The 72089-nt window shown below is 44.5% G+C and overlaps 3 protein-coding genes and 1 non-coding gene across 4 annotated transcripts; all 4 read right to left on the bottom strand.

The window, feature by feature from the left end:
* Positions 1–26973: 26973 nt before the first annotated feature.
* Positions 26974–27045, bottom strand: trnat-cgu. Its single transcript has one exon. It is a non-coding gene; the product is annotated as a tRNA-Thr (tRNA).
* A 7232-nt stretch (positions 27046–34277) lies between these two features.
* On the bottom strand, positions 34278–54772 carry LOC105899873 (reticulon-4 receptor-like). The gene is made up of 2 exons (XM_031565233.2): positions 54208–54772; positions 34278–37046 (listed from the first exon to the last, which is right to left on the bottom strand). Exons 1-2 carry the CDS (start codon positions 54227–54229, stop codon positions 35656–35658), a joined length of 1413 nt encoding a protein of 470 aa, XP_031421093.1. The 5' UTR covers positions 54230–54772; the 3' UTR covers positions 34278–35655.
* A 119-nt stretch (positions 54773–54891) lies between these two features.
* LOC105899872 (E3 ubiquitin-protein ligase RNF14-like) lies at positions 54892–61060 on the bottom strand. The gene is made up of 6 exons (XM_031565222.2): positions 60616–61060; positions 60408–60538; positions 59678–60154; positions 58849–59140; positions 57528–57700; positions 54892–55797 (listed from the first exon to the last, which is right to left on the bottom strand). The coding sequence occupies exons 1-6, from the start codon at positions 60755–60757 to the stop codon at positions 55666–55668; spliced, it is 1347 nt and encodes a 448-aa protein (XP_031421082.1). The 5' UTR covers positions 60758–61060; the 3' UTR covers positions 54892–55665.
* A 7781-nt stretch (positions 61061–68841) lies between these two features.
* On the bottom strand, positions 68842–70859 carry LOC105899974 (ADP-ribosylation factor-like protein 4D). The gene is made up of 2 exons (XM_012827210.3): positions 70709–70859; positions 68842–70105 (listed from the first exon to the last, which is right to left on the bottom strand). The coding sequence occupies exon 2, from the start codon at positions 70039–70041 to the stop codon at positions 69433–69435; it is 609 nt and encodes a 202-aa protein (XP_012682664.1). The 5' UTR covers positions 70042–70105; positions 70709–70859; the 3' UTR covers positions 68842–69432.
* Between the last annotated feature and the right edge of the window lie 1230 nt (positions 70860–72089).

Here is a 72089-nt window from a genome sequence, read left to right as displayed (position 1 = left end):
TAAAGAGTGTATGAACATGTCATGTGGTCTTGTTGAAGTAGTGGACATGTGTCAGGATCATATGAATATTTCTGCATCTGCAACAAGCCCTTGTCCTTTTGTCTTTTGCTTAAGTGTCTGTCCTCTTGTCTTTTGCTTAAGTGTACATTGGCTGCTTTCTTTTTATTCTCCAAAGTCTCATTTGAACCAGAAAGTTGATATCCCTCACAAACACATACACACACACATACACACACACACACACACACACACACACACACACACACACACACACACACACACACACACACACACACACAAACAAACAAACAAACATTCCAGTTATTGCAAGCCAGATAAATATGACCTAGATATGAACTGCAGACCAATCGGACTCAGAAGGGTGGGGTCCATGTTTTGGCTTTAGAGGGGCCCGTGGAGAATCCCCAGTGCGATCTGTGTTCACACCCACTGGGCTCTCATCGGCCCTTCATCCAGAAGCACAGGAAATCACAAAAACAGAAGCATTTGTGACTGTTTTAATGACCATCAGCACATAACTCTTGACTGTTCAGTAAATTATACATTGACAGTGATTTCTTGTCTGGGTGGTAGCAGTGTACAGATGGGAAAAGGCCCAGTAGTGGGTTGAGGCGTTGTAATGGGATGCTTTAATCACAGAACTGCAACTTTCAGTTTTTTTTTCACCATCCATTTCATCACTGTACATTCCTTGCAATAACGTGTGTTTTACAGTAGGAGAATCACAAGAAGACTAGTCATCTAACACATATCATCTTGAGCACACATAAAGTATGTCCAACAATTTCAACACCCAAAACTGGACTCACTGTTAGTCATATTTCATATAGGGAGTAGCAGGGCTATCTGGTGTGGTGTTCATCCAGGACTGTATCATTGCAGCCAGGGTGAGACCGACCACTGACCTGACTGTGAACCCCCACACCGACACGTCATCAAATCAAATCAAACTTTATTCATAAGGCGTATTTCGTACCAGGAGGTAACACAATGTGCTTCACAGAAGGCAATGGGGGCGGCCGGTGGTTTACCAACACTTGTATGACACAAAGATTTTCCAGAGGGATGAAAAAAACACATCAAGTAAGGGCATACATATTACAAAGCACGCACATACACAGTCATGCACTGCCATTACAGTCTACACCAGAGGTCGCCAACCTGTCGATCGCGAAGACCTTCCCTGTCGATCTCCAAATTATAATTTTTTTTAAATACAGGAAAAAAAAAGAAAAAAAAATTGAACATTTTCTGAAGTGTCTTCTGAAATGTTTTCTAACGGTCTTCGGAAGACCAACGTCAGAAAAGATCTCCGCCTGATTCATGAACGCCAGCTATTTAAATCCGAGGAAGTCCGTAGAGTTGATATGAACGTAATCACCAACGATTTCTCACAAATTCAGGCCTTCCCACTAAATGCCCCTTCTAAAGCAGCTTGCACACTGCCCTGACAAACGCCAAACGCCTGACAAACGACTCTACACAGATTCATTCACCTCAACGCTGGGTATGGAGTGGATCAACAGGGCCTGTTCTCAGACCTGCGTCAGGGCCACTGGAGACCTGATCATTAGGTCACCCTTCCAAGAGGACCCAATGTACAGCCCAACAGCTGAATAATGGGGACTGTTTGATTGGTAGGCCTGAATGTACAATATCAAATGATCCTGTATCTCAGTGTCCAATGAGGCGTAACTGCAAAGTGTTATATATAATATAAACAAATCCATCCAAGCAAACCCATAATATCAAACAAATATGTTTGAAATATGAATGTACTGTCTTTAGCAGTCGTCTTGTATAGGGTTTCAGATATATAGGGTTTCAGATGTATAGGGCTTCATCCTTTAAAGAGAGTGTATCATGTGACCAGTTACCAGTTAATGTTTTACAGTTATTGCTTGTTAGTTTGGTGAGGCATTTTTTCCCTTCTCTTTGTGTGTTCCCTCAGAGCTGTCAGGGCTGGAGAGCTCTTGACGTGTTTCCTTGGGAGAAAAGCACAGGTGTTTTCCAACCCTCAAGCATCTCACGAGTGGACCCCCGTCTCCTGTCTCTCTTTCTCTCTCTCTCTCTCTCTCTCTCTCTCTCTCATTCTCTTCTTTGTCTTCTCCTGGGTGGGCTGGTGCGAGAGTGGCCATCGTGAGAGTGTGAAACCTCCTCTTAATTTGCAGGCCCTGCTACTTGAACCGTAAACACCCCCAGGCATTTGTCGTGTATTTCAAAACCATCTGACTCCGGTGTGCTAACGATGCTATTTTAAGACGCTGGCAAAAACTTCTGTTGTGTGCGCGCGTGTGGCCGTCGGAAAATTGGTTTAGCAGAGGCTCCTGCGCATTTGTCAGGACAGTTATGTGTGTATGCGTGTGTGTGTGTGTGTGTGTGTGTTTGTGTGTTTGTGTGTTTGTGTGTGTGTGTGTGTGTGGGGGGGGGGGCTTTGCGGCTCCCTTGGGGGAGTGGGTCTAACCAGCTAATTCTACAGTCTGCATGAACTAAAGCCACCCCAAAACCCCTGCCGGCTGGAGGCTAGCCTCTCAATGTCCCGCCCGGGCTGTACCATCCATCATCATCATCACGTATCAGCTCCACTGGGCTGCCCGCTGCGCTGGACTGTGTGCCGGGGATCCTGTTTCATGGTCCTCCTGGAATGCAGTGGAAGACAGATCAGGAAAGGAGGGAAATTAAGCGCGCGTCGTGGCGGCAGTTAGCTGCGGCGGCGACGCTCGCGTCGTGGCGCTTTGGCCTTTCGAGGCTGTGATGGGTTTTCAACACCCCGCCACCATCTTGAAGTGCACAACCAGAGCCCAGGGTGTTTACTTCTCCAGGAGTTTCCCCATGGTAGTCGTTGTGTCCACCAATCCTGAGCCTCTTATGAGCATTCATACCTGGACCCATTTGGGGCCTCTAGCTTCATAGACTGCAATGCTAACCCCAAGGCGTGACGGCAGAGAGTGGATGGGATCTGCCCTGACCTCTCGCCCAGGGGAGCCCAGTCTAGTGTCATCACGAGGAGCAGACAGGTGGTGTGTGCATGTGGTGTATCTCAGGCCAGAGAGGCACCACCCTTTAATCAATGCACACGCACCATCCTCTCTGAAACCTGCACTGCATCAGACACACACACACACATATGGGTTTTTGATCCTGCATAAATGATGTTGTACAAGAGTAGCTGATAACTTTGTATAAAGTAAGTCATTCATATTAGTACACAAATAATTTCATGCTAACCTGCCCCTCTCTCTCTCTCCCTCTCTCTCTCTCTCTCTCTCTCTCTCTCACAGACACACACACACACACAGGAATTTGTTTTATCTTAGTGTGCTTGATTGATTGTTCAGCAGATCATTGGCAATTCTTATGTTCAAAACACACACACACACACACACACTGCTCTTTTGTTCTCCTTTTCTGTTCAGTTTGATGTTTGGAGAAATATGTGTTTCTTGCTGAAGGCAAGAGCAGATCTCGACACGCCGGCTTTTGTTACTTTAGAATATTGATATTGTGATATTATATATAGTTTTTTTTTATTTATTACAAACTTCAACAATATTGATATTGTGATATTATATATAGTTTTTTTTTATTACAAACTTAAACAAATTTCCACAGTACGTTTCGAACGTAAAGATCGTTAAGTTGCCTGGAAATGGTGGCAGACATGCAGGTCTCTCTTAGTGTAACCCTAAGCCGAGAAGGTCTCTCTTAGTGTAACCCTAAGCCGAGAAGGTCTCTCTTAGTGTAACCCTAAGCCGAGAAGAATCACAGTCAGCCATGCCACCCATAAGAGCATGGACAAGCTTGGCCACAGCATATGAGGCACACAGTGGGTGGAACTTCTTCAGTAAATTTCCACATCCCCTTCCCCGTTGTCTCTTAAACTCATGCTTGTTTGATTACAGCATCCAGTTCCAAAACCTGTTGATTTTGTTTCTGTGCCTGAGTTCCCCTTGGCGTTTAGAAAGATATCTTGTCCCCATGGTGTTCAGAGCCTCTCCAGAAGGATGCTCTGCCACGGTGTTTAAGCAGTCCATCACGGTGAATTTAAGACTTCTGGTGCAGTCCCCTGATACCCACTGTTATACATGCTTGAATTGGTGTCTCACGTTGCCATGGCACCCGCTAACAGTTGTTTTTGTGTATATGTCGTGTTTGTGTTCCCTTTCGTGCAGTCGGATCTCCTCATGGCCAGGACAAGCATGAGAACAGGGGAGAGGTCAGCCGCATCGGTGGCTTGCTTGGAATAATGGACAAGGGCATACACAATATCAAACAAGTGAGAGATGGAATCAATTAATCCTTGAGCAACTTTGAACAGTTGGCAACGTTGAAGGTACCTCGTGTTTAAATTAATGAAACCATTGCGAAAAACTTGAAAGTTACACAGACCCAGTCAATCGTTCACATCGTTTATATTCTCATTGTTTGTCAGCCGTGATGCAATAGAATGGCTCAACCTCAGAAGAGAGCTATGGAAATCTGCGACATCTCCACAAATGGAAGTGTGGCTCTGATGTTCTGATGGTATCATAGTGCTGGGGCACATCCTGGTTCATTTGTGGGTCATATAACGGTTCTAAAATGTGTAGCACTGAAATGTAGTCCCCAAAATGGTGTTTTACATAGATTTGGGGCGGTATCTTAATAATGATCTCAGGTCCTAATGGACCTATCTGCAAGGAGGATGTAAATCTTTTGGTAAGGTGGAGAATGGGAGTGGAAGGGTTGGGTTGGACGAGTGAGGAGACCCTTCCTTCATCTTCCTGTAGTAGTGCATGCTGGGAGCTTGCAGTGTCAGCATTTTAGCGTATCTCCCCCTTCCTGCGTGGCCTTTATTAAATTGTCCTATGAGTGATTGCTGCTGCAGATTTACACTGGGAGTTTTAGGCCATATGTTGAGTTCTCAGCCCGTCCTCAATCACCGCAAGAGCCTGGATTAGGTTGTCTGCCCAGTGTATGAATAATGATAGTAGATAACTATCATACATGCCTTGGCTTTGCTCTGTCCAAAACTCCTTCTCTCTCTCTCTCTCTCTCTCTCTCTCTCTCTCTCTCTCTCTCTCTCTCTCTCTCTCTTTCTGTGTGTGTGGGTTTGACACAGTCTGCTGCTGAGGATTGCTTGAAAGTGGTTTATAAAAAAAGTTAATTCAGTAAAAGCCATTTTGGGTCTTTTGGGAAATGTCTCTCCTTCCCCAATTCATGTTGTTAGAGGCCTTGGTGTTACTTTTACACACACACCCCCACACCCACACACACACACACACACACACACACACACACACACTCACACTTCTTTCCTCTGCTCCACAATTGAGATATCTTTCCAGAGTCTTGGCCCTTTGCCCCACATGCATCTCTGAATGCCCTGAAAGCCCCCCTCTCCCTTCCTCCGGAGAGGAACATGGCGGTTCCCTCCAGACCTCCCTTAAATCACCCGCAGACTGTAATCTTAACACAACCATAATGGCCGCGTCTTTCAAGAGTGGCCAGGACGGCTTCATCGCGGAGGAAACCGATCTCCGAAGCACTCACACTCCCCCTAACGCGCAGCTTTTCCTCCCTGGCAAGCTGCTGAGCGCCGGGGAGGGGGAAAGAGCCAGGCTTCTCTCCGTCTCCTTTTTTTTTCAGGGGGGCAGACCGCCATTCGTCATTGTCACAATGTATAGAGTGTACTTGGGGAGGAGACGGAGCTGGGTGCCAAGATGAACTTGTTCCGTCGTCTCCATGCAAGGGAGTGCTCATGTCTGCAAACCACGCTAAATATGCGTGTGTGTGTCGAAATGGTACAGTTACTATTCATCATTATTTGTTATTCTTGCTTTCATTTTTCCCCCCTCTTACTGTACATTATTTCATAAACATTTGAGATTTATTCTATGAGGGCATTATGCTTTAGTAGGTATTTAACTGCCTTTACATCTCGCCTTACACACTGTTTAAGCGTGCGTTCCTGTGGTGTGCATGTCCTTGGTGTGTTTGTCCTTTTTAGTTAGTTGTAGTGAATCTTTCTGTTTCTCCATCCCATCCCACTATGTGTGTGTTTGTGTGTGTGTGTGTGTGTGTGTGTGTGTGTGTGTGTGTGTGTGTGTGTGTGTGTGTGACAGAGAGAGGGAGAGAGAGAGAGAGCGAGAGAGAGGGAGAGAGAGAGAGACTGTGTTGATATGATTCATGTGTAGACCATGGCACAGTGTTTGGGTTATAGTCATTAGTTGAAGTGTGTGCTGTGATAATATCAGGGTGAGTGTGTAAATGTTTTCAGTGTGCTTTCTGTAGTGTTGTTAGGTGGAGAGGTGATTTGGAGACATTTTTGTAAGCTGAAATAAAATAATGTACCTGAAGAAAATGTAAAACTTAAGTAAATTAAACTAATTATGGTTGCTAATAAAATAATTAATGACAAAAAATAGTTGTCGTAATTGTTTCAAGACGTCAGACGTCGATTCCAGTCAAGGGTGTCACACTCCCAAACTGAAGGGAGTGGTGTAATTTGATTGGCTGTTGAGCACAAATATCAACAACCAATCAACAGTTTTGCAAAACTGAAATCGAATCGGGGACTGCGTCTTTAACAGGCTTTCAGTCTGAAACCAAATGTATTGCATATGTTAGTTAAGTGTAGTCTTGTAATGTTGATATCTTTAATGATAAGCAGATTCTTTTTCACACCACACTAGTCCTTCATTATATTTGTCCTTAACTAAAAATGGAAAACTATTATAACCTTGATACAAATATACCACTATACAAATATCCTTTATTTTAACAGTGCAATCTCCAACAACTAAAATGTAGCAATCGACATTTCAAGGTTATTACAAACTCTAAATCTATCGGTCAGTCAGTCCCAACAGAACCTTGGAAGGGGTTTATTGTGATTAAACACAATAAGTGGCTGAATTTGCTGGAGGAATTCTCCAAAAATGTCATTTTTTTCAGTTGCAAAATAGGCTTTGTGTGTTTTTTTGCTGGAAATATTGTGGTAATAAGACAAAATTTGCAGGAAATGGTGGGAAAATGTGTGTGAATTTGAGAAATAACAAGATCGCAAAACACTCTACACATCTTCCATTGACCTGAATGTGCTATTATAATATAGTAGCAGTGGTCGGAATGGGGACACTATACTGAAATGATAAAAGACCTTCGGCCAGACAAAAACAATCAAGCAAAGCATGAATCAAACAAGTGAATCTCTTTGGCTCCAGGTTTCGCTCCCTGATTTCTCTGCTTACTCAGGTCCGTTTAATTGTCCTGGATGTGAGGGCCAATTGGACCGTATGTAATCTGATTAGCAGACACTGCCAGACACCAGAGCTCTTCTCACTGCGATAAACGTCTTTATTCCAGTACACGCTTGCTGGCGGACATGAAGTGTAAAGCGTTCCCCAGAAATGTTCCCCTTTTCATTTATAGTATTCCCTAGTCAGATTCAGATCTCACCTTCCCTGAAATAGGGTCTTGAAATGTAACCATTCCACCAAGAGCCTCTGCATGAAACTAAAAACAAGTTTACCTTGGATGAGAAACTGGTGACAAAACAGTTTCATCTATCGTGAAAGGCTGATGCAGCTAGTTGGTTTTTAAACATTCTTTATTTAACTTTGTGGATGCCATAAATAAGATTTCCTTTCTTCTCATGGTGTAACACATGATATTTAAAATTCACCAATGTGACAGACCTTATTTCATGGTTTTGACGATTGAAGATTGTTGTTTTATACTTACAATACATAACATTGGCCGCCACTTTTGGTGCAAATACACTTCACAAATATATGTGTATTCTTAATATACTTTCCTTAAAGGTCCTGACAGACTTACCACTCACTGTCTCTATTGTTGGACAACAGTGTTAAAAGACATTATTGAAAGATCACACAAGGATGTCACCACTTAGAGGTGAGGTGGTTGTTTTTCACCGTGACATGGACGGGGATCTGTAGAAGTGTGCATATGGGTAGATTTCCCCTTTTAATCACTGCCCTTTATGAGCATTGCTTATTTATTTACTTTTATTTTTGTTTTTACAATCAGAGTCGATGCCTTCCATAGCACCTCCGTAGTCATCTCTACTCTTCTGTGGAGGCATCTCTCTCCCGCCAGGAGTCTGCCTGGGGAGTCTGCCTGCTGGTGGGCCTTTTCACTACTTCATTACTACTTTGGCCTCATTAACGGGCCTGGATCTCCATCCACACACCGGAGAGAGGGGCGGAGGAAAAGAAAGAAATGCACAAAGAGAAGAATGGACAATGAAGTGAAAGATCCAGCAGCCCTCGGAAAAAAAACGGAAAAAAAACAAAAACCACAAGTTGCCACAGAGTTCCACCTGTGGTTGACCTTATGTGCATTTCTATGTGGCGTGTGGGAGTAAGTGTGCCGTGTATTTTTAAAGTGCAATCATTTATGTCTCCAGAAGAACCTACGGAGACTATTCCTGGCCGGGGAAGAGTGCTGAAGTCAGAGTAACGTCCGTGCGTCCGTGTGAGCCTGTCGCATGCTTTCCCCCCGCTAAGGCTTCGGTCATCTAATCTTCATCTCCAGTTTCTGACCTCGCAATGGGTTCAGGGGCCCCGAAGGGAGAGGGGCCGGAGAGGGAACGGGCCCCGGACGCGGGATCCTGTTAGCATCGCCTCGTAAAACTCATCTCGCAGGTCAGGAGTAAACTAATACCACAGAGAGAGCAGAGAGAGAGATAGAGAGAGAGAGAGAGCAGAGAGAGCTGAGAGGGAGAGAGAGAAAGAGAGAGAGAGAGAGAGAGAGAGAAAAAGAGAGAGAGAGAGAGTATGGCACTGACTGTTTACTTGTGTGTGTATGTGAGTGTGTGATTGACCATGTCTATATGTGTATGTGCATTTGTGTATGTGTATTTATGTGAGCGAATGAGTGATACGTGAATAAGTGACTATTGTTGATTGATTACTGCTGAGTGACTATTGGTTTCTTATGCATATGTGTTTGTGTACTTGTGTGTTTGTGTGTGTGTGTGTGTGTGTGTGTGTGTGTGTGTGTGTGTGTGTGTTGGGGGGGGGGGGGGTGAAGGAGTATTGAGTTAGCTGTGCTCATGGAAACAACACATCTGAGTGTATTTGGGAGGTTGTGTTGGTGGATGATCACACCCATGACATTTGGTGAAGATTTTTCCATAGCTCCTTACCTCAGGGAGGAGTGGTGGATCATTGAGTGTTTGTGTTTGTGTGTGTGTGTGTGTGTGTGTGTGTGGGGGGGGGGGTGTCTCCATGGAACAGTGAATTTATTTTGTTAATGTGTGTGTGTGTGTGTGTATGTATGTGTGTATGTGTATGTGTATGTGTATGTGTATGTGTATGTGTATGTGTATGTGTATGTGTATGTGTGTGCGCGTGTGTGTATGTGTGCGCGCGTGTGTGTATGTATGCGCGCGTGTGTGTGTGAGTGTGTGCGTGTGTATGTGAGTGTGTATGTGTATGTGTATGTGTGTGTGCGTGTGTGCGTGTGTATGTGACTGTGTACGTGTGTGGAAAAAGACAATAAGCAGCGGAATTCTCTGTGGATGATCACTTGGTGAAAGTGGATTGCACCTAAAATCATTTGGTGGAGGTGTAATAGTTTATTTTAGTGTTCAGGTATGGAGTTTCTGTGACACTGATAGGGGAAGAGGCAGGGCCAGGAGACACACACACTCACACACACACACACACACACACGCACGCACGCACGCACGCACGCACGCACGCACGCACGCACGCACGCACGCACGCACGCACGCACACACATACACACATACACATACACATACACACATACACACATTTGTGTGTGTGTGTGTGGGTGTGTGTGTGTGTGTGTGTGCGTGTGTGTGAATGTCTGTATGTGTATGTGTGTGTGTGTAAGTGTATGTGTGTAAGTGTATGTGTGTGCGTGCGTGTGTGTGAGTGTGTATGTGTGTAAGTGTATGTGTGTGCGTGCGTGCGTGTGTGTGTGTGCGTGTGTGTGTGTGTGAGTGTGTGTGAGTGTGTCTCCTCTTATCCCCTATCAGTGTCACAGAAACTCCATACCTGAACACTAAAATAAACTATTACACCTCCACCAAACGATTTTAGGTGCAATCCACTATGCTCACATGCTGATAGGATTGGTTGCCATGACGTCAGCGATGCTTTTCTTTCACCAAGTGTGATCATCCACAGAGAATTCCGCTGCTTATTGTCCCCTCTCTTTCCACCACGCTCTCTTTCCACCTCTCTCACGTCTCTCACTCTTTCTCCTTCTGCCCCGGTAATAAACACCAGCTTGTTAATCTTGCGGGCTGGACTGCTGGGGTAATATGGCAGAGGGGTGGCAGATGCTGAGAATGCCACGACTATATTCGGCCCCCCGCTTCATCAAAAACATCCTCTGTCCTCCCGGCCTTGCAGGATGTATTAAGTTATGCTGGAGCCGGGGTTCCACCGGCGACCTGCGCTCGCTCCAGCACGCCCTCCTGCCAGCCTGCCCGCCCGCCCGCCCTCCTGCCCAGCCTGCCCGCCTGCCCGCCCGCCAGCCCCATATTTGGTTCAAAGCCCTGGTGACCCATATTGAAAAGTGGCTCCACATTTCCCATCAGTCATCAGTTTTTGGGGACTAGTAAAAAATGCCTCTGTATGCAACTGCTAATGCTGTGCACTCTGCAGGTTGGTATAGATTTGATTTTGATACTGAAACCCTGGAGACATGTTGTTATACCATGTTCTTACATGAGCACTTCTGAGGACTCTTGATCAGTTCTTTTGGAAATACGTTCAGATTACATAAGAACACTTCATATGAAATGGGCCCCGAATTCCTCTACTTTGGAACTGAAATGCCTAGATAGTGAAATGTGCTCATCAGGCAGAAACCAGAAAATTACACGCACATGTAGTTTCACACATAAACATAGAAGCATGCATGTACAAACACGTCCACACAAAAATAGACACACACACACACACACACACACACACACACAGACACACACACCACCCACACACAACACACACATGCACACACACACACACACACAACCCTGTAAATCTGTTCACAAGCAGCAGTCTGCAGGAGAGCCCTAGGAATACTTTGCACAGCTCTTGGGAACATAAATCATAGCAACAGGAGATGGGGGGCTGGGGGCAGGGGAGGTTGGGGGGCGTCAGAGCAGTCTGCGCTGGGGTCGCGACCTCGACAAGCGCGGCTGGTTTTGGTGGGTGGGTGGATGGTTGTAGAGGGAGTGCACAGATCCTAAATGGACGGCTGTAGGTTCAACCCAAACCAGCCCGGGGTACCACTCAGGACGCGATGAGAAAAATACACCACAAACACATTTCACATTAATCGTGTTGGTTCAGTTACATGCGCATGATTATTAATGCACCTCTCTTTCTCTCTTTTTCAAACACGCACTCACACACACACACACACACACACACACACACAGCAACAGTGTCCTATGCTGCACAGTAAACAAACACACACACACACAGCAACAGTGCCCCTTGCTGCACAGTGAACACACACTCACACACACACACACACCTACACACCTACACACACACACACACACACACACACACGCACACACACACACACACCTGCCTGTGCCTCAGAGAACTGGCCTTTTCATTTGCCCCATTTAACAGCATCAGTCTTGTCGCTCCTGGAATGGGGCTAAATCTGGGCTCCAATGGCCCTATTTGTTTAGCGGCGACAAAGATGCAAAAAAAACCTCCCCCTCCTGCTCCGCAGAGGAGCACACATGCTTCAGTGTGTCCAGCACAAGTGGGTCGCGCGCTGCGCTTATTTGGAAGCTCGGCTCCGTCCATGCAAGACTGCTGTTTTGTTTCTCTGGGTTATTTGAGGTTGAGTCCTGCCTGCCTCGCTGCAGCATGGTAATTAGTTACAGTCTGCGGTCGCATTTGCCAAAAAATAATCAACACCCTCAGTCTATGTGAGAAGAGGTGGGAGGGGTGTGGGGTGTGTGTGCGTGTGTGCGTGTGTGTGTGTGTGTGTGTGTGTGGGGAGGGGGCACTGAGGTTCGTGAGCGCTCGGAGAGAGACACTTTTACTATCTAGTTTAAATGAAATAAATGAGGGTGGATTTTCTCCCTTGATTTTTCCTGGGGTTACTTCAAAGGCAAATGTGGGGGGAAACACTTTCTCCAGGCATAGGGGGAAACTTTCCACAAGTTTTTTTATTTCGTTTTATATTTCAAATACATACACAATTACTTTCTGTAAACATTTTTGCACATTCAGATGTCATCCAGCATATACTGCCAATACAGTAAACCTCAAAACATATTTTAAACCGAAACATCATAATCGTGACTTCAGATTGCATCAGTAAATACTTTAATAAAACCTTTATAAACACAGGATAACGGTCAATGTATTCTTCTGTGCCCCGGAAAAGCTGCATATGCAGTATACCACTTACATAAAGTCTCAACACAATTATCTATTTAGCCTGAAATGCTAATATAGCCTTAAATAGCACATTGACAAAGCAAAAATAACATAAGTAATCATAGCACCATGTCTGCAGCGCAGAGTGGGTGTATCTGCATACGATGCTGAGTTACTGGAGCTCAGAGTGAGTGTATCTGCATACGATGCTGAGTTACTGGAGCTCAGAGTGAGTGTATCTGCATACGATGCTGAGTTACTGGAGCTCAGAGTGAGTGTATCTGCATACGATGCTGAGTTACTGGAGCTCAGAGTGGGTGTATCTGCATACGATGCTGAGTTACTGGACTCAAGAGGCCTTCCAGTGGCAATGGAATATGGGTGTGTGTCCAGTCTCGTCCCACGCATGACTCACCCGCAGGCCAGCTACTGTAAAAGGTCACTGTAGTCGACAAAGTGCTGTTGCCTCCGCTTAGAGAGTAGAGTAGCGCCCCAGTCCTGGGAACGAGAGGCAATGTCAAACATGCAGGTTCTCTTTTAGTGGCCTGAAGGTTATCAAACATGCAGGTTCTCTTGTAGTGGCCTGAAGGTTATCAAACATGCAGGTTCTCTTGTAGTGGCCTGAAGGTTATCAAACATGCAGGTTCTCTTGTAGTGGCCTGAAGGTTATCAAACATGCAGGTTCTCTTTTAGTTGCCTGAAGGTTATCAAACATGCAGGTTCTCTTTTAGTGGCCTGAAGGTTATCAAACATGCAGGTTCTCTTTTAGTTGACTGAAGGTTATCTCAGCCAGGCACTGGGCAATCAGTCCAGCTTTCTTTTTTTTTTTACGCATATTTATACAATAATAGCAATCAAAGTTCCTGCTGCAGGTCCACATACAACAACCTGGCATGTGTCACTCATGCATTATCAGATTCTGAAGGAGCGAATGGTCTTCCTTTGTAGAACGGGGCCGTGATGCTGATTGGTCGAGCAGGGCGACCTGAGAACACTTGAAATAGCAGACACACAAGTCAGCCTGGGATACTGGTAGGTGGAACAGTGATTGGTAAAGTCCAAGGAATTATGTACCCAATAATCATCTTTTTGTTTTTGTTGCAATAAAAAGGCTTCAATTTCTTCAACAAAACAACTTATTCATAGCTGCGATGATGGAGGGAATGTCCCAACTCATGCTGTGCTTTCAGCTGCCTCTCATTAAGAGACGCATCTCCGAAGACATGGCGAGGAAGGTGGGGACGAGAGAGGAGTTGGGCTGCACTGCACACCACAACTATAACATCACCGCCTTGCGCTGCTGTCACCTCATTTCCTGTCTGGTTTCAGAGTCAACCATCGCTCAGGGAGACTTTTTTGATTTCGTTCTGAAAGATCAAAGTAGTTATTTCACCCCATTTTGTAATTATTTGAAATGCACTGAATTGACCTCATCCAGAAATAATCTTGTAAAGGTTGGAAAAAGACAAGTTTCTACAAATATTATTAGAGGATTCTTATGCGCCATTTTTTCTCGAACGAAATCTGCATTCCTAAATCAATGGCAGGCTTCAAAGTTAAAACCAACACTGTGTTTCACTCTCACTGCCATTCTCCAGTGGCTGTAACCTTATTTGACATATCTAGCAGGGCTGAGCTGTCATGTTTAACATTTAGTGAGACGGAGCCCTCCAGAGCCCGGGCCGCCCTCTCGGTGCTGTCTCAGGGGAGCTATGCCAGAGCATGGAGCAGATACAACACTGCATGCCACATTCCTGGCAGGCAGACCACCCTGACGCAACGGAGCATCCATAACTCTACTCATGCCGTTGCTTTTGGATTTATTTTGTTGGGGAGATTCTGCCGCTGGATACATTCGTAAAAAAAAAAATATTCAAACTATAATAAATAATTTGTTATAGTTAGAGAGAGAGAGAGAGAGAGAGAGAGAGAGAGAGAGAGAGAGAGAGAGAGAGAATACAGTCGGAAAACAGAAAGAAAAAGTGGGTGCTCTCTGTTCTTGTGATGGCAGTAGCAGCGGTGGCCTGGTGGCCTTGGCTGGGCCTGTGTTTGTTACTCTCTTCCAGCTGCCTCCATTTGGACATCCAGGCACAGGGATCCAGTGCTTCTGTGGAGAGGAGAGACGACTAGCCTTCCCCGCGCTCCAGTAACAACCGCAGCTTTGGCCTGTCCAAAATGTCTCTCTCTATTGCTGGGGTTTCATCCAACCCATGTGCACCTTTTATAGACATTCATTAAAATTCGATTGTGTGAATTTATGCGAACAAGCGCGTTTCCATCAATGCTAGTCACATTATACACTATGTGAATAGCGAGGTTAATCCACCCCCTTCTAGGAAATTTGTATTTGCATTAGATGATTTTATGCACATTTCAAGCGTTTCCAGGCAGGATTTCTTTGAATGGTCAAAATGTGCATTAAAATCGTTGGAGGGACACCCAGCTATGGTCTCATTGTGTTCTCTCTCACCAGAGGAGCCTTTCTTCTGTCTCTCTTTTGCATGTTACCTTTTTTTCTATTTCCTGTTGTCTTTCTCTCCTGTATTTCTTTCTCCACATTCTCCTTCTTTTATTCCCTCTCTCTCAGTCTCAGTCTCAGTCTCAGTCTCAGTCTCAGTCTCAGTCTCAGTCTCAGTCTCAGTCTCCGTCTCCTGCTCCAATATGGCCGGTCACAACTGAAAACCTTCTTTTGTTTCCTCTGGCTCCCTCACAGGTTTTTTGCTCACGCGCGGCGGTCTGGTCTGGTCTGGCAGAGCCCTGGGTACTGTTTGTGGGCCTGTTTCAAGCACAATGTGCCCCTCATTTACCCTGGCACACTGCTCGGATGTCCAGAGCACGGGGTGGCAATGGCCTGGTAGATGAGCCCTCCTTCCTGGCTGAAGAGTGTCCGGCCTGGCTGGAAGGACGCTTCAGAAGCAATGTCTGTTGTATGCCCCAGAGAGAGAAGGGTTTAACTCAACACATCAATTTACTATACTTGGTGACTGTGGCCTTGTCAAAAAAATAAAATGGAGATTGGTGAGCCAAGCAGAACAACCACACAGAGACAGACACACATGCACAGCCTACACAGTGGCCTATTCTCTCCCTTATTCACAAACTCACACACACAAACACACTATAACTCTCTCTCTCATCGCATTGCTCTCTCTCTCATTTACACACAGTGAAACGGACATACTCACTCAAACGTACCCACACAAAGACACGCACGTGCTCACATACTTACACACACAGTCCATGATGACCAACCCAAAGACAACAGGAAAGCAATTCCTGGTGTCCAAAAGGCACAGAGGAAGACAGGAGAAGGAGGCGGAGGAGGAGGAGGAGGAGGAGGAGGGGGAGGGGGAGGGGGAGGTGGAGGAGGAGGACAGGAGGTGGAGGTGGAGGTGGAGGAGGAGGAGGAGGTGGAGGTGGAGGAGGAGGGGGAGGGGGAGGAGAAGGAGGCGGAGGAGGAGGAGGAGGTGGAGGTGGAGGAGGAGGTGGAGGTGGAGGTGGAGGTGGAGGTGGAGGAGGAGGTGGAGGGGGAGGGGGAGGGGGAGGGGAGGTGCTGCCACTGGATCTAGCTAGATCCGTGTGGCTTGTATGAGGCATATTTTGGGTTCGGCATGAGAACTTTTCCGACACCCCGGGGGCCCCACAGGGCTGAGGAGAGGAATATTAGGATTGTTTACAGTGCTACCTCTCCGATAGCGACGCTAATACCGGCTTTGACTGCCTCACCGCTGAAAGGCTAAATTGCTGCCTGCTGTTTAAATAGTGGCGAGTGTTCCAGTGGACAGCTGCACAGGAGGATCAGAGCTGTGCGGAGGACAAAGACTGAATATATATAAACATATAATATATATATATATATTTCACAGAGGAAACGGGAAACAATAAGTAGCTTGCACTGTTTGCTTTGAGTTCTACTGTTGGCATCGAATTCTGTGAAGTTTGGGAGATTTATGCCTCCTGCGTCACTGATTCCAACAGTGAGAGCTGAGTGTCAAGCAGCCTTCTTGTGCCAGTTAGGTAACTGGGTTTGCAATAGAACCCTTTCCTCTCCGGAGTTCCATACAAGCTGCCATGTTCCACTCAGGGGCGGTCCTAGCACATTTGGCGCTCTAGGCGCCTGGCGCCCCCCCCCGCCAAATAAAAAATATTCTTTTCCCCCACGAAAACGGAATTGCAACTTTCAAACGCTATTTTGCCCTGTAAGACTGCATTTCTTTCACATAAACACAACAACGATCGCGACGATGAACAAACATTAATTCAAGAACAAATCACTGAGAAAATGTCACGCCTGTGCTGGACTACGCTCCGGCCACGCCCCCTGTTGAACTGTTTATGGACACACACACACCTCCACGTCATCTTCCCAATCGCCTGCAAATAATGTTTTCTTAGTCTTCTAAAAGTGAATCTAAAATGGTATAACAAAAGTATGTATTATCATCATTTGTTAAATGTAGCTATTATGTAGTTATTAAGCATTTTGGTGTATTTGGACAGCCTGGCATTTTCTTATTCCAAGATGCATAGCTCTTGATTAGTTGAATCATGTCTAATTAAACTGGCTAGCTCGCTCCACCAAAACTAAAGCTGTCCAAATTTGATTACTCAAATTTTTATGACGCAAAATGACGCACATTGCGGTACAGCTGAACTTGAACTGATGTTTCGACTGAATGGCAATAACAAGGAACGTCACTAGCAAGATTACATACAAACCATTCGCTAAAGTTGACAATACAACACTTGGATTTTTACCAGTATTCCTCACTGCCGTGTTTGGCTCCCTTAATGGGTGTGCTATGCAACGAGTAAGATATGTGTAGTGTTGTTGCACTGGCTATTGGCTTTATATGTGCACCCCTATTTTAATCATGTCTTTTTTTTGTATAATGTAGAATAAATGGACATATCATTTTTGATATACCCGTCTCTGTAAAATCCTTAAAGAACTATGTGACAGGGAGTAGGAAAACTTTCAATGATAAGGTACATCTTTTCTTCTTAACTCCACTAAAGTGCCGCGGGCAATTCACGCATTCGTGAACGTTTTCTTATCTGGAATTCATTCTAGGCTAGAACAGGATTTAAGGATTTACCTTTCTCCTTGGCACATTTCTCTTCTTCTTCCTTTCTTTTCTTCCTAAATTGCGCCCCGGATGGCTTTTGCCTCTTCATTATATTGTTCATCAAAGTTTCTTGAACACACACACTCCAACCAAACGCCTCACTGTGCTAGCATGTTCTGACAACACCAAGGACGTACGTACCCCTTCCGTTTTCGATTTTTGGCTCATTTTACCCTAATGTTCGAATTTTTTTTTATGTCAAAATATTGGTTGGAGTTATACAAGGGGGCGCAAAAAAACTCTGTCCAGCAAAAAAAACCCACAATTCTTGTTTTTTTTGCTGGGCGCAGTTTTTTGCGCCCCCCTCTGAGTGGCGCCCTAAGCGACCGCCTATACCGCCTGTAGGAAAAACCGCCCCTGGTTCCACTGCTCTACCGTCACCTTTCTAGAAGGAAAACGATATCCAGGAATAGTCCGATTGGGTTGCAAAAAGTTAGCTTGATAAAGCAACCATCCTTCCCACTATGTTTTTTCTTTTGCTATATAAATATAATGTATTATTATTATTATTATTATTATTAGCTTGTATACTTTTAAAGCAGGAAATGTGACGGGTGAAATCCACTGGCTCAAGTGGGTTGCTCTATGTTACAGAGCTAACATACTGAGTGACCTATCCCCTGGCTTGTTCACAATTGTAGCTACAACGATGATTTTCACCAACATACAATCACACACACACACACACACACACACACACACACACACACACACACACACACACACACACACACACACACACACACACACACACACACACACACACACACACACACACACTCTCTCTCTCTCTCCCAACACACATGTTCATACACAAGGACTAAGGCACTCAGTCTAGGACAGTTCATCATACAAGAATGCAAATGTCAGCCGCCCTAAAAGGCGTCAGGGATAGCATCAGTAAAATAGAGTGTCATGCATTATCGCAGAGAGAAGAGTAGGGTTTCTTTGTGAGTTGTCATTTTGAATGAAATCCCTGAGGCAAAAAGTAAAAGCATCAGGTTTAATGGACTTTTTGACAAGTGGAGCAAGTATTCACTTGTTTTAACACAGGCACTTGATGGGTTTACTGTGTCCCATATGTGTCTTTAAACTACTTGTATTTGCCATGTCCATTCATTTCATGACTTCTCTCCTTTCCCTGTCTGTCAGTGAGTGAAGACAACCTCTAATGACTGTGTCTATATATGGTGTGCCTCACTACAAAATAATGAGAATCACCAAAGGTATTTTAACCACATCTGCAAGTATGGATGTTTAAATAAGTATGTGTGTGTGTGTGTGGTGAGCACGTGCATGTGTGTGCATGTGTGCTGGCTGGTGCGCCAAGCATTAATTAGAGACATAGATTCTCTATGTGCTTGTGCAAGCACTTGTGCCTCTACGTGCATGCGCAGTTATGTCTACGTACAACTGTGTATATGTGTGTCTCTATATATACGTATCTGTGTGTGTGTGTGTGTTTGTACGTACACAAGTGAGCATGTGCAAGCACGTACATGTGTGTGTGTATCTACACGTACATGGCTATGTGTGTGTATGTACATATGCGCGATTGCATTTGTGTGCATGACGATTGTTACTCACTAAATGCAGCAATATTTAGTTTCTGAAAGTGCCTCTGAATGCATTCCGTCAAAGAGAACATGATGCACTGTTAGATCTTGTATGCAAAGCTTAAAAGCTGCATTGTGTATATATATATATAACGCTTTAGAACCTGCGATGAATGGCTAAAACAGATGGCTATCAGCAGACTAGGGCAAGAGAACCTGCACTTCACTCTTCTCTGACAATTGAACGTCTTCATGTAAAGACCCAGTTTTTGGTGGCAGGGTATTTTAACGGACCCGTGTATGAGAGACTTACTGTAACATAGGCCATGACATCATAGGCCACGACATTGAAACAAATGAATACATTTAGCTAACTGCCATTTCAGCTGTACGGTTGCCTGTCAATAGTGAAGTGTAAGGGTTGATGAAAGACAGTGAAAGACAAAAATGAAGCCGCTCTGATTCAGTTTGGATTTTTTTTGTTTGATTGACATGAAAATTGAATCAATACCCACATGTGTCCACTCAAGAGAGTGCGTGCTTGTAGCTGTAACACAAAACTAAGTTAGACTGCTGCTGTATAACTTTGACATACATTTTTTTTTTTAAACCTAAGCTTGAAAACCAATGTCTCTTTTCTTTCCTTCCTCCCACAGAGAATCTTTCTTTTTAATTTTAACAACCTCCAATTACCTTCCCAGCATTTCTTTGGACTACTTCAGTCAACCAGCAGCTCACGCAGCATGTTTAGCCCAGACTTTAGCCACCATGGTCTCTGCACAGTGAGCACAGGGGGCCAGTTTTCATCTCCGAAGGACCTTACAATGGGTTTGAAAGCCTCTATTAATATAGTTACTACTTTAGTGTGGCTTGGGACATGAGCCTGCATCTATCCAAAGCTCTGTGGCTTTGCTCTGTTGGACTGCTGTACGGACCCTGACCAACAACAGCCTCGGTTTTAAACAATTCACGTGACATTTCAGGCAGCCTAGCTAGGATTAGGGTGGTGTGTGTGCGTGTGTGGGGTGTATAGTGTGTGTGTGTGTGTGTGGTGTATGGTGTGTGTGTGTGTGTGTGTGTGTGTGTGTGTGTGTGTGGTGTATGGTGTGTGTGTGTGTGTGTGTGTGTGTGTGTGTGAGTGGTGTGTGTGTGTGTGTGTGTGTGTGTGTGTGTGTGTGTTTCTGTGTGTGTGTGGTGTGTGTGTGTGTATTAATTAGAGGCATAGGAAACGAGGGGACCTGTCTTGTAGGATCCTTATGACATTCCACACTCACTCCCCATGTGGGTCACGTGACTCAGATGACACAACGTCCACAGGGTGAGTAATTTGCCTGCCATCAGCACAAGACGCCAACAGCCCACAGATGGAAAGCGAGGTCAGGTTCTGAAAGTGGCACATCTCCCAGTTATTTTTCAGTCATTAGTGAACTAGAATGATTGCTGTACCAGTGGGCTGACCTGATGAATGAAAGCGGCTGCCTCACTAAAGCACAACGGGTGGTGCGGAAACATGGCGGAGGGACTCTTTTTTACTTTGTCACGAAACCATGAAAGCTTCCACTTTTGCACCAGTGCTAATGACAACCTCTGGAGGAGAGGTTGTGAGATTAAACCTCCGTGTGTGTGTGTGAGGGATAGAGAGAGAGATATGTAGTGGAGTTATGTTGTACTGGTGATAGTTAAGCTGTGTGTGTGTGAGTACGCCTCTGTAGATGTATCTCTGTGTGTGTGTGTGAGGGATAGAGAGAGAGATATGTAGTGGAGTTATGTTGTACTGGTGATAGTTAAGCTGTGTGTGTGTGAGTACGCCTCTGTAGATGTATCTCTGTGTGTGTGTGTGTGTGAGGGATAGAGAGAGAGATATGTAGTGGAGTTATGTTGTACTGGTGATAGTTAAGCTGTGTGTGTGTGAGTACGCCTCTGTAGATGTATCTCTGTGTGTGTGCCTGATGTATCTTTCTCTCTCTCTTTCTGTGTATGTGTGCCTCTGTAGGTGTGTGTGTATGTGTGTGTGTGTGTGTGTGTGTGTGTGTGTGTGTGTGTGAGTGGTGTGTGTGTGTGTGTGTGTGTGTGTGTGTGTGTGAGTGGTGTGTGTGTGTGTGTGTGTGTGTGTGTGTGTGTGTGTGTGTGCCTCTGTAGGTGTGTGTGTGTGTGTGTGTTTGTCTGCTTCTGCTTGTCTGTGTAGTAGTAGGTGTTTGAGGCTGAAGAAGAAGAGGCTGAAGTGTATGTGGTTGTGGGGCTGTGTGGAATAAGCATGTACATGTATGCACATACAGCAGGTGTGTTTGTGTACATGTATGTGTGTGTGTGTGTGTGTGTGTGTGTGTGTGTATGTGACAGAGAGAGAGAGAGAGAGAGAGACAGAGAGAGAGAGATAGAGAGTCAGATAGAGAGAGAGAAAGACAGAGAGAGAGAGAGAGAAAGACAGAGAGAGAGAGAGAAAGACAGAAAGACAGAGAGAAAGACAGAGAGAGAGAGAGAGAGAGAGAGAGAGTCAGAGAGAGAATCACAGAAAGGCAGACAGCTGGAGCTCAGCCCTCTGGTGGTGCCCATCTTGCCTCCCTCCCTGTGAGACACTTGGCCTGAGCCCCAGCTCTCCTGTTTGAAACTATGATGCACTAAGTCACACAAAGCTCTCAGATAGTTGAGCAGCGGCCAGTCTAAGTTGGAGGAGGGGGGACTCAATACTTCTACTTTAAAGGGTTCTGCTGAAACAGTATACTGCTTTGTGTCTGCAGATCTGTGACAAACCAGATGTGAAGTCTAAATTCTGCTCTGAAAATGTAATTCACCACTTAGGAGTATCTTATTCAGAGGGAACGGCAAAAGAAGGTCAGGCACGGAAGTAGATCAAAAACCACAGAAGCACGGCTAAAAATGCTGCCTCTGTAAACTGAATCTGTTTGACTAAGGAGCCCCTTTTTATGCTATGGCACAGTTTCAACAAACAGAGCAATTTCGGACAATCACTTGAATGTTAAGAAAACAAAGCACATGACTTAAAGAAGAACACAGCTTTAAAGGGAAACACTCAACCTCAGTTTCTCTCAGTAAAAAACACATTCTAATACACTTGAATTTTGAGAGTTTATATGCATAGACCTGTGTCTGTATCCGTGTGAAGACAAACAGATGTGTATGTGAGCTGCACTTGTGGCTCTGAATTTAAATAGAAGCACATCTTCCTCCACGTGAAAAAAAAGAAGAGAAATGCACAAAAAATCTGCTGAACATTGCAAGAACAATAAGGATTTTTAGGGGCATTATGACTGAGTTGATAAAACACAGCTGCCCCCAAAAGTCCCTCATTTTTCTTGCTGCCTGTTGGCTCTTCTTCCAAGACTTGTGTTCCAGTGGAGGTTACAAGCCTGCTTTTGCCTGCACCGTGTTCACTGGCTGCTGGGAGCGGAGGGGCATGTCCATTGAGAGAAAGAGAGAAGGAGGAGAGGAGAGGTGTGGAACACAGAGGATAAGAGAAAGAGAAAGAGGAAGAGGAAGAGGTTCTAATGCAGAGAAAAAGAGTGAGACACAAGAGGAGAGTGGATTAGATGGGAGAGGAGAAGAGAAAAGAAGAGGGGAGGTAAAAGAAATAATAGGAGAGAAAAGTAAGACAGATGACTGGAGGAGAGCGATGAGAGAGAAGAGTGAGAAGTAAAATGCAGGGGAGTTTTAAAAAAAAGGAAGGGCAGAACGAATCATAAGAAAAGAGGAAAACAGGGGATGAAGGGAAGATGCAGAGAGAGAGAGATGAAACGAAGGCGATAGGAAGAACCGTGGGAACGGAGATGAGCGGAGGGCCAAGGAGAGTAGACATCAGGAATGGAAGAGAGATGAGAGGTGGATGGGGAGAAAGGGATGACGGATTGAAATAATAGAAAAAGAGGATGAAGGAGGAGAAGCAGTATCGTGGTAGTGAAAAGATGTACGAGCAGAGAAGGAGCAGAAGAGAGTCAGCACGTGCAAACGAAAAAGAAAGAGAGGAGGATGAAAGAAGAATGGTGGAGTAGATCAGGGGATCAGAGTAGCTCCTTGTGCTACTGCTACTGCTGCCTCCAGCCATGGGAGTCAGCATGCTGTTACCCATCAAGCAACTCAAAAGTTTAAATTAAGACGAGAAAGAGAGGGGAATTTCTCTCGCTCCCTCCTCCAAAAAGGCATGCCAGCCGTTTATAAATTACTCTTATAAAGAAGGGGGGAATGGAGAGTGGGGGCTGCTTGCCTGCCTGCCTGCCTGCCTGCCTGCCTGTGTGTTTTCGGGAGAGGTGAACGAGTTCAGCATATTCCTGTTTCCAGTGAAGGTACTCCTGGGTTGTCTCACTCTCTCGGGCTGCAGCGAAGGGGACTTCAGAATGAGCTTGCAAATCACTCAACCAGCCTCAGACCATTGCCAGCAATTACTGACAGTGTGTGAGAGAACTGACCAGAATGTTTGAAAGGCTAATCGATCAATGCCACTCGGTCTACTGGGAGGGCCCATGGAGACCACAGAGGTGCATGAGAGCCATGCCAATCATTCACCTTTACAGATTTCTCACTGCCACATCTAGAGTGGGTGGCAAGCTACTGTAGAAGGTGCCACCGCATTCAGTAACTCAGTTACTCAGTTAATGAGCCTGACTGGACGATGTTGAATGTTGTTGAGAAACTCTTGGCAGGCAAACCCAAGCGCTGTTTTATCTCACAGCTCAGTGATAGGACCCCTGGTCTCCATCCCAGAAGCTCATCATCCAACAGGCTCGTCCAAGCTATGCTACTCCTAACCGATCCTCTGACTTGTTTGAGCCTGCAAATGGCACATATTGACAGTCCTAAAAAGGTGTTTTGTTACCTTTTCAATCAGAAAAGGGGGAAGACTCTTACTGTCCTGCAAGATAACTTACTTGTGCCTTTTTCTATGAACATTACAGACAGCTTTAATACATGTTTTAGTTTAATGTACTGCTTAATGCCAGTTGTGATTTGGTTCATACATATTACCTCCAACGATAAATGCCCATATTGACTATGTTGTACTGCTCCCACTTACCAGTGTACTCAGCTTAGTTCTTCTAACACAACAAGACCAAAATGAAACAAAAACATTAGTCACTAAAAGCGGTGGGACAATTGACCTGTCTTCTATTCTTAGAGCTGTTAAAATGTGTAAAGTTAATTTCCATGAATTGTTTTCTCTTAAAGTTGTGTGAAAGAAAGCAAAAAAAATAGCTAACATTTCAGATGACCACAGATGACAGCATTAAGAATAAAAGTAGGTCCATGTCTAAAAAATGTGATCACTGGAAATACGTCACAGAGAAAGAAGATCTCATGAACCAGAGACTGGGACTTTGTAGGCCAGTTGAGAGATGTTGAACAACTCACCTTGCCCGCAAAGACCCAACTCCTGATTCACTGCACCGACATCATTCAGTTTTAACTGAGAAACGTACCCTTCCCACAGCAGCTCAATAATCATTCAAACGTCTGTTTGTAATGGGAGTCACCTACATATGGGAACATCTTATTCTCTAATTTCAGCAGTCATTTTTGGCTGCACAGCCATGCCCTTCAGTCTTAAGCTTTCACATCATGTGCCATTCATGATTTAATTCTAGGCAACCCTACTCATGTTTCCATATTCTTTTATTCATTTCTAATAGACTTCACCGTGACCTCTGACTCACTAAAATGCCCACTTGAAGTAACATGCGAGCCAGTCTGTGTGATGACTTAAGGGTTTCAAGTCGTAAACTTAAAATGTGTTTACCTTTCCCGATCTCCAGTATGCAGTGTAGGCACAACACAAAGTGATATCACCGAAGTTGATCGACGTCCAATTCAATATAATAACAACCTGACTCCCAGTACACGAAACTGCGATGGCTATAAATCCCACGATGGCAATTGTTTCCGAGGGAATATACCCACATACTTCATCAGTAGCCTGTGCTTCAAATCGCTTTTACAAAATAATAATATAAAAAACAATACGATGACATAGCCTAAAACAAGCGTTGGAGAGCTCCCAAACTTTTCTGTATCAGCCATTTCATGAGATTCGACAACTCGAGAATATTACTGATGTTAGAGGCTCCTCACGGTGCTCTGCCCCCGCCAGTGTGAGTGAAGTGAGTAACCGTGTCTTACAGCAGGAGACAACATTGATCTCATGTTTGGGTGTTCAGCAATGGGGCAGGCAAGTCGACACTCCCTAAAAAGGACAGCGTAGGCTACGAAATTGTGTGTGTTATGGTCGACACACCTCTTTCTCGCTCATGCCCCCCACCCCCCAAACACACAAACACACGCACGCACACTTCATCCATTTTTATGAGAAACATACAGTTTGAGCCATTTGTACACCCTTATATGCTGCTGTATGTTGAATATCAATATTAGGATATATTTTATACCTAACGCCAACTCGCCTACCTATGGGCAACTGAACTTTGGAGCTGATCTGGTGTGGCACAGTAGGTAGAGAAGTCGTTTAGCGATCACAAGGTTGCTAGTTCGATTCCCTGTCGAAGTGTCCTTGAGCAAGACACTGAACCCCTAATTGCTCCTGATGTGCAATGTGCCATCAGTGTAAATGTAAAATGTGTATACATTGTAAGTCGCACATATGTAAGTCGCTTTGGGTAAAAGCGTCTGCTAAATGACTAAATGTAAATGTAATGGATCCCACGTGGAGGCTGCAGGCCTAAATTAGTGACAATACTAGCTCTGGCTCTCTTTTGGGGAAATGATCGACCTTTAGGAGAAATCTCTCTGTGTGGCAAAAAGAACAGAACAATCCTGTCCGTCCCTGACCGAGACGGACGGTTCACTTGGTCCCCGGGCGCTGAGAAGCTGCCCACTGCTCCTGGAGGAGTGTGTCCTGGTCGCCTCCATATATATATAACACGTGTGTGTTGCTGTGAGTTGTGCGTGCAATAAAAAACTGACTGCAGTCAGCCTTGTTTGTTTGTTTGTTTGTATAGGAGAAAAGTTTATGTGCAGTGCAGCAGAGTTATTTAAGCATGTGCCTTGGAGCCTATAGCCAAGGTAGACTACACATTTTTGTGGTGACAGTTATCAACATCAGCCGCGCAATTGGACATTTGTTTGTTTAGTGCGACATCTTGTGGTCATCACTAGCATTTGCGAACCGACAGTAGTCGTGAAATGTCAAATATATTTTGTGACATGTGTGCGCTTTGCCCATGCTTGTTTAAGACACATGGCAAGTTAAATAATCATTTGTCTTCTCTGATTCAGTGTAGGCCAATATAGTCCAGGGCTGCTTAACAAAAAATGTGCCTAAATGTGTTTGCTGGGGCAGCGCATATCACGCCACCTGCATGTACAATTTTTAAAGGGTCCAGGCATTGAGAGTTTTTGTTGCACTCTCTGATTGGATGACAAGAAATATGTATGCGATGTAAGTTTTTTTTGCTTTCTTCCTGTGGCTGCGGTCATCTAGCTGGTTTGAATAGGCTAATCCCTATCATGATACACTGCTTCTCAAAAAAGATTTGTCACGTGCCTTGCTAAACCGTGGAAAGCTGTCAAATATTATCAACTGATCAATTATGCCTGTAGAGTGGATGTTTGCCATATGGTGTCATTGTCAAGTTGCCTTGGAAATATATATTTTCCTCCTTGACGTGTATCCTAGGCCACTTCTTCCCTTAGCTCTCTTACTTGCACAGGTTTAGGATACACCTTTGCCGCACTATTTCATATCGACATAGCAGTCAGATAGACAGCACAACATAACCCTTTGAATTATTTTGATCGTAGATTACTTCACTGCAAACGTCTCTAGGATGGCTGTACTCGTGTCACCAGTTTGATGATATTCTTCAAAGATGTTCAAAGTTCAAAAGTGATTGGATTAACTCACAAAGGCACGGACGGGGTTCGAACCCGCGATCTTCGGTTTACGAGACCGACGCCTTACCACTTGGCCACCGCGCCAGACAGCACTAGCCGAAACAAGAACAGTAGACATTTAAGGATTGGGTTTTTAATATAAAACGGATTAGGGGTCTTGATCAAGTTTTTTGTTTAACACAATCGATATGAGCTATCAGTAGACACACGAATGAATCCCGTCACTAAGCCTAGGCTACTTGGCGAATGAATAACTTAGTTCTTCCTACGCTTCCATGGTCCAAACGGCCGTGGCCACAGCCAAGATATATCGAGAACTGTCGAGGAGCTGCCGATTTGGAACTGGAGGATTTTCTTATCCGATAAAGAAACATACACGGGCAGATACTGGCTGCAAATAGTTTTTCGTGTAGCGAATAGACTGCTTTAGTTATTCGTCCAGCAGGAATTTAACAGAAATATTAACGTCAGTTTAGACCTACAGACATAGCCTACAGTCTAGCCTACGGCGTTTTAAAATGTCCTCTCCCTCTTCTCCTGTAATTTGTGGAAAGGCGTGAAGGAGTGGGGTCAAGACGATTCCAAGTGGCTAACTTTCAGAGTTTAACGTTACCTGTTCGAAAGTTTTCCACGCCACACTTTCCTGTCTGGCAGTGAAAAGGGATTGCCTAATGATATAAAAAAAATGGGCCAATATTTAATTACATTATGCGGGACAATTTGGCAGAAGTTGTCTTCCTCAATGGAATGTTTGACAGCGTAATGAGATTTTCAAACTGTCTTTATTATTACATTTTAATAGATGAATAGGCTACTTTGCCTTTCCTACTTATGGGGTGCCGTTTTTAAAATGTTGCACATTCAGTAATCATTTAGCATTGTCAGTGAAAAGAAAAAGCACTAAAATATTCAGCTGTCCCTTTTTCAAACATTTAGAGAGAAATTCATGTAAATTCATGCAATAACCTGTCTAAGAGTAATGTTTTGCAGTAATGCAAAATTGTCAAATAATAACAATAATGATCAATCTAAATCTAAATGTAGATGCTAAATGTTTAATGTTAAATGTTCAAATCAGTCTTGAAAACGGAATATTACAATACATAAGGTAATTGGCTATGTTGGCAATGACAGTACGAGCGTTCTGATTGGCTAATGCATATCATACCACCTGCGTATTGCCCTCCTCACTGGTCAATACGGATCCGTATTGCCCTCTGACGAAAATTGAAAAATGAGCGAAAGCGATCAGTTTGAATTTTACTATCCAGATGAAAATGAAAACATCTACAGCCATGAGGAAATTCAGAAGAAGCGAAGATTTGTTATTGAAAGTGATGATGAAGACTAGAAGTTTGAATCACTTGTGTTGTTACTTTAAATTAAAGCCATTTTAGCTGAGCCGTGTTGTCCGTTTTCTATTGATCATTGTAACTTGAAGTTAGCAAGTAATTGGTTGCCACCCAACACGTGAAACACAGTGTGTCATGAGAAGACTGAGAGCTCATCAAAACAACATGTTTTCTATTTACCATTTCTTTTCATTTACAAAATGAAAGGAGCGAAAAATGCCAGATAAAAAACAACTTACTAACTTCGACCATTCGGTCATGCCGGGAAATATCAAACTTCGGCTTTGGCGTATCAATATATATATGTTAAAGCCTCAGTTTGATATTTTCCGGCCTGACCTCACTCTCGGTTAGTAAGTAGTTAGTATTGTAATATTCCGTTTTTAAGTCCCACTTGAACATTTAACATTTACATTTAGCATTTAACATTTATATTTAGCATTTAACATATACATTTAGATTCTGTCTATTGAAGCCTACACAACAGAATGTGTGAAGCATCTGCTTCTGCCACTGTTCCATATCAGTTCGTTGCAAAGCACATATTAGAAAAATATCTTGCTTCCAGCTTCAGGCACAACATCCTGTCCTAGTATTCCGAGCAACATGCAATGCATAAAGCCTCTAGATCTCCATCAGAGATACTTAATGACACAGTGGACCTTGTCAGTAGTATTATTGTCAGTGATATAACGAAGCCCATCTCTCTGTCACCGATACTGGAGAATAATGAAGACCAGCTGCCTTCTCTTGATACTGAGCATCTCTCCTTCAGTCAAAGTTTAAGTTCTGCTGTTCTTGAACAGCTTTGAAAGAGCCAGGATGATGTCTCGATTACCCCCTTCCCATCTCTACATCCAATGGACAGAGATAATGATGAACACACCTGCCTGGTTCCTTTACTGGTTATATGATTGCTGTGACAGTTAAAGAAGCAACCATTCCTTTCTGGTGATGTGTTTGACATGTCCAGCAGGTTGATAGAAAAAGTTGTCTATGAGTTTGGTACAGCTTCAGACATACCAAAAAATGAGACTAGTGCCCACATCAAGATTCATAAGGTCTGTAGAGCCATCTATGACAATCTCCCGAAGGAATTTGGCACGAAAATAGCTATCTCGCTATGGAGTCTCAGGAGACTATGATCACATCATTAATAAATGGGCTAATGCAAACAAAAACTACAGTTGCAACAGCTTTATCCCCTGCAGCTAATGAGACCGAGATTGAGGGCCAAAGTAATTCTACTTTCTTCAAACCAGAGGATGAGAAGCAGCCCAAGAAGGGCATTTTTTTTTTGTTTTTTTTAGCAAAGATGCTAAAATAATAATACCAAGAAGAAGAAGAATGTTACATTTGTATAGCACCTTTATATTTATATAGAGAGAAACTAAGCAAACTAAACAGTAGAGGAGGAGGAGAAATGTTCATGAAACAGAAAAGTCTTTGAATCCGATATGAAAGAATAGCAGCTGTGGAGAGACTGAGGAAGAGAATTGGGGGCCACGACACTGAAAGACCTGCCTCCCAATTTGGAAAGTCTGGTTTGGGGGCCACGACACTGAAAGACCTGCCTCCCAATTTGGAAAGTCTGGTTTGTGGGACAGTGGGTAGGTTATTGCCTGAGAGAGAGAGAGAGGGAGAGTGAGGGGTCAGGAGTTCACTGAGATAGAGGGTGGGGAAGGGTGTGCAGAGCTTTAAAGGCGTTAAGCGCGATTTTGAACTTTATACGGGACAGAACTGGTAGCCGTGTAGCTGAGAGAGGATGGAGGTGACGTGAGCTGAATGCTTAGTTGATAACTCTAGCTGGAGGGTTCTGAATGTACTGTAGCGTTTGAAAACTTTACGGGGAGGCCAACGAAGATGGAGTTACAGTAATCAATTTGAGACATAAAGAAGGCATGGACCAAAAGTCCATGCACCATTACTAGTCAGAAACGGGCAGAAAACGCGCAATGTTAAGGAGGTGTAAGAAAGCGGTCTTGGTGAGGGACTTGGTATGGAGCTCAATATTAAGTGATGGGTCAAATAGTACACCAACCAGGTGCAGGCTTAAAATGTAAACCATCAGTACTAACAGAAACATTTTTGCGATTTCGATAAAAGCCCTAAGGATTTGGGACCGACCCGTAAAAGTTATCCTGCATCCAAACTGCATCTCAACTCATTTGGCTTTGTTTACCCACTAGTGTCTGGCTCTTCATCTGAGGAAAAGCCTCGTAAATGCAATCTGTTTGTCAGGATGATCTGTGCCCTGACCAAAAAGGCATATACGTATGCAAGTTATGGCATAGCTACTAGGTTCATTTCCTTCCTTGCAAAACAAAAACTTTCAAAGGATTTGAAATGGCCACTCTAATTTTTTATTATTATTTCGGTACTCCTAACTGGAGTTAACCGGAAGATTCCATGTACAAATGTTTACAGTTTGTGATGGTAGTCTACGATGGCCACTCAGACTAATTTTGTTTGGCCACCTTTTCACAATGCATTACTCCAGTGTGTCTCCTCTGCTATGAGTCATGCTATAAGCAGAAACCCACCCCATCAAAGCCGGTTGAAGTAAGACATTTAGAGACTGAACAGCTGAACACAGCCTGTCTTCAGTGCATTCCTCATGTGACTTGTTATATGCTTACATGGCTTTCATTCATAAGCATTCAGCAGCAGAGCATTTATCTGCATTTCCTGGTGAAGTCTCCCGTCCTGTTTCTTCTTAAAATTCATGTTTTGATACAATTTGAAACCTTTCAATTTTATTCACTCTGTTAGTCAGTCCAATTAGTGGTGTCACAATGTCATAATTAACAGCCATCTTTTATGTAATTAAGTTATGAATTGCCTGTTTTAATACATACAGCTGACAGTTAACATTTCATGTTCACAAATGGTAGTACGTCATTTGTGAAACACACTCCAGAAAGATTTCATAATGATGTGAAAGCCAATTTATTTTGCATTGAAGTCTTGACAGTGGCATGCAATATTCCCTTTGTCATTTAAGCAACATCCAGTGACAACCCGTGAACCGTTTTTTGTTTTCATGAATAGAAATGACAGGACTGAGTCACAAAGTTGCAGGCACTGTTTTTCATGGACTATCAAGAGGTGTACAGCATTCAACAATTCCCCTGATCTCTCCTTCCTCCTGGCCAGTGTAGGTGCCAGAGATGGAGGTCTTGAGAACCTCGTTGGTTTTGTAGGTTCTAGTGAGTACAGCAGTGAATGGGATGGTGGCTGTGGAATTCTAAGACTATAGGTAATGGAGTCTAGCCACAGAAGGACCCAAGGAGGAATTGGAGCTACAGTGGCTGCTTTCAGCCTGCCGTCTCGTCAGTGCGCCCTGGCACCCCAGGCCTCCCGCTTTGGACTGGTGCAGCTCTCCTTCCCCTGCTTCGATCTCTCTCTGTTGGAGGACTCTTCTTTCTTTCAGCAGGGCTGGCCTCTTTCCAGGACTGGTGTTGTGAGCTCCCAAGCCTCAGTCGGGCCCTGGCATACGAGCCAGACGATGTCTTTGTGTCTGAGTGTGCCTTGTGCCTGTGCTGCTGCCTCTGGTGCAATGTCTGGCCAACACTAACAGTGGCTGAGAACTGATTCTTGTCTTGTTGTTTCTTTAGATATGATACTATGTAATGTATTTGGTTTAGAGAACTCTTTGGTCACATCCTTTGTTTTCCCTTCCCTGTAAAGGCTACCAGTCTATGGTTTCTAAAGCTACTCATCTGTGTCCACTCATTGTCCTCTCAAGGGTGCTTGTGCTGCTGCCTCTAATACAGACCACTCTCCTCCTGTCCTGACCATGATTCTAGCCTTGTGGACTTTTTCGTCCTTTCAGTCCTGGAGGGTCATGTTTAATATGGTCCTGTCTTGACCATGATTCTAGCCTTGTGGGCCTTTTCGTTCTTTTGAGTCCTGCAGGGTCATGTTTAATCTGGTTTTGGCCACTTTGTGTGTTATTGGAGTTTTGAAGATTTGATATGTGACTCTCTTGAATTTGCCCTTCTATCAGTCTCCCTCTGCCATAACTTACCATTATCAACACGCAAAATGAGCATTGCCGTTAACTTTACAGTTGAACTTTGTCTTGTCGCCATAATTCCCATTAAGATATTGTATTGCCTATAGTAAAGTGTGTTGTCAGTTTGCAGTTTCCATAGCAGCCCCTTATCAATGCATGGTCCCCCTTAGACTTAATACACAAAGCCAAAACATCTTGTGGTCATTTGGGGCACTAACATTCAAAGTGATGAGCCTAGCTTCTGAAATGACATGCAGAGTTGCTGTAAGTGATGAGAAGATATGTCAGAAAATAATTCTCTGCTGTACTCTGGCATTATAAACGGCTTCAAGGGGATTGGCTGTATCTCTCCTTTCATTTTATGAGTAATTTGAAAAGCCAACGTGATTAGCATTTTTGATATTTTGATTTGCATCTGAATTGACATCAACAACACAAGCATAAATTATTCCTCAGATTTGGTAAGACACTGATTTTCAGCTGTACTGTATTGGCTGTCACCTGATGGCTAAAGGGTTGCTCTATCATGATGTTGTAGTGCATATCTGTTATGTGTAAAGAGATGTAGCACCTTTGTTTTGTGCGGTTGGTTGAACCATTCACCTACAGTCTTGCAATTTTCAAAAACAACATCAATTTAGTACTTATTCTTTACAAGAGGTTCCAAGATGTGGAAAAATTGTGAACATTATTTTAAATACCAATACTTAATCTCTGTATCAATACCGATGAAAGAAATTTGGGAAATCTCATATTTTAGCTATTGTTGAGAAATAACATTATTCATTGAACAGTTTTGCAAAGTCTGGCTGACAGTCATAGTGGATGAGTTAGTGCATCAACAATTGCAATGGCTTGTATACTTAGGGCATGCCAACAGACGAGCTAAACAACTCAGTTTTCCCTAGGTGAAATGCTTGTTGTTTCTTTTGCTATGCTATGCCATTTGTACAGAACTTCTCAGCCTTTGTTCGACCTTCGCTTTCCCTACCCTACAAAGGCAAACGGTCTACGGTTTCTAAAGCTACCCATCTGCGTCCACTCATCGACCTGGCATTGTCCCTTCATGGGTCCGTAGGCACAAGATGAGTTCGTTTGCATAACATTCAGACATATAAACCTGCTTCATCCAAGCATTTCAAAATACCGTCAAAACATAAAAATAGCAAGAATGCCAGATGGCTCCAGACAACTCCTGAATTTCGATCAGACTATCCGTGCCCCCCCCTCCACCCACCAAACACAAGCACAAACAAATGCAACCTATCAGAATAAAAGATGAGCTTCTGCTATGAATGAAATGAAAAGCAACAAGGCTCCATCAATGAAAGAAGGCCCTTGGGAGAGATGTGAGATTTGATAAGGCAGATCACCCAGGCAAAAAACCTACAGTATGTGTGCTTACGCGTTCTTGTATGTGCTTGCGGGTTGTCAGGATATCAACACTCAGCTTGTTATGAAACTGGATGTCTGTACACTATATGTGTTGTCAAATAGATATAATTATAAAATAAAATAGTCCAATCCAAGGTCATGTATATTAGGAATAACTGAATGGAGAACTGAAACGAGAAAACAAAATGTCCCGATTCTCACCACTAGATGGCCTCTGTGTACACCTGGTGGCACATACGGTATGGAAATGGTGTTTCGGGGAAAATCTGTTTCTTATTGGCTTATTGGCCAGTGATGTTTAATCGACAGTTTCAAAGTGTTGTTCTCGCTGCCTGCCTACATACAACACACTTCTCAAAGGTCCGAGAGGATTCACAGTGTGTGAAAATCAGGTTGACTGGTTCGTTGATGCATAATAAGGCTGTCTGAGCTTTGCACTGTACGGCAGAACACACAGCAGTCAAATACAAGTGTGATATTCATTATGACGCAACATGAATATAAGATGAGACCTTTAGGTGCCCTCCACATTGCCTTCTCCATATTCCATGTTCTAGCACTTTTTGCTCTTTATTTGATGTTCACTGAAAATAGCATTTAACGAGCAATTCTGTCAGCTGTCATTTTCATTTAATTTCTTTTGTAAGAAAACAAAATGTATGATACATTTATATTCACGTTATGTACAGGTAAAATGACAACATAGCATGTACATACAGGTGACTGCATTTTTAACCTGTATCTATAACCACAATGTGATGCTTACATCAACGATTACAATAAGCATATATGTACATATAAGTACACGTGTCAATAAAATAACTCTGACATGGTAGCAAAATATGCATAAAACTATTGTTCTGGTCCTGATTTACTTAAGGCTTTTGTAAGGTTCAGAACTGTTCAGCCCATGCAAAACCAACACTAAACACATACTATTTATTGGTGCAAGACAATCTCTGTGTGAGTAGTCAGGAATCATGTAATTGGTTTTGCACTTGCTAGAACATTTTTATGGTCTAACAGTGTATGAGCCAAAGCTCACTACATTTTACTAAAAGCAAAATGTATCTCTGCAGTATATTTCTGCATGATAGCAGATTTTCTGTTTTTGAAGGGCTGTATCTGACACAGATCCTGCCGCACTGACCAGAACCTTGTAGACCAAGTATAAATCTGTCCCTATTAGCAAAATTATAGGTGCACAACATAAAAGTGTCTGTAACTTAATAAATAACTCCCCCATGGGCCTAATACATGGAATTCATATCAAATCACAATCTGTCATCATTCAGATCATAATCTCTCATCTTCCACCAGAAAAAAAATTGGTTAATTTGACTTGGAATGTCCCAACAGGAGGTGTCCTTAGAAGACTGTAGAAATCACAATGCTACCGGATCAAGTTGGTATTATGCAGAAATATACTCCAGAGATACATTAGCTTTCATAAAAATAAAGTGAGTGTTTGCCCCCCAAGTGGTAGTGTTGTCTCCCTCTGGCTCATACACCATAAAGGGTTTAGTAAATCATAGCCTCTAATCTTTGGGGTAGCCAAGTAGATGTTGAAATATTCCCAGTACTCAAGGTGTGTCATGTGACCTTGAGATGAGCTGAGAGGGACTGGAAGTGTTACGTTACGGCAGGTTAAGCTTCAGAATCCCGACCCTTCCCTCAGTGCTGAAGAAGAACACGTAGATACAGCACTAAACCACTGGATGGATAAACACTACAGCTGACACTGTAGATAAAAACATCAACACTCAGCTCTATCCTGGTAAAAGTACTCCCTGCCACCTTCTCTCTCTCTCTCTCTCTCTCTCTCTCTCTCTCTCTCTCTCTCTCTCTATCTCTCTCTCACTCTCTTTCTCTCTCTCTCATTCTCTCTCTCTGAGTCTTTAATTGTGTATAATATCATAAAATAAATGATCACAATGACCAAAATAACCAGACTACCAGAAGCAGCATAGTTTCAACAACATTGATAGTCGATCCACTATCTATGAGACACCCGCCTTCTGGCTTGAGATTCTGTGAACACTTTTTCTGTAGTGGGTTATCTGAGTTCTGTTCCTTAGTGAAGTCACGCTTGTGTTTGCCCTGGGGGTGATTCAACGTCCCAGACGAATCCCCCGGGCTTATTTTATGAGTGCCGTTCTTTGAGATGCCTGGTTCCAGGCCCTTCGTTTTAGAAATGTTTTCTTTCTCCTTCAAGGGGGTCTTTGTGATCTGTTGGCTGTTGTAGGAGGAAAGATCTGGGAGCCCCTTGTCGGAGAGGATTGAGGACTTGTCCGTGTTTGTGAGGCAGCATGTGGGAATCACTGCCCCCAGTGGACTCTCTGTGCTAAAGAGTCTCCCGTACCGACTGCTTCTGCTGTTCAACAAGCTGGTCCACGTGTGCCGATGGCTGTCATAACACCCCTCCAGGTCGCCGCTCTTTAACCTTTTCAGATCTTTTCCAAAAAGGCGCTCGGGGACGTGACACTCGAGCTCTGAGCTTGACCCCTTGAAGGTCTTGAACCAGTCCCAGAGCGTTTTGGCCCGGCAATCGCAGATCCACTGGTTCCCGTTGAGACGCAAGTACCGGAGAGACGCGAGCGGCTCCATGGTTTCCCCGCTCAGCGCTGTCAGGTTGTTGTGAAACAGGAAGAGAGTGGCTAGCCTGCCTAGGTCATGGAAGGCCTGTCGGTGCACCACACTAACACGATTCTGGTGCAAGAGCAAGCTATCTAGGCTCAACAGCCCGCGGAACATGTAGTCCGACACGGTCTTGATCTTGTTATTGTGCAGGTGCAACACAGCTAAATTGGCCAGATCCAGGAAGGTGTCTTCATGTATAGCTAAGAGGTTGTTGTCCTGGAGGTAAAGATACTGAAGGGAAGACAGACCCATAAAGACGCCGTATGGGAGCTCCGACAGCCCACAGCGGTGCAGGTGCAAGGTCTGGAGCGTGGACAAGCCGCTGAAGGCAGTGGAGCTGATGCTCCGCAGGTCGCCGTTATCTCCGATATCCAGTTCCTCGAGGCGCTCCAGACCGTAAAAGGCTCCGGCCTCGATGTGCCTGATGTTGTTGGAGTAGAGCCAGAGAACGGTGAGGTTCCTGCACAGGCTGAAGGCGGTGGAGCGGACCTCCGTCAGCTTGTTGATCTGGAGGAAGATGCGCTGGACGTGGCCTGGGATCTCGGTGGGCACGGCGGCGAGACCCCGCTGCTGGCAGGCCATGGTAAGGCGCGGCTCCCTGTAGCAGCTGCACTTCACTGGGCACCCATCGACCTGGACCCCGCCCGCCAGCCAGAAGAGCAAGACGATGGATCCACTGACTGCAACAGAAGAGGAGAGAGAATAAAGAGTCGTGTGAGACATGGGTACGGACCGAATAAAATCATTATTACTGGGTTTCCATATATAATAATCTTTTTTATAATGTGTTTATTGATCAGACCACAAAGCATATTACAAACAGTATAGGAATTGACCGCACAAAGGTCTGATCCCATATATAATTTGTAATGTGTTAATTTGTGTGTCCAAAGTTGAATTGTTGTTGCCACACCTCCCTAACACACTTGAATGTGTGTATCATAAACTCTTGCTGAAACGGGCCCTTTCTCTGCCAGAGAGCAGGGACACTTTTACCAACACAGAGACACAGAGGAGGAGACAATAGGGTGACTAAGGGTTCTATTTTTATAATCCCAATCTGTGACCTTTATTCCTTATTCCTGCATGCCCCAGATAAATGGGAAAATATACACCAGGGGACGGTACCTGCCCAAACGGAAATTGCACAGAGACTACAGTGACTTTAGAAGGTACTGCAGTAGATTTTAAGCATGTTTACTTCCCTATAGAGGAAAAAAGTAGATACGAAAAGTTATACGATTTTTCACTCTTGTTCCAGATCGCTGCACTCTCTAATTGAAATCAAATATGAGATTCACGTGGGAGTGTATGGGTTTTATTCTCATTACCACATTCATTAATGGCGTGCTAATGAACACAGAGTTATGATTTCCCACAATGTGCAACAACCCCTGGCAGCAGATGACCTTACTGAGAAATATACCCCTACCAAAGGAACCCTTTTGTTCTTTCCAACAGAACTCTGAAGACTGTTTTCCCAAATAGGGCTTCCAATCTCATTGTATGAGGTGCTGCTCCTAAATGTCTCCTAAATGGTTGGAGCCTGATTTGCTGATACAGTCTATGCCGAGGGATCTCTGCTTTCTGGCTCTGTTGTTGGACACCTAACCCTTCAAGCTTTAGGTATGGTGATTCAAACTGCATGGAGCTCCCCTAAAACAATTCATTTTGTGATGGACTGTAGTTTACATTTAATGACATAAATTAGGAAACTCTCATGATGAAAGTGTACAAAGTATAATACTGCAGATGATTCTAGTTATTTCATGCACGACTTCAATGATTCACACGCCAATTTGTGACTAAAGCCTACCCATCCCTTTTTTGTCTTCTTATGTTTTAAAGTATACAAACACTTTCGGAAGGCAAAGACTATTTTCTTTTGCCCCTCGAAGCTCCATGTTGTGAATCGCGGAACTGAATTTTCCTCCTGGTCGTGTACACCCCTTCCAGGACGGCGTAGCCTGGTTTGACTCCTGTAAGAGGCTTTTGTCAGGCAGGTCTTTCATAGCCCTGCTTCAGGAGGATGGAGGAGGGAGGGGGTGTGGGGGCGGTGGGGGGGGGGGGGGCACACGTTGCATTATTTAAGACCTGCTCCCCATGGGGCATGCCTGGGTGCACTAAGCCCCCGGTGCGAAGACAGCCCTTCCACATTAACTGCCACGATAAGCCACACTGGCCTGAGAACTTCCTGTGAGCTCCCAGCCCAGGTTCCAGACCACAGGCTACTCGGGCAAGCTAATCACCCTGATAAGAGCCCTCTTGGTCAAGGCCCATTTATTGATCCCCGGCACTTTTTCCTACATTCCGAGGGGCAAGTCCAGCATCTCAGCAAACCGTCTCCTCGTCGTATTTCCTCCTTCCTCCTTTTAGGCTGTTTTATCTGCCCAGTGAATAATGCAGGAGATGCAGTCGATGGGAAATGTGGATTTTTAGTACACTCAATCCAGCAGATAGGGGGACTAAAAGCTGACCGCAGCAACACACCACTGATAAAGGAGGATTTGGCAGCTGTCGATTACGCTGCTGAAAATAAGAGGGTGAGAGAGAGTGAAAGTGAAAGAAAAGGGAGAGAGAGAGAGACAGAGAGAGAGAGAGAGAGAGAGAGGAGAGAAAATCACAAGCTACAAAGGCTTGAGAGTGCCAGCACTCACAACACAGCTTGTCACTCATCAGTTCCTCTCCTACCTGGTCTGCTGCGCTTGGTGCATTAGTATGCTACAAGGGTTTATTGGCCCGCTGTGCAAGTGACATGTCGCCACCGACATCTGCAGCAAAACTGCTGTGGCGTAACATCCCAACTCCAAACAAGGAATTAACATCAAGTGGTAATCCAAATTAAAAAAACGACTCGAAGTAGCAGTACAGCCCCAAAATATATAAGAGGTCCCAGCTGGTTGGTGACTTCTGGGCCTCTTGTCAAAATGATGCTGTCTACTTTCTGCAGCAGTGCATGCCTCATGTAAATTGATTTCTTGTCTGCATTTTTCTAAATCTACCTTTTTAGGGAATGTATTCTAGATCATCTGTTAGTCATTCATTCAAAACTAATTTTGTCCACACTGTCACAGCGTGAAACCTATTTTTCTCTAGCCAGCGTTCTGACAAGAGGGATCACAGACTGTACCTATTTTTTGCATGGATGCTTTCTAGACATGCCAAAGTGCAGCACATGCGGCTGCTGCATCTCTCCATCTTTCATCCCTGCTGCACCGTGAGAGGGTTCTCCCTGCAGCTGTCTACTATGGCACGCTCGCCAGCAGGAGGGGAATTAGAACCCTCCTTAGAACCTACTAAGGAGATCCTATGGAAGCAGCATGCTGAGCGGTATCTGTCAAGAGATAGCGTGTTTGAGTCAGGGGTAGCCTGATAGCAGGGGCTTAGAACAGGAGCAGAATCCGAAAAAGGGGCAACGATGCACAGAATTAGTTCCTGACAGTACTCCTTTGCAGATGCAGGGGGAAAAACATACATGCAACTTAACTCAATCTGAATGCATCTGAATGAAACCATTAAACTTCAGATGCCATCTGCATGAATAGATACACAATACACAATACAATACAATTATTATCCTGAAAACTCCATTGTTGATATATGCCCATAGTATACATGTAGAAGACCAACTTCAGTTTCCAAGTTTGTAGAGCCCCTCAAAAGGACCTTTATCTTTACAGCAACCTTGGCTAGGTAAAACAAATATCTATCTTCAACCTTGAGGAAACTTTTCTTTTTCCTAATATCTGGTAAGGGTTCTGTCCAGGAGTCCTCACTTTGTACAGGATACATAAAGGATCTATTTATTCTTGGCGTAGGAACAAAAAGAGGAGGTGGTGAAATTAGTCATTTCCTCCTCGCATTGTTAGCAGAGCGGGGTCTTGCTACATACATAAACCTTGTGGGCACTTGTACCAACAGCCAATTCTGCATTCTGCCTCACTTGTTAGTTATGACAGACACCTTGAAGCTGTCTAAATAGAAAATGCAATGTGTTTTGATAGGCTTTGTCACAGCATTGGTGTGCTTGCTTCGAGCATGTACGTGTGTACACCGCAAACCTGATTGTTCAGGTCAAGTGTGGAATTGTGTGGCATCAGATCAGCCATGAAGGGCAGAGCGTAGCGTGGAGCGGAAGAGGATCAGCCTGCCTGGGGACCCTCCTGACTCAACAGGGCTGTCAGATGGCATTTAAGGCGTACAGGCAGCAGAGAAACAGGAGATCAGGCATGAATGGAGATTCACGCAACCCTGTTAAAACCCATGCATGTGAGAGCCATGAACATGTGCATGTGTGCTCTGTGTTATTTTCTTTCTTCCTTTCTTAAAAAAAAAAAAAAAAAGGTACCTCATTGTTTTGCAAATGCTTGGTTGTCTTATTCTCAGAGAGTTCCTCATCCCTGTCACCTTTAAGTGTGGACCGGAGCGGATGCCATTTTTTTCTGTGCAATGAGGCTGGATGCCTGATGGATTTCCACGGGGTATTTCAGGCCTGCCTCTCACGTTTTTTTCTCTCTCTCTCTCTCCTTCTCTATTCCTCCTCTCTTCCTCTGACACTCTGCTCTGCGCGGGCTGCGTCAAGCTTGGCTCCGACTTCTCCTCCCTTGCATAATTCACACCTGCAATTTCTGAGCCACAAACACAATGGTGGAACTGTTTACATTATCCCCTCCTTCCCTCCCACTTGTTTGCTCCAAGAAAAAAAACAACCCTTCACTATTAAGTCTTCTCCACTTTCTTTCTTCACACTACGGATTTCACACAGCATCCTCAAGCATTGACTGGGCACCATTTGAATGAATTGTGAATCCCTTTTGCCTCTGAAAACACCAATTAAACCTTAGAATTGTTGTATTGTGTTGGGTGCAGAGTTATTCAACATAATTATCCTCTCCATACAAAACACAATTTAGCCTTCAACTGAAGGAGGAAATAGAGCATCATGATGGTGCATGAGAATAGGCCCTCATATTGAGAACAGCACTTATCTCTGTCTATCAGCAGCTGTGTTTACATGATGGACTGACTGACAGCCAGACAGGCAGGCAGACAAGCAAACAGACAGACAGACAGACAGACAGATAGGCAGGCAGGCAGACAGACAGATAGACAGGCAGGCAGTCAGGCAGACAGACAGGCAGGCAGGCAGGCAGGCAGGCAGGCAGCCAGGCAGGCAGGCAGGCAGACAGACAGACAAAAAACGATTTTGACTAGTTTTGATGTTTGAATATTTGGGTGTCTTGCGTGCCTCTCATCCTCAAAGCCGGAGAGAAGAGCTTCAGAGTGAGATGTGATCCTTTGAGAGTTCTTCAGGCCCCTGTGACAAGCGCTTGATTAAGATGGTGGCTATCAACTGAAAATGAAGTGAAGTATTTTCAATGAGCTCTCTCTAAAGCAGTGTGCTCTGATTAAGACAATGCAAAACAGTGGTGATGTTGAAGGCACTCATGTAAAAAACAACCAAATTAATTAAATTGATCAAATCAAAAGAAAAACAAAAAATGTCTCAACATCAGATGTATAAAAAAACGAAGATAACACTCAACAGTCAGAGAAGAATCTCTGGCTGCAGAGAATATATGTGTGCTCTCCATTGCACTCTCTCTCTCTCTCTCTCTCCCCTCTCTCTATCCCTCTCTCTCTTTCTCTGTCTCTCTTTCCATCTCTCTCTCTCCCTCTCTTTCTCTCTCTCTCTTTCCATCTCTCTCTCTTTCTCTCTCTTTCTCCCTTTCTCTTTTGCTCTCTCTCCCCGTCTCTCTCTCTTCATTTGCACACAGAACCACACACACACACACACACACATCTCTAAGTGAACGGTGAGCCCTTCTGTCCCCTCTACCCTGAGCCCGTCAGCTCTCAGCTCTCCGCTCTCGTCGTCGGCCAGCCTGCACCGTCTCTCTCTTCTCCCATTAAAAAGCCAAAACACAAAGGGTCAGCTCACCGGTCTAGATAAATGGGCAGGACTGAGGAGACGGATAGAAATAGAATCAGGCAGCATTAAGGCGAGGGAGATGGAGGGGCCTCACCAGCCATCCAGAGCATTAGAGGAGAGCAACTGCATTTGTAAAAGGCCAAGGAGGGTCATGTTTACTGCATGGGCAACAAGTCATGAATATTCTATCACCTCTTTCTTCCTCACTATTTCCCTGCAAATAGTGCCATTTGTTCGACTTCCATGACTCTGACAGTGTGTAGGCCCCCTATCTCTTCCACTGCTCTTACCAACGTTCCAATCCACTGACTGCCCTGTTCCCCTGTTTTCCTCACACAAACTCACCAACGATCTCTCTCTCTCTCTCTCTGAGAAGGCAGGCTGTTGATGTGAAAATATGACTTAGTTAATGTCATCATTGGTAATAAAGTAATGCTCTATTGTGAGTTTTAACCCGGCAAATAATTGGAATTGCAGTGAGTTACTGATTCTGACTGTATGCATGTTCCCTGTTTTGGGTCATCATGTTTGCTGAGAATAACACAATATCTAGTATTACTCTTCATATTCCTCATGGATGTGTATTAGACCGCTGAATGAAGGTGTTTCAGCACGTTATGATTAATTGTCAGTCATCTATCATAATATTAGATACTTTAGTTTAGTTTCACTCATAGTGTTAGCCTGTGCTCTTCAGCGTCAGTGTCCTCTTTGAGTTCAGGCTTTATGTTTATTATTCTCCTCTTGTTTTTGGGGAATTATTTGTTTTCTGTTTGTGTGTTTTTCTGCTTGGTGGAGTAAGATATCGTGCCATAATGGTGAAATGTTTGGACTCGGCGCTATAAGTGATACACTAGTTTGATAGTTTGATAGCTTCTCTTACTTCTCTGCTCTTCTCTTTGCTTGCGCTTATTCATTCTCCTTTTTCTCTGGGGTACCTCGTCTCTGCTAAGGATGTCTTTTACCCTCAAACTCTTTTAGTGTTCTATATTTCTTTTATGTCTGTAATGCTACCTGGTTGATTGTAATACATCTATTTTTTATATAAACCGTTGAATTGGAGATCATCTGGTAATTTCAACACATCACTGCGGTACAGAGATCAAGGGATAAATGTCTCCATCAAGGGAGAAAGAAATGATTTGGTTTTATTTGCTACTCAGATTGTCAAAGCTGCCTGGGCCTGTTCCACTTCTCACTGGGACTGAGAAGAATGGGTAGAATAAAGGAAGAGAGAGAGAGAGAGAGAGAGAGAGAAAGGGAGAGAGCATGAGGGAAAACAAAACAAAAGTAAACTAAAAAAAATCAGTGCAGCAGTTTGCTTGAGAATGAGATGTTAGGAAGGGATGGGGAGGGGAGGGGAGGGGTGGAGAGGATGCAGATTGAGAATGAGATGAGATGAGATGGGAGGGGTGGGGAGAGAGGAGGGGTGGGGAGGATGCAGATTGCATCAGAGGAGAAGTGAAATTCGCTCGGGGAGTGTTTTCTCTTCTGAGGAGAAAGTGAAGATTGCGAGCGGTATGATTTCCTGTAAACTGCTGTGTAGATTATGTAGCATGTACATATTGAGGATGCACAAAACAAATGGCCCATTGCTATTCGTGAATAATGTTTTCAAAGCTTAATAACATCAGAACACAACAACAACAAAAACAACCACAACAACAAAATACTAATCCTACACAATCCTGGCGGTGAATGTCATGTGTAGCATATTACAAGCAAATGTGAAACTTTTTTTAGTAATGGTTTACATTAGAGCTGTCTCTGTGAAGCTTCTTCAGGGAATCGTCATTGTTAATGTGAACAAACAAAAGTGAATGAAATCAGTATAACAGGTCAACAGTTTTGTGAGGGTCAATCCAACTGTCATGAAAAAATATTGGTATAGAATATAAATATAAAGAAATATAATATGGACCCCTTCCTTTGTGGACAGCTGCTCGTGGAAAACCATCAAAGGAATGAGAACCATGAAATTGTCATTTTTGTATGCATCAATAATGACGTGCAACTGTTAAAGAGACCAATACACTGACAGTCAGATCAATACCAGGCTTCAGAGAGCTATTTCTCATGTTGTGTGTTGGTACAGGCTAATCCAGTCATTGTAGTTTGGCAGGCTATCATTTTAATGAACAGCAGGGTAGCAATCTGTTCTCCTGCAGCACACAGAAGCTGCCGCCGTTATAGCAGGTGACAGATTAATAATGGATTGGTTGTAATTTGTCAATTAAACATTGGATAAATACGCAAAAATATGCAATGCACACCGCAACAGCAGCTGTACAGGTTAGGTTTCATATTACAAATAATTAGGGCAGCTTTGCTATCGCTCTTCGTTATACCTTTATTTACCTATATGATATTCTTCCAATTTGTTCCGCTGGGCATCTTATATGATATTCTTCCAATTTGTTCCACTGGGCATCATTTCGACCTCCCATGAGAGGCTACAATCGCTTTGTTGTGTGCTCAAAAACCTGAAGATGTCTTTTCTCACAAGCGTTTCTTCAGTTGATGTTGTCCAGGCGATAGTTTAAAAACCTCTGCGGGTGCACCTTTCTTTCTCTAGCCTCTGCATCATTTGTTTTTTCACGAAAGGGAATCATGTCGTGAAATTATACAGCGTGACCACAAGCACTCCACACCGGTGTGAGGGTGAGACACTTGGTTTTATGGAACGCTACATCCCCGAGCATCACAGCTCCCTGTGTGTTGAGCTGTGCGTCTTTTTGGCATTAGTATAATGGTGGGGCTCGGAGAGGAACAGCAGGCTCACATGCACACACTGACTCGGTAAACAGCTCACAGACTATGGAGGGGTGAAGCTCTATGCTTGCTCTGAATTGCTTTGACTCAGGGGAGCCTGGATGGGGGAGAGGCTTCGAGGTGTGAGGAGAATTGAGAAGTGAACACCCGGGCCGGAGCTAACAGAAGATTTGGAGGGACTGAAGATGCTATTTCCCCAGTGGTCCTTAAACACAATACGTTGTCTGCTATATGTTATAATTAAAGAACACACGCACACAAACACACACACACACACACACAGAGAGACACACACACACACACACACACACACACACACACATTTACACAGTCAACATCCAGTCCAGTGTCAATGACTGGCATACACACACACACACACACACACACACACACACACACACACACACACACACACACACACACACACACACACACACGCGCGCACGTATATCCACACACACGTCTCTTTCTAGTGTGTTAATCCATTAAACCCTGAGTGTGGAATGATGAAAGCATCCACTCAGTGTGTGAGTACAGTCTGCTATTTATCCTAATCTCTGTCCGACCACACAGTTAATGGCTTCTCATCACACAGTCTTATCAGCACAGCAATTGGCTTGTAGATTTATTAACACCCCAGCTAAGAGGTGGCGTCATGAAATACTGATGCTGCTGCCGCTGCTCCAGCTGCCATAGAGGCTGAGGACAGTGATTTGTCACTTGTCCAATGTCTCAGCTAACAGAGAACAACATTTATATAACGTTCCCTGGAAGTTCTCAAAATGTTAGATGTGTTTTTGACACACTGTTGTGAGAACGTTTTATAATGCCGCTGCAAATGTTCCATAACTGTTTATGGCACAAATAAACCAAATGGAAACCGTTTCAAATGTGATGGTAAACATCAGGCAAACATTTTCATAACATCACTGAACACTCTGTTTTCGGGGAAAATGTTTAGGTCTATCAAACTGAAAGATGTTGATGTTCTTCTGAATAACATCGCTAAAAGCACACTAAAAAACTGAACGGATCCATATTCCTAAAATTAAAATGCTAATGTTAAAATAAGTTTTCTGTTTAGAATGAAAAATTGTTAGCGGGCTGTGGTTATAGTTCTCAGGGTGAAAGTACAACTTTTTTTTATATTGAGCTCATCTATCTGGACGTAATGAACACTGCAGAGTTTTTCCGAGACATTTCTGGGTGATATGTTTGGAAAGGAGGCCTGGAACAGCAGGAGATTCGGAGACAATTTCCCAAGAATGCCTTGAGGAAAATACAAACTTATTTGTTGATGAACCATGAAGAGTGTGCTTCATACATATTAATGTTGTCACTGTTTTTGAATTGCTTGTTTCTTTTGAAGTATGACAAGTCAGCATTGTGCAAGAGGACGGTTTCAGCCGCTTAGTCATTTCCTTACAAGTAATCAAGGTTAGAGCAGATGGCCAAAAGTAGATTTAAACGTTAAAGTTCAGCTAGTGAACTCTGGCTTCTTCACATTTGACAGGCAGGCTACTGATCAAATCAATTCTTCACCGAAGGGCGAGCCTAGCATTTTAGCAATTTGACGGCCAAATACAATTCAGCTTTGAGGTTGAGTTGTTGAGTCCTAGCCATTAATGTTTTTCTGTCTGCGTAAGAATATAGGTAATAAAGTTAAAGAAAATATCTTTGAGGAAAGGCGGCCTCCACTTGTTTATCCAACACCCACCACAGCTCATCCACTTCTAAAGATACTTATTTTACTGCTCCTTTTCAAAATAGATGACTATTGAGACAAGAGGTATGAGTCAACAGCAGTACCCAGCAGGTCTGAGGGCAAGCACATGGAGGATACACTGCAGAACTGCAGAAAAAAAAACATAATTTGGTAACCTCCTGTCTTATTTTGATTTTTTTCATGAATTTCAAAACTACAGCTGGTGCAAGGAAAGCTACTGTGCCTTCTGGGGAATGTAAGAACACAAACAGCAGATGAGTTAGGCAGGGGCCTGTGTCTGATCTGGTTTGATTGGGGCCTGTCTCTGATCTGGTTTCACTGGGGCCTGTCTCTGATCTGGTTTGACTGGCCAGGACAGAGCCAGATCCATGTATGAGCTGATTAACCCATAGTCATGCTCTGTGCAGAGACCATAGAATTACAGAACATAGTGTAAAATAAAACCAGATAACATCCCTCTGTGCTCACTGCTACCTACTTTGATGGGGTACCCAGTGACACATATTCCTACAAATACCGTTTAGTAGCGTAATGTCTGTTTGAAATCAACCTATGCTTTTTGAAATGTTGAATAGACAAAATGCATCATTGATGTTCCTGGAGTGGAACCTAACAGCCTGGTTTGAAAAGGAATGTATAGATTTGGTTGGTTTACTGCATTTCACTGGGCTACTGCATGTCACTGGGCTACTGCATTTGGCTACTGCATTTGATTAGCTTCGTACCTGAACTCTGTTTACATAATGTTGAACGTAACGTAATCACCCTTCTACATTATTGCTATGACAGAGACCTAGATAGCCTGGATGGGTTCTGAAGGATCTGTGCAAGATAATCACCAGGCCCATTCAGCTGTTGGAAAGATTTTAATTTGAGCTGATCAACTCCTCCCTCATTCCCCTGGATCAGTTGTACCTCCTCTGCCACTGCTAATCTCTTCAGGCAGCGGAGCCCAGCCCTTAACTCTCATAAATCTCGTAACTTGGACCACAGCTGAGTGTAGCAAATGAAGCGGTCCTGAGAGTCGTGACGTGACGTACAGTACGCCATGACAGCTGCTGAGAGGCACTGGGGGCGCTCTGTTCACATCACAGCCACATTATTCCCCGATGGAGGACACTCGATCACAACAGTTGTGCAAGAAATATCCTCCATCCACAGTGGGGAAGGAATACTTCCTCTTCTCCCGCCTTCCTCCCCCTGTTCTATCTGTCCATCGCCTCGACTTGCTCTCTTTGAGCTGTGGATTGTTTGATGTATTTTCAGTCACAGGCGTTTGGCTAGGATTACTGTTAATTATTCAGCCTTGGTTCTCTCGCTCTTCTGTTCTCATCTGGCAAGATGGGCAGGGCCCTACTCGGTCTTTGTAAGCCCAAATCATCACACTCTTGCCTGTATTCCCACCCCTACCTGTCCTTTAACCAATGTTAAGGGGCAGATAGGAGACAGATAAGGGCCAGATGTGGGGCAGATAAGGGGCACATCAGGGCCAGATGTGGGGCAGATAAGGGGCGGATAAGGGCCAGATGTGGGGCAGATAAGGGGCACATCAGGGCCAGATGTGGGGCAGATAAGGGGCGGATAAGGGCCAGATGTGGGGCAGATAAGGGGCGGATAAGGGCCAGATGTGGGGCAGATAAGGGGCGGATAGGGGCCAGATGTGGGGCAGATAAGGGGCACATCAGGGCCAGATGTGGGGCAGATAAGGGGCACATCAGGGCCAGATGTGGGGCAGATAAGGGGCAGATGTGGGGCGGATAAGGGCCAGATGTGGGGCAGATAAGGGCCAGATGTGGGGCAGATAAGGGCCAGATGTGGGCCAGATGTGGGTCAGATAAGGGGCGGATAAGGGCCAGATGTGGGGCAGATAAGGGGCACATCAGGGGCAGATCTGTTCCAACGTCAGCTGTTGTCTTATGTCATCTCTGCCAGCAGTCCGATGACTGTGGTGGAGCACTTGTTTTTTTTTCTTCAGTTTTGTCATTTTCAAGAGAGCTGTCATTTATAGCGTGAGTGCCCAGCAAATAAGACACTAAATTATGCATGAATTTTGCATTGTTTAAGAACACCAAGCCACTGTGTGTAATATGAATTTGAGTGTGATTGAATTTGAAGTTGGAGCTATTTTGACAGACCTGATATGGTATAATTATGACTGTGGAGAGCTGGGGAGAGCATTTGTTCAGTGTTAAATTGACTGTGTCCCTGCATGTCATAATTTTGTAGCTATTCATCTATGTATGTATGTATGTATGTACTTGCATGCGACAGCCTACGTGCATGCAACGCTCTCCATCTGTTGTTTTTCAAACCATCTTGCCTAAAACCAATTACAGCACAGAGAGACCACATGTTTAGGTGATGCAATCTCTAAATGCGGATTGCTCTTTTCCCAGTTCAAGTAAGTCGTGTTTGAGATGTGCGCGCACCGATGTATGCTTCCTGAGTGGGCTTCTGCTGCTTATGTGTGGGTGGATAGAAGGCTATATTCTTTTCAGTTTCAAGATATGAGAGCTTTGTAAGGTGCTCTCTGCTCTCCACAGACATCCTCAATCTGTTACTAGCTAGATGAGGTGATATTGTTTTTTAAAGCAAAATGAGGGATGACATTGACAGACATTGCCTGGCTGACTATACCTGATGTGATGTGTATGCATTTTCAACACAAATGAGTACCATTTCAAAGAAATGTACTGTGGCGTGTAGCGGGAGTCATGTATGTCTGACTTCCTGTACATCCGCGCTGAGCTTGTTATCTGATGTACTGTACATTTGGTTTGGCGGTTTCCCTCTTATTTTAATGTCTACGTGTATTTTTAGTTAGCGATGTGGAGTCAGTGTAAATGTAAATGCCCCAGTGTGATTTTCCTTGTGTATTAGTGTCTTTGCCCACCCACAGTATCAGTGTCTGAATGCATGTGCCTCTGTGTTAATAATCAATCAATCAATTCAATCTTATATAGCGCTTCTCTATATACCCGAAGTCGCTTTACAGAGTCCAGAGTCCATTAGTCATTCATACACAGTCATACCGGTGTTGGTAAGCTACCTCAGTAGCCACAGCTGCCCTGGGGCAGACTGACAGATAATAATAAACAGCTAGAGAGCCAAAGACACCTGACACTGCAAAGATCGCTATATTGGTGTTGGTCACAGAGAAGCTCGAGAAGCCGAGAGAATGGCTGGAAGACTTCAGGTCTGGGGCCACAGCTTCAAAGCACTGTTCCAGGCCAAGGAGTGGTAGCCGAGACCGGTGGATGGAACCAGCGCCCCGCGACCAGCGCAACAGGGTGAATCCCCAGCACCGGAGCTGCACCAGGGACTGCAGACACCAGCATGCCAACGCCCATGGAACCCCCCCACCCCCACCCCCACCCCACCCTGCCCCAACTGCCGACCAGCAAACCCTCAGCACCAGGACACCGGACAGGGACCACTGGAGACTTATCTCGTCCCAGTGCAGCAGCGGGCAACTTCAACGGCTGGTCATCAGAAGAAACTGGGGTCAAGGTGGTGCTTACATTAGAAAGGAAGGTACTCCAAGGGATCTACTACCAGGAAAACAAGCAAGCTGGCCGGCCCTCCAGTGTCGTTTCAGACGCCAGGTTTTTGCTGATGATACCCGGGGATAAGCTCACCACTTGCTGGAGAAGTGAAAGAGAGAGTCTGTGTGCCTTAACGCTTGCCAGGGCTACCAACAAGAGTAGCTCTCACTACAGGCTTTCGCTTCGTTTCTTGCAGTCACAGTGGTTAAGAGAGCATATCCGCCTAAACTACCCTAGCTCTCTGGTTGCGGCCCTGGGCTCACAGTTGGAGCACGTGCTGTGTTCTTCTGGGCCGGGAGAGAAGCTGGGCTGAGTAAGGGCGAGGAGGAGACGGAGGAGACGGAGGAGACAGAGGAGACGGAGGAGACGGAGGAGGGGGAGGAGACGGAGGCGACTCACCAGTCAGCAGCAAAAACCCTGCAGCAGCTAAATCAGGGTGCCCAGCGAGCACCGAGCCAATCAGAGGGATGCTACCGCCGTGGGGAGGCTGGGCATGTTGCACGCCATTGCCCAGCGCGAGAACCAGTGCCCCACGATCCTGCTCCTCAGCCAGTGTTAAGCTGAAGGAGGGCAACACAGCGGGAGGACTGTCACCCTCATCCATCACTTCCTCCTTCGTACCAGAACACCTGCCGCTTGGGCGGCTAGGCCAGGCTCATGGACTATGTAGACTGCATCCTGAGGGCGTTCCATGTCAAGTGTTGGTCGACATGGGGTCCACCATTTCTCTCGTCCGGACCAGCATGCTACCTGGCACTAGGAATTCAAAACCCCCAGGCTGGGCAGGAATGAAGATGCGCACCACCACGGCTCAGATGAGAGGGAGGAAAGCCTCATCGCAGGCCAACAGGTCCAACACCCCTTCTTGCCTCATCGCAGGCCAACAGGTCCAACACCCCTTCTGGCCTCATCGCAGGCCAACAGGTCCAACACCCCTTCTTGCCTCATCGCAGGCCAACAGGTTCAACACCCCTTCTGGCCTCATCGCAGGCCAACAGGTCCAACACCCCTTCTGGCCTCATCGCAGGCCAACAGGTCCAACACCCCTTCTGGCCTCATCGCAGGCTAACAGGTCCAACACCCCTTCTTGCCCCCTACCCCTAACCAAGCGGACAGCAGCAGAGCAGAAGATACAGGACATGGCGGAGGCGGGCGTCATCGAGCCCAGCAGTAGCCGGTGGGTAGAACCCACTGTCTTGGGAGAAAGATTGCTCCTGGTGTTTTTTTGCATCGATTACTGTTGTTTCAATGAGGTCGCCCACAAAGATTCCTACCCCTTACCCCATATCGATGACACCTTCGATGACATCGCTGGGTTCAGCTGGTTCAGCTCATTCGACTTCGAAAGTGGCTATTGGCAAACAGAGCTGACGCCAGAGGCATGCCCGACGACCGCCTTCTCCATCGGCCAGGGGGCTTTGGGAGTTCCAAGTTCGGGCTCTGCAATTCAGGGTCTGCAATGGGCCAGCCACCTTCGATGATGGAGAATCCTGACTGGTTCTCCCCAGGGCCGCTGTGTGGCTTACCTCAATGACCTCCTTGTGCATGCAGCTGACGTCCGGAGCGCCCTGGTGAATCTGCAAAAGGTCTTCCATGCCATCTGCCGAGTTGACTTGCGGCTGCATCTGGAAAAGTGTCATCTGTTCTGGCGAGAGACAGCTTTCCTGGGCCATGTAGTCATCACAGCCAGTGTACCCACTGATCCAACAAAAGTGGCCGCAGTGAGAGACTGACCAGTTCCCTGCGGTGTTGGAGAGCTGCTGAGGAACCTGCATCAACAGTAGAGAGGTGCTGGCCGTGGCCCTGGGCATTCTCCATTCGCCTCACTCACCTGGCTGCTGAGTTTTTGCCAATAACCTGTCGTGCCAGACGGCCCTGAGCAGCTGCAGCGAGACCAGGGTCAAGATCCTTTCTTCGCCCAGGTCCAGTCCTGAGTGGGGGCGGGCCAGCAACCGCCCTGGACAGCCATTTCAGCCCTGGATCCCAAGACCAAAGCTCTCCACTCAGAGTGACCCTGTTTCACCATCCAGAACGGGCTGCCGCATCGACACTGGCAAGCTTCTGGAGGCCAGCACAACGTCCTACAGCCGCTGGTGCCTTCTTGCCTGCCCGTGTGCACGAGTTCTCCAGATGGCTTGGTCGGGACCGACCCACTTCGGCACCACCAAGACACTCCATCCAGGGAGGGGGGAATTTCCAAACCGGTATCGTGATCGGTAAGGTCAGCTACGACTACGCCACTACATCCCCAGAGCGCTGGGCTGGTTAAACATTTTTACCGAACTCTGCCGATCCAGTTAGCCATCCTCAGCCACTGACATCTAGCCACTGACATCTGCCCCGGTCCTATGGGCATACCGGACGGCAGTTCAGGAATCTACACAGTGCTTATACTCGGGAGAGAGTTGTGCACACTGGTGGATTTAGTGTTTCGGCAGAGTTGGGAAACCTAAAGCCAGTGGGTCAGGCCGTGTTCTGTCTTAACTAAATGATCTGATGTAGTTTACCGAGTCCAGCTGGTAGGGCGCAGGAGGACAGTGGTCCTCCATCATGACCGGCTGGCTCCGTACCGGCCCCTTGCTCACCCGGAGTGAAAAGAGGAAGAGGAAGACACTGGGACTGGGACACTGGGACTGAGGGCACAGCGGCTCCCCCTGTGCCCTCTCCGCAAGAGTCTGAGGCGTCCCTGGGGCACTCACAGCAGCAAGGTCAACTCTGTGGCGTATAGTGGGAGTGATGTATGTGTGGTTGCCTGTACTTCCGTGTCGCAGTTTTTATGTGACGTACTCCCAGTGTTCGTAGCATAGAATGTTTATGTCTGTAAATTTGGTCTTTAGTGTTCTAATTTCGAGTGTTGGTGTTTTCCCTCTTAGGGTCTAGTGTCAAGTGACATATATATTTAGTTAGCGATGTGAAATCAGTGTAAATGTAAATGTCCCAGTGTGATTTCCTTTGTGTTTTAGTGTCTTTGTCCACCCACAGTCAGTCTGACGTGACATGTAAGATCACTCCAGTTACCATTCTGTATCAGTGTCTGAATGTATGTGCCTCTATGTTAAAAAACAGCAAGAGAGCCAAAGATACCTGATTCGGCAAAGATCACTACACTACATTTATGTATGTGGATTGGTAAATATCAGGGACAGAGGTAGGGAGAGATGGTTGCAATATGCGGAAGCAGCTGATGTAAGTGCAGTGAATCATAAGTATATTTAATAATAACTAAAAGTCACTGAATAAAATGTGAACATCTCTGTAATGGGCTCCCGGTCTTGGCCCACCTGACACGGGCTTCCTTCCACTCAGGAGTCGTGAGTCAGACTAGCAAACCCACACATCCCCGAGTCTCACCCTCCCAGCTGCGCATGCATTCAGGTGTGGCTGATCCGTTGAAATCATGCCAATCAGATATTTTCCATACGCTAGTCCCCGTACGGCCCCTAGTGATAACTTCACAACAGATACATGCAGAGGCTTCGAGTAGGCTGCACAGCTCAGGTCTAATGTCAATGTGATCCGAAGTCAATCACTTAAACCAAGTTCACAGTGCAGGAGCGAGAGGATTTAATCCCCCCCCCCCCTTATAAAAAAACGCAAAAACAACTACTGCCTGCCTACACCTGCCACCTCAAACTCACACACACCTTATCCTGCTCACATTCACATTTCAGCATCAAGGAAAATTGTATATTAGTTAACCAGACAACCTGGCAACAAAATCCCAATATCGCCAAGACCGTAGGTAAACATCACATAAAATCCCTGCGTCAATGCCCGATTATTGTAAACACAAGCATCTCTTCATCTCGAGTAGCGTGTTTGATCTAGAGATTAATTAGACCTATCTAATTAATGCTGTGACCTACCTTCGCATATTATGGGCGTCATTTTCAAAGCTGATGAAATTGGAAGCAGCCACTTCTCGTCTTCATACGCTTCGGGGTTCCATGAGTCTTGATGAAGATGACATGTGCTGATCTTTAAAAGTTTAAACAGATGCCACCGCACGACAGCGACCCGGGGAGCCCCGTCTCCTCCCAAAGCCGTGCTCTGCCATTTGGGTAAGCAACTACGAAACGATCAAAAGAGAAACTATCATTCACGACCGGATCCGAGGTATCTCTTAAGGTATCATATCTGACCCGTCCCTGAAGCACAGAAGTGAGCAGGATCTACAACTGATAACGAGAGACTGAGATGACGATAGCCCGCGAATCTCTTGACACGATCCGCTGCAGCAAGGATGCACTCTTCCAGGTGATTATTATGGGCTCGCTGATAGTTATCTTGTGTTGCTTTCGGCAAGCCCGCGAGGGTGGGGACTCGTGGCGGATCTGCGCCTCTGCATGGGATCCGGAGAGAGAAGGAGCGGGGGAGCGGGGGGTGCGTGCGCGTGAATGTGTGTGTTTGTGGAGAGAGAGAGAGAGAGAAAGAGAGAGAGCACATTCATTCCATCTTAAGACCAGGAGTGTTAGGAATGTGGGTTTATATTAGACTAAGGAACGAAGCAGTAACTCAAGTAAAGAAAAAAACACGAGTATGCATATAAGCCCTACTGAATATACACACTTTAATATTTGTATACATTGTAATACATTTTATATTTAATTATTATTATTCTCACAGGTGCAGTATGTTCCAAAAAGGTACACAGTCATTCATACCTATGTTTTTAAAAAGCGGGTTGGTCAGTAAAGTGCGCCAAACAGTGTAAATACATTCTCCATTCAGTTTACTTATGAACAAGTGTCCTCCAATCGGCCAGTCTAAATTACTACATTATATAACCATGAATCAGATTGAACTGTTTTTATCATTTGCAGTAAATCTTACCGCTAGGTCCTTAAACACACCAGCAGATAATTCAGTGTTCAGTGAGTTGTTTCAGAGAATGCAAGTTGAAGTGGGTTCATCTTTGAATTGTACAACACATTTACATGTTGACAGGGTTGTCGATACATGTAGGCACTGATCATGGGAAACATTTGAAAATTAAATAAATTGGTAGGCTGCATAATCTTCAACCTGTCAATTAAAGATGAAAGAATGTAAGAGTGGGTGTTTAAATATGCTTAAAACGCTGACGTACAACCCAATGGTAGATTTTAAGATATTGATATATTTGTGAAGATACACTGGTATTAATGTCATCCCCATTATCAGCACATGCACTTTAATATACATTTAAAAGCTGGATTGTTCATATAATTTCCAGTAGATTAAAACATGGCGTATAAATAAACCCTAGGTGAGTGAGATGATATTTCACGCTTCAGCCGGAGCGCCTGTCTCTCTGTCTGGTCTAGGGCACGACCCTGCCCTGGTCAGTCTGGCAAAGTACAGCCTCCGTCCTGGAGGTGCATGTGAGGGTTGTTTCTGGGCAGTACCACATGGCAATGCCAGCAGAAAAAGGATAGACAGGTGGCACAATGCATGATGTTGCAGCCTCCTATTTTCTATAGAGAAAAGTTAAAAAAAGAATTAAATAAGAAACTGAATAAGGTCTTTATGATCAGATTGCAGCTTTACCGTGCAAGGAAACAAGGACATATTGGTTGAGGAATATTGGGGGAGTGGTGCAGTCAGACTATACAGACTGCTGACCCAAACTCAAAAACGTTAAAGGTAGAGTCCGCAATACTAATACAATACCATACAACTTTTATCAAATTCAGCTAACCTCTCCTCATGGTCCTCTAGCTGTCTGTTCTGTGTGTGTGCTCAAAAAAAACAATCACAGTACTGATTCTGTTCATGGGAAACTAAACATATTGGCTTGGGGCCAAAGGGTGCCATTTCATGGGCTGTTATCAATACCAACAACTTTTCTGAAAACAAATACGAGAGGAAAAGCTTATGGAAAAAGTAAGGTTGTGGTTTGTATTCAATATGTGCTGTCCATGTCCAGGAGAAGATATTAAATGCTGTTCTAACAGATTGATAAGGCTTATACCCTTATGGCCAGACTTGGCAAATACTAATATTATCATAACATCATCATATGTTATCATATCATACATCTGGAGAAAACCATGGTGAAATAAGGAAGCGTGAATAGGAACAATTACAGCAGAAAGGATATGTGAAATTTCTACACCAATTCAAACACCTCCTGAAAGTGATGCTCAAAGGAGGACTGCAAATCTTGACGCTGAAGTTAGTGTTGGGTCTCAGAGGAAAGGTGTGTAGGTGTAATCGTGTTATTGTCAGTGTTTGACGTGTTTAATCCACTGTTTTAATGGGTTGTATCCAGCCTGTGAACTCACAGAGGGCCAAAGGGACCTTGGGCCCCATTAGTCTATAAGTGATATTGCTTAGCTATCCAGTGTAATCTGGCTGAAGCCCTAACCCTAGAGATTTTTGTTGAACTGTCTTTAAAAAATCCATGATAAATACAGACACCTTCTGCACATAAAAGGGCCCAAAAGGGAGTGTCTGCAAAGTACTTTGAGATACACGCTGATTATTTCAGGTCACACACAATAGATATATGGTACAGAATAAAACTACGCTGAATATATTACTCGGAGATAACGCAGAAATTCTATTTGGGATCACAGGAGCCACTGAACAAAAGTGTGACATACTGAGCCCCTGTGCCTCAAAGCTTGCACTCCTCCCTTTACTAGCAACTGTGAGTGTAGTGCTTCAGTGAACACAAGTAATTAGCAACTCCAGGTTGTGGAGTATACACCAACCCGAAAAGATTAGCGCCACACTTCTGTCTGACTAGGGTGTACAGCTGATATACTTTATTGCATGGGCACACAGCTGGTCCCACTTGAGATAGGTTTTATGTCAGCACTTCTGTTCGGACATTAAAGAGCACGGTCTTAAAAGCAAACCTCCTTATGCTGCATAATCCAGATAAACGCATTTATGAGGCACCAGCAGGGCTTAGAGCGGCATCTTGATATTGTGGTGTTCCATAGAGATATTTTTAGAGGCTGGCATGATTTATGGCCCTCAGTTACCAGTGCTCAATGTCAGCCGCTGATGGAGCTTTCTAAACACTGCTCAATGTCAACAAACAAGAGGGGAAGGGTGGCGAAGAATTAGCTTGTGTTAATAACTACTACAGAGTCAGGATCAAATGTCAATCAATCAATCAATCAATCATGTTAGTCAGTATTAGCATATTGACGTCTTTCCTATTCCCACCCCCCCATAATGTAGTTTTACTTACGTGTATTTTGACGCTACATTTGGGACACTCTTGAGTATTGGTATCTATCCAACCTTCACTCAGCGCATCAGTCATCTCCTTGAGGAACAGTCCCCTCCCGTACCGATGCTGCAGAAGTCTCCTTCTCGAACTAGCGCCGGTTTCATAGTCTTCCCACAGTGCTTGCATCCCCTCTACAAATGAGAAAAGTGTAAGCCTAAATAAGTGAGGACAGTATGTAACGCTGTCATATTAAAGCCCTTGAAAAAAAAAAAAACACTATTTAGATCTGTCATGTCATGTCATGGAGTGACATAACAGGGATATTTTTTCATTCAGTCTCCACTCAGATAATTTCATTCCTTCAGGGTTTTTGTATACTTCCTCTGAGGTGGATTGGTAGACCACCATAAAATAATAAATACATCTATATTCTTTATATTCAGCGTAAGTGCTTAAATGCTAGAGCCTCTTGCTAACAACACTAGAGTGCAGAAATGGTGAAAATGCAATGCAGATGAGCATGTTAATGATATGCGCTTATGAAAAAGCATGCCTGTGATGTGCTGTCAGTCACAGGGCTTTAAAAAGAATGACTAGTAATGTGGACCGTGGTGTAATCAAACATAATTTCCATCTGAGAAGCATGTTCCCTTTATGTAATATTATTTAATATTTCATGCAGGGCCCGGATGACTGAATCTACGCCTGTGTTTTCTAGTCTTCCTCCGTCTTCCTTCAAGTAACTAGGTGCAGAGAGCTGACATTCAGAGAGAAACACGGACCGTTGAAATTCATCAACCCACATGGTACCCATGTTCCCTCAGACTCCCTACACATCACCCTCTCTCTCTAAGCTCCACTCTCCACCTCTGTGTTAGGCTGCATACTAGACTGGAGAGAGAGAGAGAGCGATAGGAAGAGAGAGAGAGGGGAAGGATGGAAGATGGAGACTCAAGGAGTGATGGAGATAAAAGAGAGAGATAGCGGGCGAAGGAGATGGACAGAGACAGAGAGTGTATTGTACCTCACATCTCCATCTCTCTCTAAGCTCCACTGGGCACCGTGTAAAATGAGCGATCCTACGGTGCTTTCAGACACATGAGGGAAAGTTGTGTGAAAATGAACACAAGCTATATAGAGAGGAGCTAAGGTCTGGAGGAAGTCTGCCTTTGATCAATACAGACACATTTATTTCCACACAGGAACCCCACTGTGCAGTAGTTCTGGATTGTGTTAAAATGTGGGTCTATATATTTTTGCCATTTGTCCATTGGAAAAAGATAGTGAACCTTTTAACCGTTTACAATCGCAGAAATGCGCCTATTCATTTGCTGTTTACCTAGAGTCTTTGGGAGTGGTGCATTTTCAGCGCTCGGGTCAGAGTCTGGGTCAGAGTTCGCCGTGGTGCCTTTGGCACACCTCTCCACCCCGTGGTACCCCTTGCGGCAATCGGTACAGAAGGCAAAGGCACAGGGTGCACAGAAGGCCCATGTCTCCCCTGGCTCCAGGACCACAGCGGAGCTGCAGTTCGGGCGAGGGCAATACATCACGTCGGCCATGCAGTCCAGCGTCCTCTGCAACAGTAGCCGGTCGTACCGGCTGAACAGCTCCTCACCCACCAGCTCCTTCACCTGAACAGAGAGGAATGTTCTGGAACTGAAAACATACAGTATACATATGTACAAAACATTTATAAACATTATTATTGATTCTGATGATTACAGGTAGAACCACATAAACTGTTAGGAAGCAACTGCACATTAAAGCTCTGCTTATATTTACAGAATTCTCAGAAAAAGCATCAATCTCTTTTTTTTTTTACTGTTTTGACTGAACAGTTTTGTAAATCCAAGTTTAGGGGTTAGATCTGATGACAAACAAAATGTATTTGTCATTTTTTTTTTTATGTTTTGCATCTGAATTCTTTCAATTGAGTGTATGTATTTGTACTGACACACTACCTATTGCCTTTGTACTGATATATCTAAAGGCAAAGGCACCCCTCATCAGAAGCACTTTACAAATATGGACTTGAAGTGAGTGTTGAGTGATTGTTGAGTGTGTTTACAAAGTTACCTTTTACAAGGTGCGCTAATTTTTTTTTTTAACGTCAAAATAAGATGTTCTAGTTTGGAAGAGGAAGCACAGAACAAACCCATGGAGCTGACCTCTGAGGGGGTGGCCACGGAGTCACAGTCTGTATCAGGACATCTGAACTGGAGCTGAACTCCTCCCTCTTCAATGCCAATCCTGAAAAGGTTAGCGACGCAGTCCTTACAGAACACGTGGTCGCAGCCCTTGAACCTGTGGCAATCTGAACCAGACTTTGCCAAGAAGCAAATCCCACACTCTAGATGTCGCCCTTCAAACACCTTCTGCTGCATCCTCTGGTTATGGTCTAGGAGCCGCTGTAGAATATCTGCGTCGGAAGCATTGTTGGTGGTGGTGACCCGTGGGTCACTGGTGTCCGTGACCTGAGCTGAGGCACCCAGCTCAGGCTCCTCCATGCAGGGAATCTCCCAGGGGGAGTGGATTGACAGGAAGCCCAGGAGGTCCTCACTTAGGAACTGGAACCAGGAGAAGAGGACAACACCTCCACCAGTATTCTGCCAAATCTCATCGAGATGCCTGCATACCTTAGAAAGCTGTGACATATCCAGTAATACATATATGTGAGACCTTTGGTAACCATGGTCAATGTAGGCTACATTTCACAACACAGACGTACATTACAAATATAGAGTGTGAGATATATTCATACGACCACAACCAGGCCTGGTGATGACTTCCATCTAGTCTACAGACATCTACAATCAGTCTTGTGGCCAAACATTGTCTCCTTGGTAAATATGACCTTTGACTACAGAGTAAAAACAATAAACACAACACGTCACACACCTGATTATGGTGTAGCCATTGACAACTCAATCGAAAAGCAGGCGAGGAATGACTTGGGTAAGTTTGCGGCAGCTCGAAGTCCACTATCAAAGGCGGCAGGAATTGTACATCATATTCTCCGTTTCTTTCACCTGTTAAATTAATACACAGCTTGTCACAGCCTGTCTACTTAAAATGAACAAAAAAATACAACCGCTCATTATAGTACCTTTTTTAATGAGTTTGAAATCACGAGGAAGATGCGGACACACTTGCATCACTCCATCTGATGAAGTTTCGCTTCGGCGAAACTCTTCCGGTCCAAAAATATTCTCCATGGCGAGCAGTTCGTCTTCCCGTGCGGTCTCCATGATGTTATTACAATGTTGTGGGCCCAATAAGATGTCGTTAGGATATGCCTCCACTGGTACACTCAAGTGACATCAGCGACAGCCCTTTAACTTGCGCTGAAAGGGGATTCCTTGTCGAACAGGCATGTCTTCTGATTGGGTGGAAGAGTCAGTGAGGTCGCTGAGGAGTGGACTGAAATGATGCAATCAGCAGGCAACCATAATCGTAATAAGTTTCATAATCATTCATGAAGTCAAGGAATACACTACTACAATCCTCATCAATTAAAAAAATGTCACATGATCTGTTGATAAATACACTATTTAGAAGGCTATACTGTTATCAAAAACAAGCTCCCATGAACGGTTGCTTTAAATTTTAAGATGGTCCAGAAAAAAATTGTTTTTGATACAGTTACCTGAAATATCGAAGACCTTGTATTTACAACAAAACAAGAACTGATCAGACACAATTTCTTCATTGACACATGACCGATACTCCACTGCAGTCACAAGGTGGCGTTATAATATTGGGCGACCTCGCCACCCGCAGCAACACATCCATGTCGAATTTTCAGGTCAACGATTAAGGCTAGTTTCTGTTATTGGTTCACACCCAGAAAACAATCAAAGATGAGCTGGAAGTTTCAGACCAAGTCTCAATGTAGGTGCACACGTGCATTTCAAAATGAATGATCGGTCACTGTCTGCAGGAAGAACGTGGATTTGGGAATTTTTGTTGTAAACGAACAGTGCATCTAAAATAATATTCCCCATAAGATAGCACAAGGTATCTGATCTCTGGTCACTACTCTCAAGTTTAGTTTTATATTTGTGAGTTTGAAATGTGGCAATGTTGCAACCCCCATCCCCATCCAACTAGCCATCCCCACCTCCTCTCAGAGAGGCCAGAGTCCAGAATATATACATTTTACAAGAATAATTTTTTTCTTTACTTGGTGGTATGATACTTTCAAATCAGTCGACGAAGATGCTTTGTAGTCTACTGTTCTTGTTCACCTACAAGATGACAACTCATCCACCTTCCAAGTAAGAGAGCTTTTAAGACTGAGCATATGAGTTAACTGCATCCAGTATCAATATCTTCAATATCTTCAGTACATTATTCCAACACTTCATTACCTTCCAGTGGGAAGGGTATTGAAAGCAGCGTGTTGCCAGCTCCTATCCCTACTATTTAGCCCAAATAAACACCAACCTTTGAGTATAAAGCCAAGAGTGTTTCATAAACTGAACTCTGGCCTAGACCAAACCTTGAGTTGTGACATTAAGTCGACGCCATGTTCCTTTATTCACACTATACACACAGCACCACACAGGAAGAAGCTGAGCCCATCCTGACGGAAGCCCCAAACGGGTCTAAAGAAGGCAACAGATGTCATCATCCCACAGCAACAGCCATTTATTTTAATTACACAGGGTATGTGCTCCAATCATACTTATCTTGTCATCCTCATCCAGTCGAGTAGAGAGCTCTCAGGAAAACAGTATGGGAATCAAGGGGTACATGCACATCATTAAGTGGTTTCTTAAGTGATACACAGCGCTGAATTTGTGCTAAAAACAAATGTCCCATGTTATGAGCAGGCTTCCTAATGTAAAAGCCTTTAAATACACCTTTAAGCGAAGGCCATGCAAGGCAGAGGACTCCGGTGTTAAACTGCTTCAACTCTCTGTACAGCTCATTCTACCGTTGATTTACACTATTAATGTGTATTAGGAAATATACTTCCCTCTGCTGTGATTCAATACTGAATAATATTTCAGTATGCTTGTGTGTAAGCGAATATTCTCCAATATCTGGTGATTTGTTTTCGGCACGGATCTCTGGCTGCCTGCTACCTTTCTCTCTCTCTCTCTCTTCTGATTGGTGTTTTCCTTACCCAGCCAGCCTCAGGTTTTTGTTTGTTTCCCTGTCTAACACCTAACCTTTGACCCCTGTCACCTCTCCCTCAGTCTGGCTCTCCTCTCAGACGGGCAGTTCTTGCCTACTTTTTTCCCCTCTCTTTCGCTCTCTGCCTTCTTCGACAGCTCGGAGGTGACGGCAGGGCCGTCCGTTGGGTGTTTTTTTCTTTGAAGGAGCCATAAAAGAACACGAGCCTCCTCTCCTCTCCTCTCCTCTCCTCTCCTCTCCTCTCCTCTCCCTCGTTGGAGCGGGCGGAGCTGACTCACCATGGGCGCGTTTCTCAGCGCTGCTGCCATGGTAGTTCTCCTCCTCTGTGCCCTTTCACCCCGTTCTCAGCAGGCAGCTCAGATTCATCCTTTTTACCTCTCATGGAAAAGTGATAACCCGATACATAGGGGATGAGAATCCTTCAGCTTTCACAAAGTGCACTGTGTGTTTTTATTGGCTTTGAGTGTTGACAAGAAGGTTTTACAGAGAGAGATACAGTCATTAAAGAGAGATATGGTTATTAAAAAGAGATACAGTTATTAAAGTGGAGCGAATGTTTGGCTCACAAGAAGGAAGGAGACGTATGAGTCTGTTTTTTCTCTTATGGGTATTATTATTCTTCCAAATAATCTCTTTCAGCAAAAAATTATATTTGTGAACTTATTTTAACTGTCTATATAAACGAACAAGTATTGTCACTGATATATTACAAAGTGTTGGAATTAGAATTCTCTCTATATGTACAGTAAAATATACTGATAAACAAGTAACGAAAACACAAAAAAAAACATCTGAATATTTTCTGGTAAAATCTTACCCGTGTCACATTTTGGCAAAACACATTACTCATCTCAGTGTTGTAAGGGATGGGAAATGAGAGACACTGCAGGCGGCCACATAACTACAGCCCATGGCAACAGTTTTCGTAACATTGCATCTGCTAACCCTCCGAGCAGAATCCGGATGGATATGCCCCTTATAGTCATTTGAGCTATTTTTATCTGCAGTTGTCCCTGGTACTTTTTCATTGCTTTCTCATCTTCACAACAGCAGCCCTATGTTCCTATGGCTGTGTGTGTTCCTGTGGACTTGGGCGTCTTTGGGCGTCTTTGGGCAGAGAGTCTGTGTCTATAATCACTCTACTCATTATACCCCAATCTTAGTGTGAGAAGTCTACTGTGGCACTCGATTCAATTCATTCTCAAACTTGCTTTGCTTATCAGTCTGTGTACAGACACATAGCTGCAAGGCCTTGTAAGACACGTCAGGCTAAAATCCAATTAAATTAACCTTGGATGCCATCAGCAGAGAAAAAAACATGCTCTTGAATGGAGGACATTTCAAGAGTCCTCTCAAGGACTCAGTTATTCTTTCTTTAATAATTTACTTTGGAATCATCCTACTCAACTATGGGCCAAAAGGCTACGTTTTAGCGGGGGTCCCATTAACTCAATAATTGCTACTTACTGAATGCGCTACTTATTCACTACTAATGCTTACTTGGACACTGGTGCACACTCAGTCTCATACATACTTAATGCTCAAACGAGTAGAAATCTCCTTTTCTAAACACACAGGTCTCGGTGAGAGGCAAGCATTTGTGTTTTCATCAATACATCGACAGGTGTAAAAACGGTAAAGAGGGACCTTACGACCAGTTCAGGCTCACTTTGGCAGAGAAATGACCCGAATTGTACTTTTTTTTGGATTACACTTTAGATTAATTAACTGAATTAGTCCTCTCCAGATTAAGCAGAACACCATCTGGGAATAAGGGATTTAGACAGAAATCAAACCCCACGACACACATAGCCAATTGTGGTTGATCTGCCTGCTCATCAGATTTATCTCAGAGAAAGACCCAAATATATTCGCTCATGGGAAAGAGACGGACCATATGCCAGCTGTATTTATTTATCTGCACATAATTACAGTGCATATGAAAAAATTATTATATGATGCATTGAACTGCTCTATAATTATACTCTACGGTTCCAGTCTATACTTCAAATAAATGGGATTTGCAAGATCAGTGATATCTTCAAAACACACACAGAACAGTTCTATAGTTGTCCCAGTCCAGTGCTTTTATGCCACATTTGATCTCCACAACGGTGGAATAATGATGGCCTGCAGTGAAGTGCATTGTTAAAGTGCATTAGTGCTTTTGTGCTGTGCATCTCCCTACCGCAGACCAGTCCAGGCATGTTCGCCACACTCCGGTAAACATCCTTGACTATCATTGACTCACACCACTTACCCCATCTCTCTCTCTGGAAGTCTCACTCCCCATCTCTACGTCCATCTCAGCTATTTGTCATTGCCTCTTTAAAACTCCTTCCCTCTTCTCTCAGTCTGTCTGCCCGTTCCATATATTCCCCTCGCTATTCTTTCCTCTCTATCCCCCACCTCTTTTTGTCTGTTTCTCTGTTTATCTCCCTCTCTCTGCACCACCTTTTCCTTCTCTACTTCTACCTATCTTCATACCCTGTCCTACTCTCCCTCCATCTCTCTCTTTCTCTCTCTCACACACCCACACACACACACCCACACACACACACAAACACACACACACACACACACACACACACACACAGAGACAGTGTGGTGTACTCGGCAGCCCTGCACAACAGTGGCTTTGTGAACCTTACTTGGCGGGAGTGATAAGGGAAAATCCAGCTGTCATCCCTCCTGTCGTACCCTTCACGCTTCTCCCTCCCATAGCTGCCTTCTCTCCTCTTCCTCCTCCTCCTCCTCCTCCTCCTCACAAAACACTGCTTTGTGTGCTTCACCTGTGAGTGAGACCTACCAAAGCCACAGGCCTGACACATGCCAGCGTCTGCCCACAGACACAAACACTGAGCATTGTTCCAGTTATTATGTTATAACTGGCTTTACCCGCTTATTTTGTCATGACAAACCTAGTAATTGTGAGACTGTGCAACTCAAGAAGGCTGTCCTTTCCGACTAGCACAGATACACACATACAAAACTCACATAACTCTGAGGCTTGAGGCCTTTTTCAAGAAGTGTGTCCTTCCGACTACCACAGAAACACACACACGGGACACACATCACTCTGACGCTAGAGCCCTTTTTCAAGAAGTGTGTCCTTTTCGACTAGCTCAGATACACACATACGAAGCACACATAACATGATGCAAGAGGCCTTTTTCAAAAGAGACAGAAAACAAGAGGAGCAGCTGTGGCACTTAATGACTCAAATGTGCCCTGACGTACGCACCCACAGACTCCACCACTCGTAGACCAGGAAAGAGACGACTGCCAAGAGGAACATGCCCCCCTCCCCCTCCCTCCCTCCCTCGCTCCCTCTCTATCTTTTTCTCCCCCCCCCCTCTCCCCCCTCTCCCGCCCTCCCTCTTTCTCTATCTCTCTCTCCATCCCATTACTCTGTCTGGATGGGAATGGACTGATGTTTCCCTCAGTTGCTCCAGGAAGGCTGTGTGATTCATCAGGTTCACTGTGTGGTGGAGTTGTTCCCCTGCAGCCAGGGCTGAACAGCTGCTCTCCAGCTGAGCTTCTAAACGTTTAGCCCTCTGGTCCACGGGCCCACCCTCTTGACAATGAGCTTCGCTTGCAAAAAACAACAACCAGGCAACTCTGGGCATGACAGTTTATTGGCCTCCGTCTGTATCTGTGTGATTTACAACCTGAATTCACAGAGAAATGACTATTCGTCTGCGATGTAGCTACTTAACGTCGCATAAATATGATGCCTTTAAAATGAAGATATCATTTTAGAATTTATTTTAGATGGTAAAATTCCTTCTGGTGGTTGGATAAAAAAATTCCGTTCTACAGTGCTGTCCATCCAGCACTTTTCTACCAGTGTTGTTCCTAGTACAAGCTCACTTAAATGTTGACATATATTTAAGTATTTAAGACATCATTATAATCCACCCGACACCAACTGCCTGACGTACTGCAAGCCAGCAGTTGCTACCTCAGATAAATGAGCCCATTTGCCTCACAGCTCCATGGCCGCACTCCCAGAAATGGGTTACCCCACTGGCTCTCCCTCTCCCTACATGACCCCGACTGCTTCCCCGTTCCCCTCCCCCGCAACCCAGTGGAACAGTTAAGTAATCTCTCCCTGGGGGTGGCAATTTACAGTAAAAACACATGCCACCCATCTGCCTACACGCGGCCATGCAGAAAGCACTGGTGAGCACACAAGCCCCAGGCTGGCCAACCACCCCTGTGTACCGACCCGCTAGCTCAACTGGTTGGAAGAGTTAGGCTAGACCGGTAAATATGCCTGTTTCTGTTTTCGTCTCTCACATGAACTCATGTCCAGTGTGGTATTTATAACAATACATCAAAACAGACGGGTTTCTTAAAGCAACATTGTGCAACAAGTTGCTACTTTTTAAGGTCTGTTCTGCTCATGGGCAACTAGTTTTGATATTATCTCCAAATTCATTTTGATGGCATGGGGTCATGTGCAGGACAGATAAACACACCTGTCGTCCAGGCTAAGCACAACATAGTTCTGTGGTCTGGGATGGCACACCCCACTAAAAACAGCATGATTTCACAGCATGATCTTGCTAACTGTATCACCATAGCACACCAGTTAGCATACTAGGAACTTTTCCATGCCTTTTTGGTAGATACGTAGCTCATTAGTTTCAGACCAAAATTCCTTACTGCTGCTTTTAAGAATCTGATTTCTGATTCTAAAGTCTAACATAACATAGGGCAGAATGGTTTGGTGATGAACCTCATTCATATAGCTGAAGCATCACTACAGCCCATTTTTCTGAGTGGTTTAATATTTATTTAGTAATAATGGGTATACTTGAATGGTAACAGATGAACTGTTTATTTAGGCATCAGTTTGTTGACCTGCCATCAGATATTGACACCTTAAAAAACAAGATGGTTCCTCCAGTTAAGTGCTAATGGCAGAGAGTCTGTGTAGAGCTACTGCCCTCAGCCTTCAGACTGGTGTGGACACATTCCTGGAATTGCTGGTGACAAAAACAAACTTGAAGTACAAGATTTAAACCCCTTCACATGACAACTGGCACATTCCCTGTAGATTGATAAAAACAGGGCTTGCTTTGGAAATGGAAATGTGTAACTGTTTGTGTAACTCTCTCTCTCTCTGTCAAGTGGTAATTACACAACTTTGCTTACAACTTAAAGTGTCTTCACAGTGCCAAAAAAAATCCTGAATGTTCTGTGATAGTTCATTTTCAAGGCACACGGAGTGAATCCAGCTCATATCCAGGAGGAAAAGTAACACTAAATGTTTTGATAGAGGAGGGAAAGACAAATACACCCTTTTGCAAACATGTATGCTCGCCTGTGTCAAGAACATCAGACCTTAATCTCCGGTGGTGGACGCCTAGAGACAGCTCCCTACTATGATAATAATTAATAATTGTTCAGACTTTCATCACACAAGCGACACACAGCAGCACACACGTGAATACATGGAGGCGACACAGGACACACACACACACACACGCAGGCCTGAGGTTGTAGTGAATTTAGTCTCTGCTTTTTCCCCATCCCGGACTGACCTTCCTCCAGGACCCCAGGAGCAGTGGGCAGCTTTTAAGCGCCCGGGGACCAGGTGAGGTGAACCGTCTGTCGTGGTCAAGGATGGACGAAGAGTGTTCTGTTCTTTGATTACGCTGTAGCACTGGTGCAGTTCCCTTCCTATTTTATGTCTACAAGTGTTCCCTGTGAATATCACAACATGTGGACAAAGGACAGACCAAGCCAGTCAGCACGCATACTAAAGCCTGGCACCGGGGTGCCAAACAAACCATTTCACACAGGTCTCAAGGACAGTGGAAGGAAAGTAAACAAAGAGCTTGTTTTTGGTTGCCTGACAGTGTGAAGTTGTACTGACGCCGTTCTGGGGGTTTGGTGACATTTCACAGATAGGTCACAAATAGCTAAGTGAGGCTGGAGGCCTAGCCTAGGAGATTCTCACCCAGTGTGACGAGGATAAACAGGTAATACTAGTAACCACATATCTTGGGTTGGTCTGAATAGCATATTTGTTTGGGGTGGGTACATCTGAAGCCTCCGAGGTAGTTTTGGAAACCACTCCACATCACACCCTCTTTCTCTATCACAGAAACAAATATCCTAAATATTAAATTAAATACTATAACCTTATATAACCTACATATATAACAGCACCAATCAGTTGTGTTCAAACATCTTCAATAATTTATTTTACTCAGAAAATGTACAGAAAAATACAGATACATGGTTTTGTTCTCGAGAAAAAATGAGGAATGGTTGAGCACAGCTCAAATACTGAAGTCCAAATCTTCATAATGTAACAGTTCAATGGCAGGTCTTGGGTTCAAATCTTGGGCTAGTGTTCTTCTCCCATTACAATAGTGAAACCTATCATTTCCCTGTTCTTTTAGGCGCCAAGCCAATACCACACCACAGAACAGTCAATTACAGTGCAGTGAAATGCTAAATAAAAGAGTTCTTTGTACTTCGCAACCACTTTGGCAACATGATCAGTGACCGACTGGCTCAACAGAAGAACAGTCTCCAGTGCTCTTGCCAGCTTTTGGTGGGGATGTTGGCAGTTCTGTACGACTTGCAGAATCCAGACCCACACTAAAGCAAACATATCTGCACCCTTTTTGCATTCAGCTGGATTCGACCTTGAATCCAAGCCACGTCGACTGACTTTGGCTCACAGTGGAGGAGACTTTCTCCTTTACTGCAACCGTCTTTTCTGGCCACTTCTCCAAGGGGAGAAAAAAAGTGAGACAGGTCATCTCCTCTTCCTGCTGCTCCTGTTTGACTTCTTTCTCTTAAGGATCATCTCGTAGAGTCTTTCCAAGCCTGCTTGGAGACCTTGGCCATCCACCGCACTGCAGCCCTGTGTGTGACGTGGCGTGGAGGTGCTCAGTTCATGGAGACCCAGAGCCTTCTCCACCTCCACCTCGTTCCTGGCCTGGGGCAGGTCCTGCTTGTTGGCCAGGACCAGGACGGGCACTCCCTGGTTCTCTGGCGCTCGGCAGACCTTCTGGAGCTCTGCTTTGGCCTCCTCCAGACGCTCCCCTTCATTGGAGTCCACCACAAACACCAGGCCGTCCGTCCGGCGCATGTAAGATTTCCACAGTGGTCGGAGTTTCTCCTGTCCGCCGACATCCCACACCTGGAAGGTAGTGGTCTTGGAACTGCCAGCTGACAGTGCCACTTTGACTCGCTCCATGTTGAAGCCTTTGGTGGGGATGGTCTCCACAAACTCACGCAGTTTGAGCCTGTAAAGCAAGGAGGTCTTCCCTGCTGCATCAAGGCCAAGCACCACAATGTGTAAAGGCTGGAGATTTGGTAGGAAGGGTGTGTTAGGAGACATGTCGGTCAGTTGATTTCCCATTCTGGGATTTCAGAAGGCTGAAGATTGTGGCACACTCTTAGAATCCGACACTTGCTGTTGAGAGCTGTGAAGAAATGAAGATCTGTGTTACTCATTAAACAAAATGTTCGAATAAGCAAAAATCTACAAACTTGCATATCTGGAAAAAGTGGTCTTGGAATATACTACTGAACACAGTCTTCTTTGTTGATGAAACTTTTGTGTAGTAATACGTTCATCACTAAGTCACCAAGGTTTAGAAAACACCCAAAGTTAGATACATGTGGCAAACTGGACATGAGGTTACCAAACAAAACTGGCCAACGTCATCGTTTTTCATCCGCCTCCCCTCCCCTCCCCCCACACCACAAAATACGATTCGAGAAATACGACCGAGAAAGAAGAAACAAATTAAATATGTATCCCATCTATATAGCCTAATTTGAATAGTTATAACCTAAAATAAATTTCCCTAAGAAGCCCATATAACTACATAGCCATAAAAACAACACCAAACTAAACTCCTTCTAGCGCAAAGGGTAACCTACCACCTTCTCCTATCTTGCCTCTGCAAATTTAAGAAAAGTATCTGTGCGGTCTTCACCACACATGTCTACACTAAACTGGATAGAATCAAGAAGGCTAAAGTATACACTTAACCTTGTGCAAAAATGAAACACGCTATTACCTTTCTGCAAAGTTGAGATGATCCGCGGTTGCGTCGCCTGCTCCTTGATAGAGTGACTTCACCTCTGCTCTCCCCGGTCTGTCGGTGGTAATTAAGGAGCACAAAGGGTGCGCCGAAACAAAATAGGCACCTCTTTTCAACCCCCCTCCCGTGACGTGATAGAGCCGTGCTGTAAAAACAATGATGGCTACGCCTCTTGCGTCTCTTAAAGGGGACGCAGTTTCAGAAGCCTCTCCTAAGTTTCACCTTACTACTGCTTATTCAAGGCCACATCCTTTTCATATACTCTCGTAGTCTATTTAAAAGACTAACGTGTTGTGGAGTCATTGTCAGAAAGAATTACACAAATTATATTCGATGTAGCAGTTTTAAATAGTGTATTAAAATGAATATGTGTGCGTTGTGTACATTTGGAGTGGACTGGCCTTCACTAAAATTATTGAATTCACTGTAAATACAACGACAAACTTTCAATGGCCTCCCACTGGTTGAAAATGAGAACGGCAAGAAACCCTAGTCGTCGTCATGTTGATGATACATTTGTGAGAATATTTATTATGTGATTTGTTTCCATTTTTACATTAACATGTCACCTGGAAATTACACTACCATGGCTTTCTGCACCTTTTAGTAGGCCTACGATTAGACTTAATTGCATCGGACAACGTGGAAAGCGTGTGCCAAGTTCCATGCATTAACAGTAGCTTGAACCATCAGGGAGAGATGTGCGTGTTTGGGGGATGTATTCAGTTCAGAGATTATGATCCTGCAATCTCCCGTCGGGCAATGGCAGCATGTTACGAAACATTTCATATCTCTGTCTGGGAATCTGCCAGTCAGTACTTGAGGTTACAACAATAGACACGACACTTTGGGATGCAAAACTGCACCAGGTAAAAATAGGACAATCAGATGCACTTGTAAAGGTGAACGACCGGCCTCCTCACCCAAATGGATCACGTTATAGCCTAATGCTAGGAGGACACATGAAATGAATGATATCGTCTCATTACAATGTAGGCCTGCGTCAATTAAATCGTCAAAAGCTGAAAATATAGCCTATTCGCGAGCATCCTACTGCACGTATAAACTTTAATCACAGATTTGTTCGAGACTTTTCTAACATTTTTAAAAAAGTAGCCAAAAATGTGTTCAATGGAAAGTAGTGTATGGAGGTTGCTATGCAGGCGCGCCTAATGGTGTGTGCGCCCCCAAGCGTTATTATATATAATGTCACCAAATTCAAACAAAAAGGCTTACATCTCATTAGGTTCATCAACAGGCGCTGACCAAATGAACAAAAAAACATAAGCTCATCCGCTTGCCCAAGCAGTCTGTTTTGTATATCTAGAGGCGAATTGGCAAAGTAGGCTATAACCTA

This window comes from Clupea harengus, chromosome 1 (assembly GCF_900700415.2).
Source record: "Clupea harengus chromosome 1, Ch_v2.0.2, whole genome shotgun sequence".
Lineage (NCBI taxonomy): Eukaryota > Metazoa > Chordata > Actinopteri > Clupeiformes > Clupeidae > Clupea > Clupea harengus.
The sequence above is the reverse complement of the archived record's forward strand: the minus strand, read 5'-3'. Positions and strand labels throughout refer to the sequence as shown.

Excerpts from the sequence above, each read along its gene's own strand:
- LOC105899873 (XM_031565233.2), bottom strand. The coding sequence starts at position 54,229 with ATGACGCCCATAATATGCGAAG. Across the intron at positions 37,047-54,207 it reads GACGCCCATAATATGCGAAG|TCAGTGGATCCATCGTCTTG; the intron begins GTAGGTCACAGC and ends CTTCTGTTGCAG.
- LOC105899872 (XM_031565222.2), bottom strand. The coding sequence starts at position 60,757 with ATGGAGACCGCACGGGAAGACGAACTGCTCGCCATGGAGAATATTTTT. Across the intron at positions 60,155-60,407 it reads AATGGCTACACCATAATCAG|CTTTCTAAGGTATGCAGGCA; the intron begins GTGTGTGACGTG and ends GATATGTCACAG. Across the intron at positions 59,141-59,677 it reads CCGTGGCCACCCCCTCAGAG|GTGAAGGAGCTGGTGGGTGA; the intron begins GTCAGCTCCATG and ends CTCTCTGTTCAG.
- LOC105899974 (XM_012827210.3), bottom strand. The coding sequence starts at position 70,041 with ATGGGAAATCAACTGACCGACATGTCTCCTAACACACCCTTCCTACCA.